The sequence below is a fragment of the Tasmannia lanceolata genome, unplaced genomic scaffold, assembly GCF_043159265.1.
Source record: "Tasmannia lanceolata isolate RefF3 unplaced genomic scaffold, GAP_Taslan_0.1 ptg000037l, whole genome shotgun sequence".
NCBI classification, from domain to species: Eukaryota; Viridiplantae; Streptophyta; class Magnoliopsida; order Canellales; family Winteraceae; genus Tasmannia; species Tasmannia lanceolata.
The window spans coordinates 48,409,581-48,481,669 of NW_027518714.1; the positions used below are offsets into that span (position 1 = coordinate 48,409,581).

General features: G+C 42.3%; 2 long non-coding RNA genes across 4 annotated transcripts; both read left to right on the top strand.

The window, feature by feature from the left end:
* Positions 1-4,880: 4,880 nt before the first annotated feature.
* On the top strand, positions 4,881-13,204 carry LOC143862543 (uncharacterized). The gene is made up of 5 exons (XR_013240354.1): positions 4,881-4,956; positions 5,068-5,218; positions 5,311-5,388; positions 12,702-12,936; positions 13,141-13,204. It is a non-coding gene; the product is annotated as an uncharacterized LOC143862543 (long non-coding RNA).
* Positions 13,205-24,078: 10,874 nt separating this feature from the next.
* On the top strand, positions 24,079-60,091 carry LOC143860059 (uncharacterized). Of its 3 annotated transcripts, none has more exons than XR_013239567.1 (4): positions 24,079-24,337; positions 24,498-24,583; positions 24,847-25,007; positions 59,948-60,091. It is a non-coding gene; the product is annotated as an uncharacterized LOC143860059 (long non-coding RNA). The 3 variants fall into 3 exon arrangements; XR_013239566.1 differs by lacking the exon at positions 59,948-60,091 and adding an exon at positions 25,329-25,610 and having other exon boundaries at positions 24,429-24,583; XR_013239565.1 differs by lacking the exon at positions 59,948-60,091 and adding an exon at positions 25,329-25,610.
* Positions 60,092-72,089: the final 11,998 nt, after the last annotated feature.

The following is a 72,089-nucleotide window of genomic DNA, read 5'->3' on the forward strand; positions in this document are numbered from 1 at the left end:
ACCACCGTTTTCCTCTTTCCCTCCTGCCCTTTTGGACAAACTAGAGGGTTGGGATAAAACTAACCCAAATTAGGTTAAAGAGTTTGAGAGATGAGGCTGTGATAAAGGGCATGTCAATATTTTCTACAAGCTGGGCGTCAAATATCAAAAGAGAGGGGAAAGGACGGAAAATGGAGTGCCAGCCATGTGCACTGAAGAAACTGTATCGAGGTCACGTTTCAATGCTAAATGTAAAGGAGCTCCGATAAATACACTAGAAAATAGAAAAACAATCCAGTTCCGTTAGAATTGTCGCTTGAGATGCCTCTCTCTCTCTCTCTCTCTCTCTCTCTCTCTCTCAACACTTCCGAAGCTAAGCGGCAGAGAAGAAAAAATGGCTCTTCTCTTACCTTTTCAACCCATCCCCATTCCCCCTCTCATTTTTTCTTTTTTATCTTCATTAGTTTGAATCGAGTTAAAGGATGTGTTTTTTTTTTTTCCGTCAACCTCTATCTGGCAGTGATAGCCTGAGAGGTGGATCTAGAGAAGATCGGGATTGAGTTTCCGTGCTTCTGGATATGAAACACTATTCCACGAAAAGCTCTTCTCGACCCAACCATCAAATCCTCAAAAGAAACATCAGTATTTTGAGTTTGTATGACACGAGGTATCAGTTTAGGGTTTAATGTTTTGTGTTTTGTAGAGGTTCAACCTATGAATGATCTGCCCTCAAAGAAAATACGTTAGGGGTCTCGAAGTTGTGACTACGGGAGACCATCCCGATGATCAAGTCAGAAATCAGCACAATAGTAGAGAAACAAAGCAATAGGAGAACTTGAGAATTATTTTGGCTAGTGATTCAAGATGTTGAAGATGCATATGAGCATGGGGTTCTTTTTATAAGGGAGGAGTTCACAACAGTTTGGGAAACTTGCCTTGATAGGAGTCTTTCATCATTGGGCAATTTTCTTTGGAGATAACCACCAAGTTTCCTCACGAGAACTGGTTTCTATCATAGGTTTACCAACTTTTGGAGAGTTACCATGCTCATATAGAACATTCCATTTACAACTCTTTCCTCTTTGAGGACGTAGCTAAATTGGAGGTATAGAGAATCCTTCTCGCCTCTTTCTTCTAGAAGGCGAGTTAGGTTTCCTCGTTTAGGCTCAAGGCCACGTGTCATTCATCTAAAGGAGGAGTGGATTTTACCCCTAACAGCTAAGGGTGTCAATTTTGGCTCGGGCTCGGAAGCTCGCTCGAGCTCGGCTCGAATCCTTAACGAGCTGAGCCGAGCTGGCTCGCCAGGCTTGTTAAGCTTAACGAGCCGAGCCCGATTTAGGCCAGGCTCGTTAAGAATTTAATATATTTAAATATATATATTATATATTAATATATACACTAAAAGGGTTGTCCAAGGAGTGAAAGGGGGAGGCAAAATATGTCACTTCATTTTTGGAACCTCATTTGTTACTTGGACCACCCCCCATAGTGTAAAAAAAGTAGTCAAATTACACTAGATAGGGCTGTCCAAGGAAGATAAGGGGTGTGAACTTAATATAACCCGAGCTCGGTAAGGCAGGCTCGTGCCGCTCGTGAGCCTGGCCGAGCCCGAGCCGAGCTTTTGAGCTTAACGAGCCGAGCCGAGCCTGGCCAAGCTCGGCTCGACTCGTTTACACCCCTACTAACAGTTACAAATATCAAAATAGGTGTGTACAATTATGTGCTTCCTTACCTCAATATGTGAATGGATCTTTTTTTTTTTTTACTAATTTCTAAATTTTGTGGTCAAAAGAGGAGTTGATACCTGTAAGAGTAAAAATAGGGGAAACTATAAGGTGGTTGGTCGTGCATGCAAGTGCAAACTAAAAATACACTGGGGCCTACATTGTTTGGGTGATCCAAACCATTCGTTCGCTGGACTTTGATATAGATAGGGTGTGTGCCTAGAAAATTTTCTCCATATGATGATCCTAACCATGAGATTTGTTGAAGTTTAAAAGTGACTGTACAGAATAAAGGGTTAGATCATCCTATGGAGAAGATCTTTTGAGCACACCCTTTCCAAGGACCCAATGAATGAACGGTTTGGATCATCCAAACAATGTGAGATTCGCTGTATTTTTGGGTTGAACGTGCATTCTCGAGCGACCAGGGTATAAATTCTCTTAAAATAGTGAGGGTGTAAATATAAAAAAAGGGTGTTAGCCTGTTAGTAATGTAAGTTACCATCATGTTTTGATGGTGCTGGGCTCACCATAAATAAATTCAAACAAAAATTAATTGCAAATCGGTTTGATTTTTTTTATGAGATTAAAAATCAATCGACATCAAATATAAGTACACAATGTGGGTTTCTCTCGTTTTCAGAAGTTATTGAGCGGGCCACGTTTCAAGTGTGAATCTGCATGGGTGCATGCAGACAAAAGCCCACGTTTCAAACTTGAAGTCAGTTGTTTGAGAGGACATGTTTCAAGCTTCAAATCAAGTTGTCAATATTCATGTGTTATTTAAAGGGCAACGATAAATTCACCCCCTTCTGTTACAATATTCACCCCCTATTATTCAAAATAGACTATACAGCCCACACCATCGGATGATCCAAATCGTACATTTGATGGGCCACAATGTAAATAGGTTGTTCCCCAAAAATCATTTCCATAGAATGATCCTATCCCACCGATCTATAGAGGTTGATTATATGGAGTTTCTCTTAAGAGGCACAATGAAAATAGGTTCCCCAAAAATCATTTCCATAGGATAATCCTAACCCAGCAATCTATAGAGGTTTGATTATATGGAGTTTCTCTTAAGACGGTTTGGATCATCCTGTGGTGTGGGCTGTACAATCCATTTTGAAAAATGGGGTGTGAATATTGTAATAGAAGGGAGTGAATTTATCACTGCGCTATTTAAAATTTGAAAATCAAACAAGGGTTTTCAGGTTTTGTTAACTAGTGCCCCCGGGACACTCTTTAAGGTGCATTGATAATGTAAATTTACATAAGGATTAAGAGTTTTACATGCCTTTTTATTTTCTCAAACAATGTGTAAATTTACCGGGGGGCAGTAGTTAACAACTAAAATTTTTGGAACTGTTAAGTCCGTTTCTCTCGTTCTCAAAAAAGTTATGGAGAGCAGTTGTTCAAGCCTACATGTCAAGTGTCAAATTCCACGCGGACAAAAGCCCACGTTTCAAGTTTTAAGTCAGTTCCTGTCACCATTCCAAAATCCCTTTTTTGTAAGGGCAATGATAAATTCGCCCCCTTCTATTATCATATTCACGCCATAATTTTCAAAATGGACTGTACAACCCACACCATAGGATGATCCAAACCGTCCATTTGATGGGCCACAATGTAAATAGGTTGTGGCCCAAAAATCATTTCCATAGGATGATCCTAGACGCCCGATCTATAGAGGTATGATTATACGGAGTTTCCTATAGATCAGAGGGCTAGGATCATCCTATGTAAATGATTTTTGAGGCACAGCCTATTTATATTGTGGCCCATCAAATGGACGGTTTGGATCATCGTATGATGTGGGCTGTACATTCCATTTTGAAAAATAAGGGGTACATATGGTAATAGAAGGGGGCGAAAATTTTGAAAATCAAACAAATCAGAGCAACTGAAATACTTGGAACGGTTAAAGTCCATTGCTCTCGTTCTCAAAAACTTACTAAGAGCACGTGTTCAGGCCTACGTGTCAGGTGTCCACGTTTGAAAGCAGTCGGGTAGAACTTCGAACTCAAAAGACGATAGAAAAGGCCCTTTGTTGGGATATTTTAATTTGCCCACCTGTAAAATCCTCAGGCGTTCATCGAAAAGCCCACCATGCTCTATTAGAAAATCCCACTATTCCTTTTGTGCCCTATCACGTGTGACCTATCGCTCGACTCCCACCACGCTCTCTTCTCTCTTCTCTCTTCTCTCCACGTTTCAAGCTTTAGGTGTGGGTTTTCATGAAGCCTCTTTTTCATCGATCCTCTCAGGCCTCTTCTTCCCTTCTATTTTTAACCAGTTCATTGGTTCTAAGAAGCAGCAATTTGTAGAGTTCCGTTGGGAGCATCATAGGGTTTTTGGGTCGATTTCCTCTCCCTCTTCGACCCACCTCTCCCATTGCAACATTTCCAGGAGATTTTGAAGCACAATCGTTAAAAGCATCATAGGGTTTTTGGGTCGATTTCCTCTCCCTCTTCGACCCTCCTCTCCCATTGCAACATTTGCAGAAGATTTGCAGCACCTTCGTGAAAAGCATCATAGGGTTTTTGGGTAGATTTCATGGACGCCCTTTAGCTAAAGCCCTAAACACCGCCCTCTCCTCTCTCTCTCTCTCTCTCTCTCTCTCTCTCGCTCATCTTCTCAGGCCTCCGCAAAACCACCGCCAAAGACAGATTACAACATCTCCAGGAGATGTCGGCCAACAAATTCCTCCAGAACCCTAGAAATCATCTTCCATTTTTTCCTTCATCAGTTATTTTGTCTTGCCTCTCCCTCTCAGAGTCAGACCTACCTCTCACATTACAAATTTCGAAGAGATTTTGCAGCACCATCGCGAATCATAGGGTTTTGGGTTGATTTCTTGGCAAATCATTGAGCTGGCTGGCTCTATGAATTTCTCCCGAGTTTGTGCTTCTGGAGATGAGACGCAAAAAAAATTTGAAAAAGCTCTCCTCAACCCGACGCCCGAATCGTGGAAAGAAACATCAGTATTTGGAGCTTCTATGAAGTGAGGTGTCAATTTAGGGTTTAATGTCTTGTTATGGGAGTATTTCCACTTTTTAAATAAATTTTTTCAGTTCGCATTCCCAGCAAGGTGGGTGTTTTTGGGCTTGTAAAACAAATTAGCACATCATTCAAGTTTTCATACTTTAGTTGATTTTATTCTGTTATTCTTGTTTCTGATAGACTTGTTTTTTCTGTTCCTCTGATCTATGGTGGAACAGGCAAACAATCAGAGCTAATGGTCTTAGTGGTAAGAAGCGTGTCTAAATTTCTCTTACTTCCCTTATACCTAATATTGTAATCCTTGCTTCTGAGAAAAATTTGTTTACTCATATACATTTCTTCCATGTTCTTTTTCCAGATGTCCAGGGATTCAAAACTGTCTCCTTTCCATGAAGGAGATTACATCTACTGTTGGTTATCCATTAAAGCCTCCAAAGGTGAAATTCGAGACATTGTGCTTCTATTCCCTTGTAGATCCCTATGACAACATTTGCTTGGACATTCTTCAGGTAAGTGCCCATTTCCTTCTCAGTTATTTTTGACTTTTTTTTTCATCAATGTCAGAAAAGAGGAACTCCATCTTTTGTTTTTGCGATTGTAGAATAAATGGTCGTCTGCCTATGGACAATGTACACGCTTGGATAGTTGCTTTCAATGCCCATCTAGCAAGAAATTGATTGTAAAATCTTCCTGTCTTTGTTACTTTTATTTATTTTCTTAAGTTTTATTTTATTATTTATGGTTTGAGATCCAATTGTTATGATTATGTATGAGTACTGTTCTTAAATATACTATGATCTGAGGATACCCTTGTAGGATGACATTAGGAGTGCCAGTCTATGCTTGCCAATGATACAATGGTGTCCTTCTGGCACTCCTTTATAGATTATTATATACTATTATTATATGTTGTAGGAAATTAAAGTCGTGAATTTTGACAATGGACCATTCTAAAAAAATTAAAAATAAAATTTGACAATGGTTTTTTGAGCTTGTGCAACTTTTTTCTTCATAACTACTCACTAATGCCTTTTCTTATGCTCGTGGTACATGTAAATTGTGGGTATTTGAATTTCTGGCATTTGTGTTTTATGTACCTTTGGATGCCTATGTTTAATCTGTATGGAGTCTTTATTGTTTCTATAATAATTTGGGATTTCATAGTTATTTCATGCTTATTTTCCTTTTAAGTGAGATTTGATGAATTATAAGAAAATTTCTAGTAAAATCTTTTATAGTCATCACTTATGGATGAGAACCATTCTCATGTTTTACCCGTGTTCATGATTAGGATCCAATTAAACATCCGATTAAGCAGATTCCATACAATACACAATCAATCAAAACACAATTCCTGAGACATTTCTACAAGTTGTATTTTGAGAACCTTAAACGCCAATTGCAGAGAAAAAAAGACAAGGTAAGATAACGGGAATACAAGGGATATCAGTCGTATACAGTACTAAAATACATCTTTCTATGTAACTACTATATAAGTATATAGGGTTCATGATCTATTTCAAAATTTAGTGTATACTAGAAAATTCATACTAAATCTCCCAATCATGAATAATACTCAAAGTCTCAAACCAACTTTCCTGTAAAACATCTATGTACAGGTCCTCGATTTATTTTGTTAAGGGGGCTTTGGTATTCAGGCTTTGTTTGGTAATCAAGCCATTCATTTGCATGCATTCCAAAATTTTACTTCTTCCAAGAAAATTAACCCCCTGTTTGGATACGTGGATTCTGAGATTTCAGAATCCAGGTTTTAGTTTGGAAGCAGTGTAAAATTCTGGATTTTTACAATGGAAGTAGGTTGCAGATGCGGGGGAAGTAGGTTGCAGATGAAGGGTTTAAGTAAGAAATCCTGGTTTTAGAAATCTGTTCCCCATCCTGAGATTCTAAAACCTGGAAACAGGGGTGATTTACTCTCTCGCTCGATGGAAAGAAGGGCGACTAATCAGAAAATGACGGACGGTCTCCTTCTCTCGTCTTCAATCCACGATTTTGAGGAAATCCAAGATTCTAAAATCCGTGTATCCAAACGGCCCCTAAATGACACTACAAATGTGGGTTCAATTTGATATATAGACCAGCACCACATAGAAGCCCCCAAACACTGATATAACGGCTCTGGCCAGGAACACATGTTTAAAATTGAGGTTCTCATCGATGGAAGGGCGATGGATATTGGGGTGCCAGACATTTTTCTAAATTCCTCTACTGCATTGCTTAATGGAGTTAAGAACTGAAAACTTTAGGAAAAACAAGGCATACTAACTATGCTAAACCCCTTTTAACAATTACAGTACCCCGAATCTTAAACAAAGCATTCTGCTGAGAATAATCTACAGAGAACCAAAAAAATGGCAAGGCATATAGGTTAATTTTCATGATAGAAATATTCACAGCTATCAACAACACAAAATGGTTCAAGAAGTTCAGTTCAATCTAAACAGAGATTTGACCTTTTTTTTTGTTTTATAAGCTTTCAATCATTTGAGAAATTTCCTTTCTCATATTACCCTATAAGTAACATCATCACTAGACAGAGATTTGACCTTTTGTTTGTTTTCTAAGCTTTCAATCATTTGAGAAATTTACTTCCTCATATTATCCTATAAGTCAATCATCATTCTAGACGGAGAAGGTCTATTGGCCAATAGGCTGGAAAGAAGGTCTACTTATCCTTCAGGCGAAAATGCGTTGTAATTAAAAGTGAGAAGCGGGGTCAGGTTAGAGTACACAGGGTCCCACAAAAAGTCTACGCATAATATGAAATGATATATTCGCCCCGTTTTTACATGGGACAGCCCCCTCTAGTGTAAAAGAGTAGATGATACACTAGAGGGGGCCGTCCCAAGTAAAAACGGGGCCAATATGTCACTTCCCCATTTTATTTCAAGTCATTTTTTGGGAGAGAAGAAACATAGTTATTCTATTATACTAAAAATACCATAATAACATTTATATTTAAATTAATAACAATTATATATTCATTACTATAGGTTTTATTTCTGTCATCCTTGTGCACTCAATTGTTTGGGTAGCCCCAACTCCCACTTCCATTCCTCATTTCCTAATTCTTCATGTCAAACTAATATTATCAAATTATTTGACCTATAATTCTAATATTTTACACACTAAAAGTCTAAAACAATAGTAATAAGTTGAGTTTGTTGCCTATATATGTAAATACATCCATCAAATATCAACAACAAATGATACACTATTCTAACTTCCATATACCCAAACAACTGTCAAAACTACAAAACCAACTTCACATGAAAATTAGTTCCATAAAAGGAGTCCTAAAGTGAGAAAGAAAAGAAACTCATTCGTAATTAATTTAGCCTACTGATGTGGGCACTACCATGTTTTGATAATTGCACTAACTCATCTTGTCTTTTATTTTTTAAACAACTGTCAAAGGTTATTATCATTCCCAAAAAGCTCTCAGAAGCCAATCCAAAAGAAAAGACAAGCCGAGTTTGTGTAATTATAAGAATATGGTAGTACAAATATCAATAGCCTTAATTTTATAAAATAATGTCGCGGGAAAGAATTATGGGGAAAATAAAACTTTCTTAAACAAAAGAGTGCAGGGAAATGGACCTATAAGAAAGAATTGCCATTCCTATGAACAAAAACAGAAATAACACAACGAATGAGAGAACTATGGTCACCCTTCTTAGACTATTTTGATATTTTGCTCTTCACCCTTCTCAGACTATTTTGATGTTTTGCTCTTCTCACGGTCCATACATGCCAGAGAGGGTGAGCTAGGGTTCTCACAAGATAGAAATGAAAAGTCTATTAGGTTTCTCACTATTTAAACATTATAATTTTGAATCTTAATGTTTGCTAAATGTAAAATACTAAAGCTTCCAATGAGGAAAGGCTACTTACTATTATTTTAATGAGGAACAGGTGGAGAATTATCCCCTAGTTTTTAATCATTTGTTAATTTTATGTAACTAGCTTAGTAATAAATATCCCTGTATTGAGGAACCTGTTTCCTAAAACTAGAAAATGTGTTCCCTAAATTTAGGAAACCGGTTCCTAGTTTAGTTTCCAGGAACAGTGATGGAGGCCATTGTAGGGTCCATATTTTGATTTTAGGTGTCCTTTAGATGTTTTTTAAGTCTATGAGACTCACCAAGGTTTTCCCAACAATATCACTTGGTTTCTTTAAGTTGCAGGTGTTAAAATGGAGCCCACATGTTACCATTAATAAAAAGCTGGAGTCCACATGTTTATTATGAATTTCTTAAGTTACAATAACACATATGTCATTTGTCTTGTTAATTCACTTAAGTTTAAGTGTCCATAAGGGCCCACATGACATAACGTGACATCGTGTCACTTAAGTGATTAATATGGCCCACATTGCTGCCATTCAAAAAAAGAAAGAAAAAGGGCCCACATTGCAACATAACTGAGTCCTTATATTTGAAGTGGGCTGGTTTCAATGAGAATTTAGGAGTCCTAGTGGGTTTCAAGAGTCCTAGTTTACTTTTAGTAAGGAGAGTCCATGTAATAAGAGGAATTCCTAGGGTATCCCACCTCAATAACCTGTTCCTAGTCCATTTCAGTGAGGAATTCCTTTTTTTCTTTTTGACAGTCACATAGGGTATCCCACCTCAATTTATAGGGTGGGGCTATTCCCTACTGATGCGTGTGCAATCAGCTGTAAACCACGCACACCGGGTAAGCCCGTGGGGATTCGAACTCGCATCAGTGGGGAGGAAACCCATATCTTTAAGCCAAAGAGCCGCACACGTACGGGTTAGTTAGGAGTTCGCAGTTTAAGTATAGTAGGAGTCTTATTTAGACTAGGAGTTGGTTTGTAATAAGGATTAGGATTTTTTTTTTCAAATTTCGTATGGCTTGCATAGTCTATAAATATGAATGACATATTGGTCCTCAAAACCGTTAAATGTGAGTGGAAATTGATATTTTCTTATGTTGATTGGGTGTGGTATTTTTCTGAAGTGTGATGCTTCATATCCTTAGGTGTGATGCCTAGGAGAACCTAGTGTGACTTCAGGTTATTTTTTTCCCTGTACTTTTCCTTTTCCTTCTTTCCTTCTCTTTATTTCTTTTCATTCATCTATTCTCCCAAGCCTACCTAATCCTGCCACTCTATCCCCATATTCCCTTAGATTAGCCAACCAAAGTCTGACTCTACCTTGAAGCAGTCCTTTACTTGGTTGGCCTACATCAATTGGTTTCAGAGCTACATACCCAATTGTCTTCCCTTACCCATCCTGCATAAACATGTTTCCTAAATAAAAAGATTATTTTATACCCATCTCCATTATGTTTTCTGGGAAACGAGTAAGACGACCAAAAGGGGAGTTTCTCGGTAACTATGCATAATACTGATAACCTTGAATGAATCTGGAGGGCAAAACGAAAACGTAAAGTTGCTCGAAGTTAAGCGATCAACATTCAAAAACCAACAATTCCCTAAAACATCAAATCCTAAGTTTCAGCTGAAGTGGATCAAAGTTGCCATGTGAAGTCAGTGAAATTATCTTGTTAATTTTTCTCCTCATGTCCTAAAGTCTTTTCTCTTTTACTCATTTCTTCGGTTTTATCTTTTCTAGAAAGATCGAATGATGGATTGTCTTGTTTTAACTTGTAGAGTATGGATGGAGCTGGTGAAAGTGTGAACAAATATAGGAATCTAATATCTATTTTATTCCTCATTAAGACATCCTGGATTTTATTGAACTTCTCACTTAGCGGCAATCATGTAATTTTTTTTAAGTTTGATTAGTAATTTATTAACATAAAGGGTATAGAATTGAATTGTGCTCAATGGTGTAATTAATTATTGAATGTCTCACTTAGCAGCAATCTTTCAATTTTTGTAAGTTTGATTATTAATTTAATATCATAAAGGGTGTAGAACAAAATTTTGCTGGACGGTGTTAGTTCTATGCTCTCCCATTCTCCTTCTTGGATTCATTCACGACACCCACAACTGGATGACTATGGTCAAACCAGTCAAAACGACACATATACTCTTCTCTGCCTTTACCACCTTTTCTTGTCTTCCATAGGGTGTAAGAGGTCCTCATGGGCCCCACTTGATAATTTTTTCAAAAAAAAAAAACTCTCATATTTATGTGAAAACATAAAATGAAATATCTTGTTCATAAGAGACGAGATCTGGTCTTCCATAAGAGACGAGATCCTGTTCATATTTATGTGAAGTGCACACAAGTCAATTTTATGCTGTTAAATAGATTTTTTTTTCTTTTTTGTCAAAGAATCTAGGACGAGTCTATAAAGGTTGTCTTTTTACACTGAACGACCAACTGCGAGCAATTTGGGTGTTTTTCTAGCAACGTATGGAACTATTGGGTTTTCGTTGGCAGTCGCTCCCAATCCCTTATGTAGTTGGGCTTGTTTGTTGTTTGTTTTATTTTTGTTTTTTGTTTTTAAATTTTTGAATAGCAGGGCTAGCAATAAAAATTAGCCATTCTAATTAAAAGGGAATAGTGGTTTAAACATGCGCCCCCCCCCCCCCCCCCCCCCCCGCGACATCTGTTGTAGAGTGCTATGGATTACAAAGATCTAAATTTGAGAATCCTACAATAGTAATTACCTCAGAACCTGAGGTTCAGATGCAGCCAAAGGCAATTGAATATTGTATAATCTTGGAGGTAGAATTTGAGAAATCCTTAGTATGTTTAATGGTAATCAAATAGCGTAATAGTTACATATTGGTTTTCCATTTTAATATTGTAATGTCCATTATTGCTAGAGTGAGAAGCGATTGCGAGAAGCAATGCTGGTATCTAAAGTAGGAAGTGGGGTTTATAAAGAGAAAATTCTGGAAGCGAGAAACATGGTTTTAAATTTCCCTGAAAGAACCGAAATGTTTCCATTTCCATCCCTACCGAAATGAAATCTCAATGAATTTCTTCCACATCTTTATTTCCAAATGAAATTCCCGAAATGGACAGAAATTCGATCGAAATTCTCGAAATTCAACCGAAAATCAACCGAGTTGGTTGGAATGAAAAAAAATTGAAAGTCATGATTTGCATTTAATTTCAATAATGTAAAGAATGATATTTGGTAGGCAACATCGTTGAACTGCACAACAAAGGAACTCATGGGATGTCAAATCGGCACGGGACCAACACTAGCATGTAACTCTGTGGTATTGACATAGAGTTGGGGTCTTTAGAGGGGAGACTGGTCATTTTACTTTCTTATGCTTCATTACATTGTATTTCTTTATTGACTTTACTGTTATAGACATGTGCGGCAACGCATCTCACTAGTGGTGTGTTTGGCATCGTTTTTAAAGAACGTTTTTTGCATTCTTTTTTTTAATTTTCGAATCAGAAAAGCTAAAAACATGTTTGGCAATGTCTTGGGAATCATTGTCATTGGTTTTCTTTTTGCTTCAGAAACGCTAAAAGGAAACGAAAAAACCACCGCCACAGAAAAAGTCATCAATATACCAAAATCCAAAAATATCAAAAAATATCAAACGCTAAATTGGGTTTTTGGGGATTTCATAGAGGCCCTTTCTCTAATGCCCTAAACGCCGCCCCTCCTCTCTCTCTCGATGATCTTCTCAAGCCTCTACAAAACAACTGCCACAGACAGAATACAACATCTCAAGGAGATGTCGGCCAACAAGTGCCTCAAAACCCTAGAAATCTTCTGCTATTTTTTTCCTTCATTTGTTATTTTGCTTTGCCTTTCCCCCTTTTTTATCTGTATTGAGAGCGAAAACAAAGCTTACTCTTACCTTTTCAACACCTGTTTCTCTTTCAAACCCATTCTCTATCTCCTATCAGCAACATTATCATCATCATCTCCAATTGAAGAGGACAGGTCTTTACCTACCCATCCCCATCTCTCTCTCTCTTCCTCTCATTTTTCTCTTTTTTATCCTCATTAGTTTGAACTGAGTTGGGATGTGTTTTTTATTTATTTATTTTCAACCTCTATCTGCAGATCTGGCAGCGATAACCTGAGCGATGGATCTGGAGATGATCGGGATGGGGTTCCCCACACAACTTCTCCCGTAATTGATGTGTTAGCCGGCAAACCATGGAGCTGGCTGGATCTATGAATTTCACCCGAGTTCGTGCTTCTGGAGATGAGACGCAAAAACATGAAAAAGCTCTCCTCGACCTGACCCTCGATTCCTCGAAAGAAACATCAGTATTTTGAGTTTGTATAAAGCGAGGTATCAATTTAGGGTATAATGTCTTGTTATGGGTTTTTTTTTTTTTAATTTCTTGAGTTTGCATTCCCACTGGGGTGGACGTTTTTGGGTTTATAAAACAAATTAGCACACCATTCGACTCCCCTGATACCTAATATTGTAATCCTTCCTTCTATAAGAAATCTGTGTATACTTACATTATTTTCTTCCATGTTCTTTTTTCAGATCTTAGATTGTAAAGTGTATGCTTGCCTTGAAGGGGATAACATCTACTGTTGGAAAGGGACAATCACTGGAAGCCATGATACAACATATGAAGGTTTGGTTTACAAGGTCCTTTCCTTTCCCATTGATTATCTATTCAAGCCTTCAAAGGTGTTGTACATTTATTGTTGTTTTACCGATTGTGAAGGGACACATGTGGGTTTCCATTCCAAATCAGATGGCCAACTGAGGATGGTTGGCCGGGTTAGGGAGGAACTCTGGAAACCGGGTGGTTGCTGGAGATAAAAAATGGTTTTCGAGGGTAGCCATGTGATGCTCGAATCTGGCAACATCTACATCACAATCACCTGCGGACCCACATTCGATGTGGTGGCACCCTCAATTGGGTATGGGAGTATTTTCTTTCTTTTTTTTTTCAAATTTCTTGAGTTTTACATTCCTAGTGGGGTGGATGTTTTTGGGTTTGTAAAACAAATTAGCACATCATTCGCCTTGTCAGACTTCAATTGATTTTATTTTGTTATTCTTGTTTCTGATGGTCTTCTTTTTTATGTTCATCTATGATGGAACAGACTACAACCTGAGGTAATGGCCTTAATGGTAAGAAGCATGCCAAAATTTCTCGTCAACACCCCTTATACCTAATATTGTAACCCTTGCTTCTGAAAGAATTCTGTATAGTACTCATATTCATTTCTTCCACATTTTTTTTAGATGTCTCTGGATTCTAAAGCGTTTGCTTTCCCTGTAGGGTATAACGTCTATGGTTGGAAAGGGACAATCACTAGAAGGAATGGCTTACAAGGTCTCTGTTTCCTTTCCCATTGATTATCCAATCGAGCCTCCAAAGGTGAAATTCAAGACATTGTGCTTCCATCCCAATGTAGATCTCTATGGCAGTGTTTGCTAGGACATTCTTTAGGTAAATGCTCATTCCTATTTCGAATCATGCCTAAACAAATACAGTACGTACCCTCCTTTCTATTTTTAGTTCTCATATTTTTCTTTCTATTTTTAACGCATTGAGGACAATGCATAATTCAAGTATGGGGGTAGCTTTTAGAAACTTTCCTTCTCTAGTCTTTTCTATAATTTAAAGTTAGAAAGTTTCTTTTTCTTTTGTTTTTGGTATTTCTCTCAAATTAGAAAGAACTTAGTATTCTTAGAAAGAAAGTTATTTTCCTATTTTAAGAAAGAAAGTTAGTGGATATTTTAATTTTGAAATTTGAAAAATTAGAAAGAATACTTTCCTTTCTTAGTTTTGTTTTCATTTGGAATCTTTCTTTTAAAAGGATTTGAATAAGAAATAGAAATATAAACTTGTTTTTTATATGGTATGGATAAAAAGGAAAGAAAGGTTGAAACAAAAGAAAGAAAGAATAATTTTTAGAAAGTTTGCTTATTGATTATAGTTTTGATTTGTAGCCTTTTTTACTTGAGCTATTAAGTCTGAAGGGTTTTTACGCCTAGTTCCTTAAAGCCAACTGGCTTGAGAGCAACTGACTGAAAACTCCATACATGGGTCAGTTAGAAAGCTTAATAAATCAAAGCATTGCACGTAATCAAAGGTAAAGTTTGAACTCATATGCATCAATGTCTATGACATATGCAAATCAAAGATTAGTCGGACACTGTTTAGTAGCCTGGGTGTCTGGTGCATGCCCTGCATGTTATTCACGCCAAAAGCAGTAGAGGATTACAAAAACTGAGTTCTATTCTTAGAAAGTAATGGAAAAGTGTAAAGGATGGTGGACCATATAAGATTGTAATTTTTCTATTAAGTTTCAAAATCAAATTTCTTTTATGGTACGATTACATTAGAGGCAAGTTTAAGGGAGCAAAGTAGGACAAATTCAAAAGAGGATTCCTTGATTAAAATATTTTTCTAATTTTTTTCAACTTGGGATAGGATGCAAAGTTTAAGTATGGGGGTATTCTTGTTCTTCTATTTTGAGTAATTTATCAAAGAAAAAGGATTAGAATTTTTTTGGCTTTATTCTATAGTGAGATTTGGAAAGAAAAGTTTATTTTTAGAATTTTGTGTGTATATTCACAGCAAACACACACGAGACAAAACTCGTTCACTAGGGTAACCTAGGGGTTTAAAGGCTTGTTGCACATGTTAAGTGCAATCGTGATTCCTACGAAAGTGAGTTAGGATTTTGTTTTTATTTTTATTTTTATTTTTATATATTTTCTTTTTGTTTGCTTGAGGACAAGCAAAGTTTAAGTATGGGGAAATCTGATGAGCACATTTATGCGTGAATTGTAGGTAGGAAAAGCATGCATTTTTGTTATTTAAAGCGGTACTACTAAGGTACTTTATCATTCGCCTTGTCAGACTTCAGTTGATTTTATTTTGTTATTCTTGTTTCTGATGGTCTTCTTTTTTATGTTCATCTATGATGGAACGGACTACAAGCTGAGGTAATGGCCTTAATGGTAAGAAGCATGCCAAAATTTCTCGTCAACACCCCTTATACCTAATATTGTAACCCTTGCTTCTGAAAGAATTCTGTATAGTACTCATATTCATTTCTTCCACATTTTTTTAGATGTCTCTGGATTCTAAAGGGTTTGCTTTCCCTGTAGGGTATAACGTCTATGGTTGGAAAGGGACAATCACTAGAAGGAATGGCTTACAAGGTCTCTGTTTTCTTTCCCATTGATTATCCAATCGAGCCTCCAAAGGTGAAATTCAAGACATTGTGCTTCCATCCCAATGTAGATCTCTATTGCAGTGTTTGCTGGGACATTCTTCAGGTAAATGCCCATTCCTATTTCAGTTCTTGTTGACTTGTTTTTTTTTAAAATCTATGCATGTATACACCCCCTTTTCCTCTTTCATATCCCAATTTGAATAAAAACTTGTATTTGATCTTAAAACATTGTTTATGCTTTGGCCATCTACAAAACAACACATATTTTATCTTTACTTTATTTTTATACCAATCAAAGTCGGAAGGAGAAACTCCATCTTTTGTTTTTGGAATTGCAGGATAAATGGACAATATACAAGACTAAATCTTCCGGCCCTTCTTTTATTTATTTTCTTCCTTAAGTTTTACTTTATTGTTTATGGTTTGAGATCCAGTCATCATGATGCTAATTTTTTTATGTATGAGTATTGGCCTCAGCTATTTGAGGGCACCCTTGTAGGATGACAGTAGGTCTGCCAGTCTCTGTTTGACTTGTATGTAAGCTAGACTAGCAGTCATGACCTTGCCAATGAATCAAGGGCATCTTCTACCACTCCTCTTTAGATTATTATAGGTTGTAGGAAATTAAAGTTGTTTTTATGTTCCATTGGAGATGAAGACGATGGAGATAGAGATAGAGAAGAGAAAAACGAGTGAATGAGGTGAGTCTCACCCCACGCACTGTTTTTATTGATATATGTGTGTATGTGTATACATGGGAAAAGACAGAACTGCCCCTATAAAGAGGGGGAGGGGGGGGAGTGCTCACATACACAGCATTATTCAACAGTTATGGATTTTGACAATGGTTTTTCGAACTCATGCAATTTTTTTCTTCGTAACTACTTAATAAGGCCTTTTCTTATGCTTGTGGTACATGTAAATTGTGGTCATTTGAATTTATGGCATTTTAGTTTTATGTAACTTTTTGATGCCTATGTTTAATCTATATTGAATCATTATTGGTTCTATTATAATTCAGGGTTTCATAGTTATTGCATGCTTATTTTACCTTTCAGTGAGAATTGAAGAATTATAAGAAAATTTATGTTAAAAAAGCCATGTTATCAACACTTTTGGATGAGAACCATACTCATGTTTTACCCATATTGGGTACTGGTATCTGTGTCATGCATGTTCATTATAAGAAGCCCTATTTCCTTGTTAGAGTTAAGAAAAGAAAATGTTTGAGATGGTAGACATAAAAATGCGTTTATTTAGTAGTTGATAAAATAATATTTTATTCTGCAATGGATTTGCTTTTAGAGTTCTAGCATGTAAAATCATCAATTGTCTTCAGCATTTTTCATGAAGGAAATGCTCAAGATTGGTGAATAGTAATAGTTAATGTCAATTATGAGAAGTCTCACTGTTGTTGGTATGAAATTGGTTCATACTTGTCAATTATTGACATCTCTGGTATACAAAAATTATAGTATTTAATATATAGGCTTGTTGAGTATTGTCTCCTTCGTCCTATACATTAGTATTAAATTGGTTCTTACTTACCAATAGTTGATGTTTCTAGTATATGAAAAATTATACTCATATATGTGTTTGTTGAGTATTGACTCTTTCGTCCTACATTCGCTTTGTTGTCATAACTTCTCTCTCTAAATTTCAAATTACTCTTGTCATTGAAATTCAGTACTAGTTATATCTGTGTCAGGCCGCTCTTATGATGATATCCATTGGATGGGCATCTGCTTTTGCTTCTCCTCCTCTGTTGGCATTGGCAATAATTGCTGGTAGTGAAACTGTGACACTTGCAACTTAGACGTGACAATTCATTGCTTCAGAGAAAAACAATTAGGCTGCACACTTTTGTAGACGATTCATCGCTCATCTTACATCAACTTGCGAACCTATCTTTAAGCTCTTGAAGAAAAATACTTCCAAAGAATGGACAGAGGAATGTCAACAGGCCTTTGAGAAGATAAAGCAAAGTTTGTCTGAACCACCGATAGTAGCACCTGTAATACCGGGACATCCATTGCTACTTTACTTGTCAGTAACAGAAACCACCATGGGTTGTATGTTAGCACAGCAAGATCCAGAAACCAAGCATGAAAAGACTGTATGTTATCTTAGTAAGAAGATGTTGGAGTATGAACAGAAGTACACTGTCCTAGAAAAACTGCTTAGCCTTTGTTTGGGCTACTCAGCGACTCAAACATTACCTTTTATCGCATAAGGTCCTGCTTTTGTCAAGGATGGATCCTCTGAAGTATCTCTTTGAAAAATCAGCCCTAACAGGTAGGACTGCCAGATGGTTATTATTGTTATTTGAGTTTGACATCACCCATGTAACCCAAAAATCAGTAAATGGCCGAGCCATTGCTGAACAATTGGCAGGAGCACCCCGAGAAGAAAGTCAGCCTTTCAAACCGATATTCCCAGATGAAGAGATCATGATGGTAAAAGATGAATATCCAGAAACTGGTTGGACCCTCTATTTTGATGGAGCAGCAAACCAAACAAGGCAAGGAGTAGGGGCACTGCTTGTGTCACCTCGAAATGAGCATGTTCCCATTGCCGTTAAGTTACAATTTAATTGCACCAACAATATGGCAGAGTATGAAGCATGCATTGTTGGGCTTGAGGCCGCATTGGCCTTAGGCATAGAGAATCTTGACGTATATGGAGATTCGAAGCTAACCATTTGCCAAACTCAAGGAGAGTGGAGAACCAGAGAAGAAAAGCTACAGCCATATCATGAATACTTGGATGTTCTTGTTCAACAATTCCGATTCATCACCTTCAGTTATTTACCAAGGTTGAAGAATAGATTTGCCGATGCCTTAGCGACGTTAGCTTCTATGATTGACATACCTCACAATATGAAGATGAGACCCATCACTGTTCAGGAGCATGGGCTCCTGCATATGTTGATGCTATAGAAATAGCTGCAAGATGTCCCGATGGTAAGCCATGGTATATGGACATAAAGAACTACATCTCAGGCCAGGGGCATCCCAATGAGGCGTCGAATAAATAAATAAGGAGTTTGCAGAGATTGGTAGCTAATTTTATCATTTGTGGAGGGGAGTTGTATCGACGGTCTTTCGACGGAATTCAACTCTTATGTGTCACTGAAGATTAGGCAGAAGAAATTCTCGCAGATATTCATGAAGGGGTGTGTGGGCCTCATATGAATGGGAAGATGTTGGCAAGGAAGATCCTACGTCTGGGGTACTATTGGCCAACATTGAAAGCAGATTGTCATACATTTGTGAAGAAATGCTATAAATGTCAGATACATGCGAATCTCATCCATGTACCACCCACCGAATTGCATTCTCTTACCTCTCCTTGGCCGTTTTCGGTATGGGGAATTGACATTATTGGCAAGATTTCTCCTAAGTCGTCTAATGATCACGAGTACATACTCGTTGCAATTGAGTACTTCACCAAGTGGGTTGAGGCCGCTTCTTACGCAAAGCTTACATCCGCATCAGTTTCTAAATTCATACGCACCAACATCATATGCAGCTATGGAATTCCCCATGAACTTATCTCAGATAACGGATCTCATTTCAAGAAGGAAGTAATCACTCTTTGCCAAGAGTTCAAGATTAAACATCATAAATCCTCACCTTATCAACCGCAGACAAATGGAGCGGTAGAAGCTGCGAACAAGAATGTCAAGTTTATCATTAGCAAAATGTCAGAAACTTATAAGGATTGGTCGAATAAGTTACCGTACGCCTTGTGGGCTTACAGAACATCAATTAGAACTTCAACCGGAGCAACCCCTTATTCTCTTGTTTATGGGATGGAAGCAGTGCTACCTGTTGAGATCCGTGTACCCTCGCTCCGAGTGTTAACTGAGGCTAAGTTGCCAGAAAATGAATGGGCAAATGCCAGATATAAAGAGTTGAACATGCTAGATGAGAAGAGGTTAAGGGCACTTTACCAGCTACAGGGTTACCAGCACAGAATAGCCCGGGCTTTTAATAAAATAGTTAAGATCAGAGATCTAGAAGAAGGCAATCTTGTTCTGAAAGAGAACCGAGCACCAGTTTTGACCCAAGAGGCAAGTTCAAACCGAATTGGTCAGGACCATACATTGTGGACCAAATCTTACCCGGAAAAGCCGTCAAGCTCCGTAATTTAAATGGAGAAATATTACCAGAACCAACAAACTTTGATCAACTCAAGAGGTTCTATGCTTGAACACCAGAAGGCCGTCTTTTGGCCGAATAAATTCCAAATTCATAGCCTAAGATAAAAATATGTATATATATATAACCTTTTGCGAACCCTTTTGAGCCTAAGTAACATTTTTCTTCGAAAACCCAATATACTAGGGGCATTCATCCCTGAACTACGCAAGACCTGATCCCTACACTGGGGTACGTAGGCAGCTCGGTCAAAACGAGTTCGGTCATGATAAAAGAAAAAATCCATGCAATCTGAAAAGAAAAGAAAATCAATTTACCTTCAAACTAGGGGCATCCGCCCTGAACTACAGGCGACCTGATTCCTACCCTAGGATACGTAGGTAACCTGTTCATAGGTTCGGTCGAAATCTTTGTTGAACCTTAAGCCATTCTTTGAAAAGCCCTATCCTACCTATAAAGTCCTTTTGGTGTTCAAGTAAAAAAAAAAAAAGAAAGAAAGAAAATGAAAAAAAAAAAAGAGAAAAAAGGAATGGAGCTTGAATATCCGCTAGATTGAAAACCTGAAAAGGCTATCTAGGCAAAATTTAGGATCATTCCCCTGCTAAGTCGAAAACCTGAAAGGGCGGCTTAGGCAAAAGTTAAGGGGGTGGCCTACTGAGTCGAAAAACTTGAAAAGGCGATTCAGGCAAAAGCAAAGGCCGAGCGGTCCGCCAAGTTGAAAATCCAAAAAGGGGGACTTGGTCGTGGTAAGATTGGGTTCACTCCAAAAGAATTACATCGATCTCTGAAATCACAGTAGGTCAGGCAAAAATAACGATTCCTGAAACTAGGGGCTTTAATTTCTAGCAATCAGAAAGTTGATAGAAATATATACAAAGTATTACTGTCTTAAAAATAAGTGAAGATGTTTTTCAATGGAGAAATATTCTTTAAAAGAGGCCAGCCTAACCCAAAAGAAAATACTGATGAGTCAGAAGCATCACGGGACTACTTGAGTAATATTTCTTATTTTGTCATTTTATTGCAAGTACCTATAGTTTTTTAATTGTTTATAAAACATATTTACGAGTTCTATTTTAAAAATTGTTGCAGGGTGCAATCGCTCTAAAAATGGGTTCATTAACAGGTTCTGAGAAACTTGGAAAAGGCGAGACTGTCATGAATGGGGAAAAATCTTTGAAGAATGATCTCTGGTTAATGAATAGAAGAAGGTTAGAATGCCTCAAACTAGGGCAGGTTGTTAATGAAGTGGCGTCCCAAATTCGGGCCTTGAAAGTCCTTTATTATATGGTGTAATTAAATCCTTTGCTTCCAAAGTTGTTAATTGGAGATTTCGATTTTTTTTTTCTGATAATCTCTGTCGAAACTCAAATTATCATGTCTCTTATTTTCTTCGAGCATCATACAAATATGATGTCTCATTTCCTTCGAATCCGTAATAATATGGTATTTCATTCTCTTCGAGTCCATATAATTATGGACTCTTATTCTCTTTAAGCATCATACAAATGTGATGTCTCATTTCATTGGAATCCGTATAAATACGGTATTTCATTCTCTCTGAGTCCATTAAAAAATGGTCTCTTATTCTCTTTAAGTATCATACAAATGTGATGTCTCATTTCCTTGGAATCCGTAAAAATACGGTATTTCATTCTCTTCGAGTCCATACAATTACGGTCTCTTATTCTCTTTAAGCATCATACAAATGTGATGTCTCATTTCCTGTGAACTCTGTATAAATACGGTATTTCATTCTCTTCGAGTCCATACAACTATGGTCTCTTATTCTCTTTGAACCTCATACAAATATGTCTCGTTTCCTTGGAAATCATAAAAATACGGTATTTCATTCTTTCTGTGTCCATTCTCTTTGAGTATCATACAAATATGATGTCTCATTTCCTTGGAATCCGTAAAAATACGATATTTCATTTTATCTGAGTCCATTAAAAAATGGTCTCTTATTCCTTTTTGAGATCCATTCAAATATGGTATCTCATATTCCTTGGGATTTGTACAAATACGGTATCTCATCCTTTCTGAGTCTATTAAAAAATGGTCTCTTATTCCTCTTTTGGGATCCATACAAATATGGTTGCTCATTTTTGGGAAACCGTACTAATACGGTGTCTCATTCCGGTGTCTCGTTTTCTCTGGGTCTGTATAACTACAGTGTCCTGTTCTCTTTAGACCCATACAAATATGGTATCACATTTCATCTGAGCCCGTTAAAAAATGATGCTTTGTTTTCTTTAAAAATCTTTCGAAAGTCATCCATTATTCTCTCTAAGACCATTTGAAAATCACGTCTCATTTCCTCTGAAACCGTTCAAAAACGGTATTCCTTTCCCTCCGAAAATCCGTTTGAAAATGGTATCCCATTCCTTCATTGCCCGTTCGAAAACGGCGCCGCATGATAATCATCTTTTGTTCTGGATTGCAAGATTTTTGCACCCAGAGTAAATCCGATTCTCTGATATTCTAAACTGCCATCTCATGGTGTTTAGAGTAAATGATTTTTGATAGATGTTCAAATTCTAGGATTTCATCTAGGGTGTTGCATTATGTTAGGTTGCATGCATTCTCATTTAGGTTGCAATTTTGTCTAGAGAGTCCTTTGTTGGCAAAACGCTGCGCAAAATGGTGTTGTCACTTTTGCTTTGGTATTCATTAACTACGTCATCTCTACCAAAGAGGGGCATCTGTAGACACCCCCATTTTGCTCCGCGTTAATCAACAAAGAAGTTAGTGTTTTGCTATCGGTTTTTCAGTGTTTTTCATTCCCGTGTCCGCCTCTTATTGTTTTCTCGATCTTTTTGGTCATTCCTGCCGTGTTTCGCATTTTTCCGCTAAGTGTTGAGAAGGGTTATTCACGAGAATCCGAACAAGGGAGAATTTGAACCTGTTTGGTGGGCCTGCATTGAACACTTGTTTAGATTTTGATCAATGGATCTCATGGAAAATCCGGCCAAGGAATGGGCCTAGGATTTGGTTGTGGGATTTAAAATTGAGTGGCCCACTAAATATGCGTGGGGCCCACCCAAAGCGATTCAATTTTATTCTTCTGGGTCCATATTTAAATCTAACGGAAAAGATTTATGGGGCACCAATTAAGCAATATGGAGGCGATTTGAAGGGTGTGATCTATTTATATTGAAGCCCGTTAGTTGAGTGGTTAAGATCATCTCATGGAAATGATTTTTCGGCGCAGCCATTCTACATCTTGGTCCATTGATTAGATGGTTCGGATTATCTTATCAAAATAGTGTTGGAGGAGGCGCACCCAATTTACATTGTAGCCCATCACTTGTACGGCTAGCGTCATCTTATAGAAGGGGTTAAGGGGTGCGCAATTCAAATCGCAATGCAACCCATCGATTGGACGGTTTGGATCATCCTACGAATATGATTCAGGGGATACACCAATTTACATTGTGGCTCATCAAATCAATGGTTTGGATCACTTCATGGAGAACGGTTAACGTGCAATCTACTTATAATATGGTCTAATATGTCACCGGTTTATATCACCTTATAGAATTCATTTTGAAGGAGCAACCTACAGAAAGTGAGAATGATCCTATGGACAAGGAAATAATCTGTCTACACTATGATCCATTAAAATGGATGGTTTAAAAATTTCTATAGAATGAACCTGTGTGTTTTAGCCATACGGTGGGGGCCACCATGCGCCCAACATGTGTGTGCCGATTCTACACTACTCGGCCATGTTGAAATGGGCCCTTATGGTTTTAAATAGAAACCTAAAATATTCTCACCAATAGTAAATTCGTTCATCATTAGGGGCCCACGTGTAGGATGGTTTTTACATGTGTGGATTCACATGCCAGTTGTGAAAGTTTCAAAAAGGGATGGTGTTTTTTAAATTGGAAGGTGAGATGTACAAAGAATCCGAAGAAGCACCATGCAAATTTGGTTTATTTAGAAAAAGTTATCTCTCTCCCAAATGGCAATTTTTTCCTCTTTATTTTACAAAAAGAAAGAAAGGTTATTATTCAATGTGTCAAAGTAATAAAGGCAATATTGTCATTTGTTGCAACTTGAGGAACTTGGCTGCTCGGTTCTCCTCCAGCATCACACCTGTCGATCGAACCGCCTAAATTACCCGTGAAGAAGAAGCACACTTGTTGCTCATTTTCAGTCAAGCACCCCACCTGTTGATCGAAATCGAACCCTCCATCCATCGTCAAAATGGTTTTCCCCTGGAGCAGAGGCAAGCTTACGTCAAACGAGAGAGAGAGAGAGAGAGAGAGAGAGAGAGAGAGAGAGAGAGAGAGAGAGAGAGAGAGAGAGAGACGATTTTCTTTTGCATATGTTCCTCTGTTTCTCACATAGAGACCTTGATTAGGGGTTTGTTCTTTGTCTCTTCTCAGATAATTTTCCTTTGCATTATTAAAATTATGTTCTGAAATCTCAGGGTTTTTTAGTTTCTTGTTGGCAGGTAGAGAAATTTTTCTGGGGTTTTGAGTGTCTTGAAGGTTTTCTGAACTTTTTCTCTTGTTTTTTCAAGGATGGTAGTTTTTTGTATGATTTGAGATGGGGACTTGAGGAGATGGATGGTAGAGAGTCTTCATTAGCTCTTGTTACTCAAAGCAGGTTGGGCTTCTTAGATCATTTTTTTCCCTACTCGTTTTGACACTTCACAAACTTTTTTGTTCCAGTGGTGCAGGTCGGTGTTCATCCCTCTCAAATCAATTAAACCTCATTGCTAATTTCTTGTGCCAGACAACATAAAACCCTTCATGTTTATACAGGGTTTTTTTTCCTTATGTAGTTAGGGACTTAGGGTTTCTGTTTGGATATCTATGTTTTATCCTTTGATTTGTTTCTTTAATATTTTTGGTTGGTTTTGGATACAGTGGTTGAGCCATACATTGACACTCTCTGTGTTCATCAGCTGGGGAGAAGGCCAATGAGTGCATGGTTCTGGATAACGAGGCCCTCTATGATATAATTTACATGTTTGTACGCCCTGTCATCATATAATTTCTCCTGCTTCATAACTCTCAAGCTGGTAGCTGTAAGTGTGCCACATATGCTTCAAATACTTACATAAATATCATTTTAATGGGCCTTGTTTAGAGTATTATATGGATTTTTATGAATTTTTTCTTTGGTCTTCGATATTTCTATGAGTGTTTTTTTTCTTAGTTTATAAAAATGGGTTACTTTTATTTATAGTCACTGTAACTACACTGTTTATTAAGTAATGATTTAAACGATTTTTGTTATCTTTCAGTAAGATGAATTTTTATATTCATGTTTCTAACAAAGTGAGATGATGTTCTATTATATATTTAAATTGCACTTGTTGGGAAAGCTCATGTTGGGATTATGGCAGCTATCACTTTCGGCTTGAGTGGAAGCTCCTGTTGGGAAAATAAGACAAGGAGTACCATCTATAGTATAAGACAACTTTTTTTTTTGCTGGAACTGAAAAGCAAGTTGGAAAACCAGCATGAAGAAGTATCCTCAATAATTTATTTTGCTTGGTTATTGCTCCAGTTCATTACATGGGGTTGTTTATTTCTTACTAGGGTATTTTATGTAGACTTGGATGTTGGTAATCTGTATTTCTGGCTGTCTGGAAAACCCATTAATTTTGAAATTACCATTGTTTAATTTTTCATATGATGTGCATATTAGAAGTAAAATGACTGCCATATAATTTTCTCGGATTGTCGTCCATAAAATGCCCTCTTTTCCAAGCAGGTACTCAAATCTAAAAGTGACATTTCCCCATGTAATATGTAGATTCAAGTGGTTTTGTAATCAGAATTTGAAAGGGATGGGCCCTCTACTGGCCTGTTTCTCTGGAACTTGATATCTTTGGACTAAATGAATATGTGGCAGCAGACTGACCAAGCACTTAGTAGGTCAACACAATGCACATGGTTTATTGGACGATGATGCTAAAAGGTGTATATTAAACAACATAATTTACGCCCCATGACAATTCTTAGATATAAAGTAAAGTATTTACATACTTGATTTCTTTATGAGTTAAGTGTGCTTCTTTATGAGATTTAAGACTTTTCTTTATGAGGTTTAGGACGACGCCACGTATCAGGCTGGATAATAGAATTGGCAGTGACATCCCTACCCAAAATATGGATTAAATTGCCTCCTGCCCTAATAGAAATGCTAAAACTCGTGTTGATTATATTTACAGTTCTACTTGGTCTCTTCTGCTTGCTAAAGCCATGGGTAAAGAAACTTAGCATTTGATATGCTAATCCAAAGTTGCTTGTCCTGGACAGTGGAGGAAAAATCACATAAGCTGTTAATGTAATTGGCTGCCCTTCATATGTGTTTTTAGTCTAGGATCACTGAAGTTCGTATTCTCATTTAATGCTTTCTCATTGGACATGTTTCTTTTCTATAATGACAACCTATTTACTGAATTTTCTCTCGGTGATCTGAACCAATTGATCTCTGCAACAATGAGTGGTGTTACTTGCTGCTTGAGGTTCCCTGGTCGGTTGAACTCCGACCTCCGAAAGCTTGTAGCAAACCTGATCCCATTCCTCCGTTGTAGACACCTCATTTTGACCGGACTATTTTCCCCCAAAATCGAATAAATTCTCGAAATCGAATAAAATCCCAATCCCGAAGTTTAGTTGAGATCCCGGAATCGAATCCCAAAATTTTCGAAAAATCAAACCCGAAAACCCTAAAAATGCCCATTTCCATATATTTTGGAAATCGTTTGAAAGCCTGGGTGATCTCTGAACCCCATTGGCACCCTTCGTTCAATTGCCCTGATCCTCTATCTCATTTTCGCAAAAATTTGAAAGAATTACAAAATACCCCTGAGTTTTGGTATTGGCACCTCTCTATGCGAATTTCTCAAGTGTGGATGATGCTAACTCGACCTCTCCTTGATATTTTACTGGCTTACCTTGTCTCTTAGTGTTTAGACCGTGATTAAATGGGTACATTTTCGAATTAAAATCTGTCAAAGGACAAGCTGAGTTTGTGTGATTATCAAAGCGAGGGTGAGGTTGTTTCATTTGCAAATGAAAGGGGGTTGATTTAAACAAGGAAGGTGTGACAATACCAAGCCCTTGTATTAAAAAGAGAAAGATATATTTGTCTTTTTTTATTTTTATTTACTTGGGGCAGCCCACTCAAGTGCAAAAGAAAGAAATAAAATACACTAGATGGGGGGCTGCCCATGAGAGAAAGGGGGGGCATAATATTTCACTTCCCATTTGCAGGAGGGCATTATTGGAAATCTCTATTGCTTCCTCTGCAAGCCACAAACATATGCCATTAGATTAAAGAGATGAGGTGTAGGGCTTGGATCAGCTAGGCACTCTAGGTTTTAGGGTTTCTAGGATAGAATTAGGGCAAGAGGGATAAGGAATCAAGGGTGGGGATGATCCAATTCATCAAAAAGGGGAATGGATGGCTGAGATTAAAAGAGGGTTTCAACCCTAGCTATAAAAAAAAGAGTCTCGTAGGTAGAGGGAGGGGCCCCATTTTCGAAGAGGAGAACAACAGCAGAGGAGTTTTTTTTTTTTTTTTCTAAAAAAAAAGAGGAGAGAAGCAGAGGAGGGAAGAGGCCATCATCCCAATCCACCACCACCAAACCCTCTTACCACAGCCACCCCCTACCTCCCCAAAGTTCAACATCTAAACCCATTTCAAACTCACCCCCAACCTCCATTGATTCCGGTGGCCTTACCGGAATCCGGCACCACCACCACCGTCCTCTACCTCCATCTCCACCCCAACACCACCCTTCGAAAATCCTCCACCATCCTCCACCTTCACCTCCCCCAACCACCGAAGCCCAAACCCATTTTCCCCAACCCCAAAAACCGAAACCCATTTCTGCATTTCGAAAATCCGGCACCACCACCACCGTCCTCTACCTCCATCTCCACCCCAACACCACCCTTCGAAAACCCTCCTCCATCTCCACCTCCACCTTCCTCCAAACCCAAAACCGAAACCCCCTTTTCTACACCTCAAAAAATTCGAAACCCATCCACCATCCTCCACCCACCTCCACCATCCTCCACCTCCAGCTCCACCACCACCCAACCCTTCGAAAATCCCCCACCGTCTTCCACCTACACCTTCCTCAACCCCCAAAGCCGAAACCCATTTTCCCCACCTCCAAAAACCGAAACCCACTTCGAAAAAACATCTCTTCTCCTCTCTCCACCACCATTACCCCATTCAAAAAAAAGAGGGGAAAAACAGAGATAGAGAGAGAGAGAGAGAGAGAGAGAGAGAGAGAGAGGAGATTTGTGGGTTTGGAGGTCAGCCACCATTGACCACCACCATCATCTCTGCAAATCCGGCCGGTTTCGACCACCCTACCTTCGATCCGACCTCCGACCATTTTCTTCTACCTCCGTCCACCATCCCGGCCACCCCCTTCTTCCGACCCCACTCCACCTTCAACTTCCAAAACCAAAACCCACGATCTCCTCCAACAGCCACCTCCCAATCTCAATCATCATTCTCAAACCCATTTCGTTTTTTTTTTTTATCTATTGAAAACCCACAACCTTCTCCGACCACTAACCCATTAGCAGCCACCAAGAAGGCCCACTACAGCCACCAGGCTCATCAATTCCATCACCCTCCCTTGCTGTCAAACCACCTCCTCTTCAAATTATTACCATCAGCCACCTCCGACCACCCCATCTGCAACTTCCTATCGAATTTAACCCAAATCCTATTCTCCACTACCTCCCCCCCTCTTTCCTCACCTATAGTCACTGTGACCATCATATCCACTGCTCATGTATTTAAATCCTTCATCGTTTGGATAGATGAATAGAAAAGATATTTTCTAAGGAGCTTTGATAAAGGGAAACGAAGGCCAAAGTCCACCCACTGTCCACCCACTCTGGACATCTACTCAGGTAAGGTTCTACCCTTCAATTTAGCATATGGTTCAAATGCGGATCATGTTTGCCATTCTAATTTAGAGATTCCTTCTTTTTCGGGTCATTCTTTTCAAGTTCCTCGGGATTCTTTGCGTTTCAGGATCCTATCGATTTTGGGAACCCTTGTCGGGTTTAGGCAATGACGGGCGGCAACCTCTTGAGCCAAAACCCCCCTTTCGATCAGAAGGGATAAAAATACATAAAAATCAAATAACAAAAATCCAAAAAATATAAAAAAACACTCAAAGCGTATTTCGAAAAGCATTCGAACTACGTTGGCTTGATCCCTTTCTACAGGGTACGTAGGCAGCTTGGGATTCTCGTCCCAAGTTCAGTCAAACTTTTCAATAAAATCATTTAAACCCTTAAAAAAAAAATCATTTCAGCATCTAAAAATATCTTTCAAGCTTTCCCCAAAAATACAAAAACCAAAATGGGCAAGGATGGTGATTACCAGGTCTCTCGGAGCCTTCCTTTCATTTCATTTCCGATTTTGATCGGGGTTTTCTGGTTTTATCGGTTTTCCGATGTTTTATCGGGTTTTGGGACGGGCGACGACGTAGCGTGGCCCCTTCACAGGGATTGTCCTCGCCGAGCCCAACGATAGGCTATGACGATCGCGAGACTTGTCTGATCTTTAGCGGATCAGGATCACTGAGCTCGATTCCCTTAGAATCGCTCCCTAAGTCTATCGTATGTCCCATTTTCTTTTCCCTGGCATTTTGGGTTTGCACATACCGTCTATTTTCTGATTCCTTTCTTCCCTCACATCTTTTAGTTTATCGTATGTTTGTCTTTGGTTCCTTGTGTGTTTACTTTCAGCTTGCTTATTCCTTGTGCATTTAGTCTCACATGCTTAGCTATAGATATTTACTGCTTTTCTCCTTATCATATATGCTATTACTTGCTTAGTTGTAGCTGTGCATGCGGATGTTATTGCTTTCCTAGATGTGATGGGTTAGGAGTAGATGCGGTGAGTTAGGATTTGGATGTTTATTTTCTTTTGCCCATCCCCGGGTCATGCATGCTTAGATAGACGTTTCTTCGAGGATACTCGTTCCCATTTCACATGATTTTAGCCCAAAACTCTTCAAAATTAATTAAAAATAGCATAAGAGACCAGGTGCTTGCACTTGGGCGAATTGGGGGCGCTTAGCACCTTCCCCATTCGTCATCAGGCACGGACTTTTGTATCTCTGGTTATCCGTTGCAACAGAGTATTTCATGGGATCCAGGGCCTACTTCCCTGGATGGCGACTCTTCTTTGTTATAGGTACATCTTGGTTCCGGGCTAGCCCTTGAATCGAGAGGTATCTCATTTATATCGCCACCCATGCTGTGAGTGGCATCATTTCGAGAGTTCCTTGGTAGAGCTCTCCTTCACATTGTGGAGATCTTAGAGGATTAACGTGGGATCTCGTGTCCCTCGCTCACCGTCCTCGGGATCTGGGTCCACAAGCTGGCGACTCTGCTGGGGAATTCTTGGAACATTGCCTAACTCTGTAAAAATGCCATTTTTACTAATTTTGAAGAAATTTGGATTAAAATCGTTTTAAATGGGAACCTTTTCCGTTAGAATCCAGGGGCACCAAGTTGGTGCGTAAATAAAACGAGGGATTCACACACTGCACAACATGCATTATCATATTCTTTATTTCTTTCATTGTTTTTTATTGTTGGCTCCATGGGATAGATACAGTACATGCCGGATGGTAAGTCATTACCTGGATGGGATTATTGTATCTATTACCAAGCTATGCGCCAGTGCTGCAGCCGTAAACACTAGGCGTACGTGTGTTTACAGCAGCCGATGAGCAATGAAGCATACTATGTATAACATTGGGCGTACTTTTGTTATACATATTAAGTATGGTTCATACGCATAGTACCCGATAGATTGAGTCCGGAGCCCTACTTTGTTTTATATATTATGTATATACATACTGACTTAGTGAAATCCAACTAGGAAGTGCACGTGTTTATATATATATTGCATTCATATGGGGATGAACATGTGTTGCTTACACATGTGGAATCTAGAGTTAGGAGCCTTGACCCATTTATAGACTAGGGTAGTTCACCTCGTGTGGCTACAAATGCGGTCCTGGTACACTCACTTGTCTGTCATGAGTCGAGACTTCCTTGACTCCGCTAGATTAGACTAGGGTTGGTGCCCCTGGTTAGGGTGTATATATATGTACATATATTTATTACTAGATTAGGGTTTGCTTCATAGCTAGGTTTTCTTTCCTAATCTAATCCATTTTTCCCGTCCATCCGTCTTTTGGATTATGATCAGATAATTGGTTTCACATCATTATCTTTATAGCCATGATCTATCTTCCCTGAGCTTGATCCTTTGATCGATCTTGATCAGATCGCTCCGCATGCCAATTATGCGTCTACTTTGTCATTATCACTAATAGAGTGTGTTCTTGCTGAGAGCCATATTTCATCTTGACCTTATCGTCGTATTCTTTATGCTTGGTTGCCGAGACCCTCCTTCTACAGTCGTTATGCTGCCGGATTTTCTCCAAAAAGCCTTAAGCGTAACCATTATCCTTTAGGGTTATTGATAAACCATGTGCTTACCGTACCATATCTCCTAGTACAGTTGTTATGCTGCCAGATTTTCTCTAAATGTCCTGAGTGTGGTCATCATCTTTTTAGGCTGGTAGCTAAACCATGTACTTATCTCATCACATCTCTTTGTACAGTCGTTATGCTGCCGGATTTTACCCAGAATATATTGAGTGTGACCGGTATTCTTTAGGGTTATTGAGGAACCATGAGCTTACCTTACCATGATCCTTCTACGGAGCTGTTATGCTGCCGGATTTTATTTAAAACCTTCTGAGTATGACTTTATGCTCTAGTGTTAGTGATAAACCAGGAGTTTACCATGCCATGATCCTTTTGTAACGCCGTTATGCTGTCGGATTTTTATCTGAAACACCATGAGTGTGATGGTTATCCGTTTAGGTTTGATGGGCCGTCATGACCCTTATTACAATTGTTGTACTGCTGATTTTTACCCAGAGGAGAGATGTGTTTGTATTACCTCTTGTTTCAATTTGTGCATAACATTCTTTCTGATTATCTTAATTTAAATTAGTGTTCTTACTTCCATTTCAGGAGTCTGAGTTAAGCAATAGCCATTGCTTCGAAAAAAGTTACCATTTCACAGCCTACTTGGTCCCGGCAATCTTCTACGTCGAGGCTAAGTCGTAGATCTTCTTCGCCTCTCCCACCAGCTTTATTTCCACTTATCTCCCCTAGTCTTAACCAAATGGCCGAGTCAAATGAGATGCTGGCTGAAATGAGAGACATGATGAGGAACCTTACAAGAGAGGTATCTACCTTAAAGGAAGAGGTTACTCAGTTGAAGAGCGAGAAAGCCGCTACCTCGAAACAGCCTGTTGTCCAAAATCCTCCCAATGTGATTCCAGGCTTTGGTCGGTCTGTCATTTCCCCTGAAGATGATTTCTATGACGAGCAGTATGTAGAGGAGAACTGTCTCCCGCAATCAGTCAAGCCAAGCAAAGAGAAAGAATTGGTCGATAAAGTTGAAAAATTGACCCAGCAAGTTGAAAGCATGCAAGTTAAGGGCCCAAGGAAGATCAATAAGTCTGACTTTTCCCTTTTCCCTGGTGTCACTCTTCCTCCAAAATTTAGAATGCCAGATTTTGATAAATATGATGGGACGGGGTGCCCGTGGAGTCATCTGAGGTCGTTCATTTCAAATCTAGAAGGGTATGGGCTGTCTCCAGAGCAGATCGCCAAGGTGTTTCCGATGTCTCTAGCAGGAGTAGCCAAGAAGTGGTTCCTTCATCTGAAACCCGAAGAGCTCAGAACCTTAGACGAAATTGCTAACAAGTTTGTTGAGCAATTTTTGATGGAAGAAGGAATTGAAGTTACGAAGAGGGATCTGAAAGCGATCAAGCAAGGACCTCAGGAAACATTTACGTCTTTCGTAAGAAGATGGAGGAGAAAAGCGGCCCAGATGACTAACCGCCCTTCTGAAGAAGATCAGATCAAAATTGTGGTCAAGAATTTGTCTCCGCAGTATTACCACTTCATGGCGACGCAGTGTTATTCTGATTTCAATCACTTGATCAAGACAGGAACCATAACTGAAGATGCGTTGCTGAAGGGTTCTCTGGCGAAGTCGTCTTTTGATCCAAGGAATGGAAAGAAACCAATGGTAGTTTCAAAGCCTGAGGTTAACAATGTGATCGCTGCACGCCCTATGAGAAGAGTTGTAGCAGAGACAGAGCAGCCAGCGAGGAAAGCGCCAAGGCATTTTGATCCGCTACCTTACCCTTTATCCGTCGCTCTCAAGAAGTTACTAAGAGACAAAAAGATCACTCTCTTAGAACCGAGACCTCCACTGCCTATTCTCCCCAGATATTGGCGTGAAGATCAGCATTGTGCATATCATCAAGGAACAGGGCACCTAACAGATAACTGCATGGCCTTGAGGCATAAAATTCAGGATATGATAGAAGCGAAAAAAATTGCTGTATTTATGCCAAACATTACCCGGAATCCATTACCAGCTCATGCTCCGCGCCTTCCACCTACGGTTGGGGCGGTTTTTACTGAAGAGCCTATTCTTGACCCTGCTTCCTTGATTTGTGCTATCGCTTCCGATTCACCGACTGTCTTGGCATATGGCGAGGAAGTTGAAGAAGTAGAGGAAGAGAAACCTTATGTGCTGGGCGGAGATGAAGATGACTATGCTGAGTCTTCTGTTGGTCCTTATATTCTTCAATGTGATGAAGAGGAAGTCCAAGATGTTGCTCCATATGTTCTTAGCTTCGATGACGATGACTTTGATTTCTTGAACGATCAATGTGACGAAGTCCGCCATGTTACTCGAGGTGGGCGAATTTTCAAACCCGCCGAGTTAAGAGCTGAGAACCCAGCTGAAGTTGTAAGAGCCGCAGAAGCGCAGAAGCAGAGCAAGCTGAGTTGCGAAGAAGAGGATGAGAGTCTTTTACGCCAACTCAAAAAGACCCAGGCTAATATTTCAATTTGGGGTTTGCTTATGGCTTCCCCAAAGCACCGTCAAGTTGTTCTAAGAGAGTTGAATGCTGCACAGGTCTCTGTAGATATCACATCTGATGAGCTGGTTGGTTTGGTAGCGATGGCTAGGGTGTCCAAGACTCTTTCTTTCACTGATGAAGATCTGACATCTGAGGGTCACAATCATACGCGTCCACTGAAAATCACTGTCATTTGTAACGGGAAGAAGGTCCCAGATGTATTGGTTGACAATGGGTCAGCACTGAACGTATGTCCGTTAGCCACTGCTGCTGTCTTGGGATTTGGGCCGAATGACTTCATCCCTTCTGAATAAGGAATTTTGGCATATGACGGTACCAAACACGATGTTATTGGAACGCTAGCAACCGAAATTCTGATAGGAGGAGAAATCTTTGAAGTAGAGTTCCAAGTGCTCGATATCAAAGCATCTTTCCTTCTTTTGCTTGGCCGACCTTGGCTCCATAAGGTTGGAGTTATCCCTTCTTCACTGCACCAGAAACTGAAGTTCATCAGAAACAACAGGGTGATAACCGTCAAGGGTGATCCTGATTTGGAGGTAGGCCAAATTTCGCAAGAGGGTACCTCAGAAAAGAAAGGTGATGTTAGTCTGACCGGGTTCTCTATAGAAGTCACGGCCATATCATTTGAAAAAGCAAAGAATGAAGAGATTTTGTTCCTCACCAGCACTAATCCCCGGGTTGTAAAGATGATGCGTAAACAGGGGTACCTTCCCGGTGCAGGTCTGGGTCGCAATCATCAGGGGATAGTCGAATGGCCTGTAATGAGAAAGAATGAAGGGTTGTTCGGACTCGGATATGAACCTTCTCGTGATGAGATTAGAGAAATGAGAAATTATGCGGAAATGGTCCTAGCTCCGTCGCCGGGGTCTAGAGCTGCCGATGAAATCATTTAGTCGAATCAGAAATGGTAAGTACCGCAGAGAGGGAGATGACTTTGCATTCTGTGGGTTCGCAGAGCCGTGGGTTGATGAGTTAACAGGGCAAGAGCTGCCGGGGTTTGAGATATTTTTTGATATGGAGCTGCCAGATGAGTACTCGAGTTTGCAGATTCATGAGATCGAACCAGAGGTTGATTGGGCTGATATCCTTGAGCCGTGTCTTCTGAATTCCCTGTTCCAGGTTGAGTTACCGATTGTAGCCATGATCGGAGGAGATGCGCTGATCCTTGATCCTGAAAGCCTTATCACCCCAGCCGAGGGACCTCTCACGAACTGGAGTTCCCAGGTCATACCCGAAGTCGTCATCCAGTACAGTCCTGTTTCTATCAAAGAGTCTGTTGTCTCTAGCTATATGTCCATTTCCGAGTCAAAAATAGAGTTTGCTATATCTGATGTTTCTTTTGATGCAGGTACAGTTGTGATCGAGCCCATTGATGAGGAGTCTTCTGATGCCGTTGTTCAGTCCGATGCAGGGTCCATTGCATCTTCCGTTGAGTCTATCGAGTCTGTCGATTCTGTTCATACGATAGTCCAGTCTGATGATGAGTCTGTAAAGATTTCTAAAGATTTCAATACTGAGCCCATTGAAGGCGCGTCAACAGATATACTTCAATTTCTTTGAATGAAATAAAAGACTCTTCTTTTTATTCGCCTGTCTCTACTTCAATTTCTGCTTCTTTATCTGATCAAATTGATAATAATAATAATCAAGACTCCCCCTCGAATGAGGATGCCGACGAAACTCCCCTTGAAATCAAACACATGATTAGGCAGGAGGAGCAGCGTCGAGCCAAACAATTCGAAGAGGAAATCGAGACCATCAATATTGGTGATGAAACCCTAATTCGGGAAATTCGAATTGGCAAAACATTAACTCCCGAAGAGCGTGCGGAATTAATTGCCCTGTTAAAAGAATTCAAAGAAGTTTTCGCTTGGTCCTATGATGACATGCCGGGATTAAGTGAAGACATTGTTCAACATATACTTCCCCTAATCCCGGGTGCCAGGCCGAAAAAGCAGAAACTCCGAAAAATGAAACCAGAGTGGGACTTGTTAGTCAGAGATGAAGTTCAGAAACAATTGGATGTTGGCTTCATACAAGTTGTTGAATACCCTGAATGGCTGGCCAACATAGTACCGGTGCCCAAGAAGGACGGAAAAGTCAGAATGTGTGTGGATTTCAGAGATCTAAACAAAGCAAGTCCGAAAGATGATTTTCCTTTGCCACACATTGACATCTTGGTGGACAACACAGCGGGCCATGCTCTCCTTTCATTTATGGATGGATTCTCAGGATACAACCAGATCAAGATGGCTCCTGAAGACATGATCAAGACGGCCTTCATCACTCAGCGGGGGACATATTGTTACAGAGTTATGCCATTTGGACTCAAAAATGCTGGGGCAACATATCAGAGGGCTGCTACCACTTTGCTGAATGACATGATACACAAAGAGGTCGAAGTATATGTTGATGACATGATTGTTAAAGCGAAGACCAGGGAAGAGCATGCATGGGCATTGATAAAGTTCTTCCAGCGAATCCAAAAGTTCAAGCTCCGTCTCAACCCGAGTAAATGTGTATTCGGGGTTACGTCAGGAAAACTGCTGGGATTCTTGGTCAGCCAGAGAGGGATTGAAGTAGATCCGCAAAAAATCAAGGCTATTCAAGAAATGGCTCCGCCAAAGACTGAGAAGCAGATCCGTGGGTTCTTAGGAAAGGTCCAATACTTGAGAAGGTTCATTGCACAGTTGACAACGACTTGTGAACCGATTTTCAAGCTCTTAAAGAAGAATGCTTCAAAGAAATGGAATGAAGAGTGTCAAGAAGCTTTCGAGAAAATCAAGCAGTGTTTGGCTTTACCACCAGTTTTGTCACCAATCTTACCAGGACAACCGATGTTGCTGTACTTGTCTGTTATCGACACAGCGATGGGGTGTATGTTAGCGCAGCAAGACCCGGAGTCAAAACGAGAAAGAGCCATTTACTACATCAGCAAGAAAATGTTGGAGTACGAGCAGAAGTACACCATCCTCGAAAAGACATGTCTAGCACTGGTTTGGGCTACTCAGAAGCTGAGGCATTATTTGTTATCGAATAGGGTTCTTCTACTCTCACAGATGGACCCATTGAAATACTTGTTCGAGAAGCCAGCCCTCACCGGAAGAACTGCCAGATGGTTGTTGTTATTGTCTGAGTTCGATATCACTTATGTCACTCAGAAGTCAATTAAGGGGCGCGTGATAGCTGAATAGTTAGCCGATTCACCAGCAGAAAATAATGAATTTTTGAAAGCAGAGTTTCCAGATGAGGAGATAATGACTGTGGAAGATGAAGTTCCAGACACAAAGTGGTTGATGTACTTTGATGGAGCAGTCAACAATCGAGGCCAAGGTATAGGGGCGGTGTTGGTATCACCAAGAAAAGAGTATATCCCTATATCCATCAAACTTCAGTTCAAGTGCACAAATAATATGGCAGAATACGAGGCATGTATTGCAGGTTTGGAAGCAGCCATGGCCATGCACATTCAGGACCTAGATGTATTCGGGGACTCAATTTTGATTATCTGTCAAACCAACGAAAACTGGAAAACAAGAGACGATAAGTTGATCCCGTATAATACGTACTTAGAGTCTCTGGTCAGAAAATTCAGAAATATCACATTCACTCACCTATCTCGAACAAAGAATCATTTTGCGGATGCATTAGCTACCCTGGCTTCAATGCTCGATATTTCTGCAGCAATGGAGGTTCAACCATTAGAAGTACGGCTTCAATGGGCCCCGTCGCATGTTAACGCTATTGAAATAGCAGCGAGGTGTTCAGATGGCAAGCCTTGGTACACAGATATCAAAAACCTCATCTTAGGCAAGGGGCATCCGTCGGAAGCTTCAGGAAAAGAGCGAAGGTCTCTTCAGAAATTGGCCTTTAACTTTATCATCTGTGGTGAGGAGTTGTACAGAAGGTCGTTTGATGGAATCCAACTCTTGTGTATAGATGAGGATCAGGCAGCCGAACTCATAGAGCAAACACATGAAGGAGTGATGGCGTCTGGATCCGGGTCTGCGATCGCGCGGTCGGTAGAGGGCCTCCGCGGGGTCTGCAATCACAAACAAAAGGGGGTCAGGGGGTCCGGGGTGGGTCCCGGACGACCACTTCGACACCCAAGTCAGATCCTTCGACCAGTCAATATAAAGAACAGCTAGAAAGGGAGGGAGTTTTGGCCAGGGTTACCAGGGCCGGTGCGCGGGGACATTTCTGGGTGCATAAATGAGTGAGTCGGAGGGGACTAGCAGGGAGGGCAGGATGGGATTCCTGGCCTCCTCTGTTGTTGCCTTGCCTCTTTTTCCGGTATTGCGGGGTGGAGGATGGGTGAATTCCCTGCTTTCCGGGGCCAAAAGAAAAAAAGGGTCCCCCTCTTCTTCCTTTCCCTCCCCTTTTAAAGGGAGGTGCGCGGCCCTTTTCATCATTATGGAGGGAAAAACTTCCTTTGCAGGATTGGGCCGTCCCTCTGCCTCGCCGGCGCGCGTGGCTTTGGCGGCCATTTCCTTCCCTAATTTGTGATGATGAGGCTTGGGTGGTGAGAAAAACTTCCTTTGCAGGATTGGGCCGTCCCTCTGCCTCGCCGGCGCGCGTGGCTTTGGCGGCCATTTCCTTCCCTAATTTGTGATGATGAGGCTTGGGTGGTGAGAGGGCGACATGTGTCATGAATGTGTGGTCTTTGCCGTTTTCCAACACCCTTCTTCATGATGGTTGGGCTCTGCTCGTGCATGGATGACACGTGGCGATATCTGGGAGCATAGCCGTATTTGTGCCCCATCATAACTCCCCCTTACTCCTTTGGTCCATTGAATGGGCCAAGGGAGTAACGTTTTGTTCGAGCTAAGTCATGATGAGGATATTTACGAGGGCTCCGGGGTGCGAGGAGACGTGCCGTTTTATCCGGCGGCTGTCCTTGGGAAGCGGCGGCGTCGTTAGGAAGGCTGCGTTGTCTCGAGGCACCAAGATTTCTTTCCCAAGTTTAAAAGAGGGGAATTACCCTGGTGTCTTTTTGTGGCTCCTCATCGCTCTTCTTCTTTCCTTTGCGGTAGGGGCTCTTTTCGTATATTCTCCAGCAACATGTCTGGCTCTTCTTCACGAGTTAGGGGCAAGGCCTGTTTCCTCCAGGAGTCGTCGAGCGACCCTGATTTGTCCTCCGATCCGGGGGAGGATCTCGTGGCTCGTCGGAAGAAGGCTAAGAGGGGTCCAGGTGCTTCGTCGGGCTTCCCCCCCTTCGCCTTTCTTCCGTGCCTAGGAAGGACAGTTTGTCCAGGTCCCGCGTTGCCCGGGAGTGGTCGTTTTTCTCTCGAGCCTATCGTCAGGGAACGGAACTGCGTGGACGTGTTTCGAAGATGGGTCAGGAGATCGAGGACTTGAAGCGGGAGAACGAGGTTCTTCAGAAGAAAGTTCATCTTCTCAACGAGCAGCTGTTGGAATATGAGGTGGACCCCCTGCTGGAGACCTCTTGGGAGGAGGAGGGGAACTCCTCTGGAGAGGAGTCATTCTTCGATTAAGCTTTGGCTCTCTATGTTTTCCTGCGTGTTTATCCCCTTCTCTGGCGGCGATTTCTGAGGCCTGCGTGCCCTGTGCTATTTTTTTTTTTTTTTTGTTTCCCTTTATTTTTGTAGGCCTATGGGCCAGGAGGATGTCAATGGGTAGTTTATGTGTATTCGGGCCGTATCTCTTAATGTTGTTCTTGGCTTGTGATGGAGAATCTCTGTGTTTGCAAGGATTTTCTTTTTTTTCTTTTTTTTTTTTTTGGGCCCGAACCTGCGTGGGGTCGGGATAGCGAAGCGTGTTGAATTCGTATGATCTTGCCCTTTGCCCTCTACTTCCTTTATGAAGGTTAGGCTTTATGTAGACCTGAGGATGACACGTGGCGTGCTTCGGTGATAGCGCCATCTTTGTATGTTATCGTGATATGACCTTTAGTCCATTGATTGGCCTCGGGGAGCGGGCCCGTTGGCATAGTTAAAGGATAATGTGGTGAAGGCGTTTATGGGAGCATTGGGGTGCGAGCGGATATTCTGCTCCGTCCGGCGGCTCCTTCCCGAGGTGCCGCTTGATTATTCAGTAGGAAACGAACACGCGGGTAGTAAGTGCTTCATTTTTCCACGCCGGGGTTTCCTATAAAGGTTCTATAAGGGGTGAGCTTTCCTGAAGTCAGGAAGATCGCCCTTTGTCTCTTCTTTGCCTTTTTGATTTCTTCCGGCCTTCCTTCAGGCTTGTCCGAGATGTCGTCGCCTTTCCAGGGTCTCTTTGTGAGCGGCGATCGTGGGTCTGATCGTGACGGGAGTCGTCCGAATAACCCTGAGGCAAACTCTGGCGGGCTGGGGCCTCAGCGAGGGGTTCCGGAGGGGGACATGGATTGTCCTCCTGCCCCGCATGAGAGGGAGTCTCATGAAGCGTTTATTCACCGCAACCGTTCCTTCTTTTCCTGCGTCCATCGTAGGGGAATGGAGGTTTTTAGCCGGATGAGGGACATGGATCGGGAGATTGCTGCTTTGCGCGCGGAGAACGATCTGCTGAGGAACCGGGTGCGTTGGTTAAATGACCAGGCCCGTTTTGCTGGGAATCGGCGTTGGGGAAGCTCTTCGGACGGGGAATAGAGTGATAGGGAGCTTTCTGATGCGGAAAACTCTTTCAGCGGCCAGTCCCTCTGAGCTGATTGCGGTGGGATTTCAGAATTTTTGGAGGAAGCCTCTTGTCTTTGCGCTTTCTTTTTTTGTCTTAGGGATCTTGGGGGCTTCGGGCCTGCGTGCCTATTGTCCTTACTCCCCTTTTTGTAGGCCTTTGGGCCAGGAGGAAGTGGTTTATGAATGGTGCCTTTCTTTTTCCTGTTTCTGATGTGTGTTTTCTCCTTACGTGTTTGCTTTTCTTTTGCATGCTTGCTATCTTGCGCATTTCTGAGCCCTTGTCGCTGCGTTCGATATTTTCGGCCCGGTGGTATTTTGTATGGGGTATCTAGCCGTACCTTTATGACGGGTTCCGAGCTCTTTGCCATCGAACGTGGTTTTTTTTTTTTTTCATCTTGTGGAGGTGTATGCCGGGCCCTTGTGACGGGGTCCGAGCCCTTTCTTTATGAACGCAGTTTTTTCCATCTGGTGGAGGTGTATGGATGGCTTGCTGGGGAAGTTATGTCGTGGGTAGGGGTAGAGACGTCCTTTCCGTATGGCGCTTCGACTTATGGCGGTTCCCTTGGGTTTCTCAATCGGCGCCACGTGTGCGCGTCCCATCGACTTAGAAAGGGTGGGAGATCGAACGAGAGGTGTCAAAACCTTAGCCCTTTTTAAAGCCTTTTTGGGGATTTCATTTTTTACTTTATTCCTTCGTCTTCCTCGATTAGAACGGGTTTTTCTCCGCGGCGATTCTTCTACGTGTTGCTTGTCGTCCACGCTTCGTTCGGTGAGTTCTGTGTCTTTGTCTCATAGCTTACGATGTCTGTTGCGACTGTGCCTCAGAGCCCCTCTTCCGCGTCGGTGGAGGTGGTGGAGAGGGCTCCGGTGAGAAAGAGGAGGCGGTTGTCTGTAGAGGGTGGGAGCGGCGTCGCTGAAGATGTGCGGCAGCCCACGGAGTTGAGGGATAGTTCCGGGGCCTCCGGGTCGTCGGTGGGGGCCGCTGCTTCGGAATCTCCGGCTCGAGTTTCTTATGCTCGTGGGGCGGAGATTGGGGACATTCGGCCTGGCGCCGTTATTCGTCCCGGCCGGGTGGCGTGTTTCAGGAATACTTTGGAAAAAGGGGCGGCGGAGAAAATTAGGAGGGAGTTCCATATCCCCGATGATTATGGGATTAGAGTCCCCTCCTTTGTAGAAGGGGTGTGTGGGGGTACCACGGAGGAAGAGGTAGCTTTCTACGTGGAAGCTTTCCGGGCGGGGGTTAGGTTCCCGCTCTTGGACATTATAATAGAGGCCCTCGAGTTTTACCAAGTGGCTCCTTCTCAACTGGCGCCTAATAGTTGGCGCACACTCCTGGCCTTTGTGGCCAAGGCGGGTCTTCATAAGGTTCAGCCCACCCTTCCGCTGCTCCGGGCCTGCGTGGCCCTCAGTCCGTTGGTGAAGGGGGAGGACAGCTGGCTTTATCTGACCCAGCGTCCTCAGGTGAAGATTGCAGCGAACTTGCCTTCGTCCATCAAGAAGTGGAAGGAGGAGTATGTGTTTGTTACCCCTCCATCGGACGGTGGCTGGGATTTTCCTCGTTCTTGGAGGCGCTCCGTTGAGTGGCGGAGGAAGTCCCTTCCCGACGAGTCTGACTACAGCAAGTTTGACTTGGGGAAGCTCGCCTCTGGGGAGGCTATTGACGTCTCCGAGTTTAGGTGGGAGAGGAGCCTGAAGAGGTTTGGCTTGGTGGGAGCTGTGGAGAGGAGGGTCCGTTGCACGGGCGAGGGAACGGGGGAGAGTTCAGCCAGCTATCGTGGTGAGCCCCTCCCCTCTTCCTCTCTCTTTTTTTTTTTTTTTTACTTTGAGCGATTGTTATTTTCTTGTTTTTGGCAGGAGAGATGTCTTCTTCTGGTGACGTTGGTAAGGGGAAGGAGGTTGCGGCGGTGACAACGGGCTTGTCGAGCCATAAGAAAATTCCTTCTGACTTTATGGCCGCGGCCAGGCTAGGTCGGTCGCAAGCGAGGCTCGCAACATCTATGCCTTCCAGCCCCTCTGGTCGAGCGGTTGGAGAGAAGGGGCCGGTTAGTTCCTCACCCCCGAGGTCTGAGCATCCTGTCAAGAGGGTCGCCGGCCGCGTGGTGTGTCCTTCAATCTTTGCGGAGGACGTGCCAAGTCGGATGGAGGGGGCGGTAATGACCAAGCTTCTTCTGGAGCGGGCGGAGCTTCCCCCGCAGAGTTTCCAGATGCGAGGGGAACTGTTTAAGCCTGGCTGGAGGATTGGTGTTGAGGACAGCGTTCTTGCGAATCCCCGGGTTGGGGTGGAGCTAGGGGTGACAACTGCCCTTCCTTGTGACGAGGCTGAGCTGAAGGGCTATGATCGTAGGGCCCTGGGGGCTCAGTATTTTCAATCAACTTCCTGCGTAAGTAATGGGTGGCCGGTTTTCTGATGGTATTTTTCTTTCCTCGCTGTTTTCGAGATTGTATGTTGGAATTTTTCTGATAACTTGCCTTTTGCAGTCCCAAAGTTATGCCAGGAGGATGGTGCAGTGCCTTCTTGAGGATGAGGCTGAGATAAGTGCTGTGGGGGAGCTAAACCGGCAGTTACGCGAGGAATTGGGCAGAGCCCGGGCGGAGAGAGCGACCTTTGATGACACTGTTGCTCAACTCCGGGAAGATCTCCGGGTAACTGTGGAGGGGAGGAGTCGTGCGTCGGACAAGTTGGCGCTGGCCCGGCGAACTCATGCCCGGGAATTGGTGAAGGCACGGGAGGAATGGCGCGACTCTGCGGAGTTTTTTAAGGCTGCGGCTGCGTTCAGCGTGGATATTGAGATTGATGCGTTTGCTGAATGCCGGCGGCGCGTTCAAGAGGTCGATCCTTCCTTCCCTCTCGATAAACTGATGCATGAGTCTGAGGTTGATCCTTTGCCGATACCGGCGGAAGTGGTGGAGCCGGTAGGAGAGGAGGTGGCCGCCCCGGTGGATCGCGTAGTTGCCGAAACTTCCGAGGGGGCCCAGTGATGTTGTGAAGGCCTCGGGGGGCTTGCTCTTTTCTTTTAATGTTCCTGGTTATTTGGTCTGTAATAACTTTTGAACTACCTATTTTTTTGTTTGGTATGTAACCGTATTGACATCTCTGCATATATACGATGCGCCGCGAGGTTTTCGAGTTCTTGCTGTTGGTCCTCAGGCCTTTGTGAATTTTGTTGGTGAGGGTATTCTTAGTGCACCCCGTAGGGCGTCTGTTTATGGGAGGACTATCTTCCCCTCGAATGATCAGTTCGGGGTTAATGGGTCCCGCCTGCCCTTAAAGGGGGAGGTCTTTTTTTTCATGGGGAGCGTTTTAGGGTATTCTCGGGGGGATCGGCCCCGATGTTACCTCTGTCTCACTCCCTGTTTTCTTTCGGGTCCCTCATTTATCGTGGGCCGGAAAGTGGAGATGTACGCTGCTTTTGTAGAAGTGCTTTTCCATTAATTTGTTGACAACAATACATCTTTGCTTCTAGAACACAAAAAGGAAACCAAAACACTTGTCATATTTTTAAAAGAAAGGCACGGAACTTACCCTGTCGTTTTACTGATAGAACTTTCGGAGGTTGTCCATGCTCCAACTGCGAGGGACCGGGGTCCCATCGAGGCGTTCTAGTTGGTAGGCCCCGGGTCGAAGTGCTCGAACGACTTTGTACGGTCCTTCCCATTTGGGTGCGAGCTTACCCGTGTTGCGGGGGTCTGATACCTCTGCACGCCGTAGCACCAGATCTCCAGGTTTTACCGAACGCTTTTTTACCCGGGCGTTGTAGTATCGTGCCACCTTTTGCTGGTAGGTGGCGGTTCGGAAGAGGGCTTGCTCTCTTTTCTCGAGCACGAGATCGAGGTTGTTCCGGAGGAGTTCGGAATTTCCCTGCTCGTCGTAATTCGCGGTGCGGAAGCTGGGGAGGCCAATTTCTAGCGGAATGACCGCTTCGGTCCCAAAGGTTAAGCTAAAAGGGGATTCTCCAGTTGCGGTCCGTGGTGTTGTTCGATAGGCCCAGAGGACGCTAGGGAGTGCGTCCAGCCAGTTTTTTCCGGCTTCTCCCAATCTCTTCTTGAGACTTTGTAGCAAAATCCTGTTGGTTACCTCGACCTGCCCGTTGGCCTGCGGGTGTGCTACGGAGGCGAAACGGTGTTCGATGCTTAGGCTATCACAGAATCTGCCAAATTCGGCGCTTGCGAACTGGGGACCGTTGTCTATTACAAGGGTCTTTGGAATGCCGAAACGGCAAACGACGTCGTGATAGAAGAACTTCTTCGTCGCTTTGGAATTGGGTTTCACCACGGCTTTGACCTCAACCCACTTGGTGAAGTAGTCGATGGCGACGTATAACATTGTATGCCCCCCGGGGGCCTTGGGGAATGGTCCGAGTAGATCCATGCCCCACATGGCGAAAGGCAGGGGTCTTGCTATCGCGGTGTACGGTGTAGCCGGTTGGTGGGGGGTGGTTGCGTACCTTTGACATGGGCTGCATTTTTTGACGAATTCCTTGGCGTCCCTAAGGACCGTGGGCCAGAAGTAGCCGTGCCTTACAATTTTTTGGGCTAGGGTCCTGCCGCCTCCATGGTCTCCGTAGATCCCTTCATGTACTTCTCGTAGCGCGTAGTCTGATTCGGAGGGTACCAGGCATCGGAGGTACGGCCATGTGTATGACCGTTTGTAGAGCCTGGGCCCGTGGACCATGTAATGGGCGGCTCTTGCGGTTAGGCGCCGGGCTTCCAGCTTATCTGCAGGTAGTATACCGTCTTTCAGGTATCGTATGATGGGGTCCATCCAGTTTGGCCCCGGTGGAATCTCCAGAACTTGTATCTCGTCGATGCTGGGGTGGGGCAGGATTTCTGTGAGCACGGCGCCGAAGTCATGGGTCTCTTCGGCGGCCATTCTTGATAATGCATCCGCTCGGTTGTTCATGTCTCGCGGCACCTGGAGGATCTCTACCTCTCCCATCCACTGCAGTTTCTCTTTTACCTTGTGGAGGTATTTTTTCATTATGAAGCCCTTGGCTTCGTATATTCCGTTTACTTGGTTAACGACAAGCTGTGAGTCGCTATAGACTTTCAACTTGTCCACGCCGAGCTCCGGGGCTAGACTTAGTCCTGCTAGTAAGGCTTCGTATTCGGCCTCGTTATTGGAGGCTTTGAAATCCAATCTGAGGGCATATTCCAGTGTGAACTCTTCTGGGCCGTGGAGGACCACTCCCGCTCCGTGTCCTTTATTGCCGGCGGAGCCGTCAACGTGCAGGATCCAAGGGGTCTCGCTGTTCTGTTCCGAGGAGTCCTGCATCCCGTCGTCGCAAACTGTGTGCGCAGTGGGGCCCCCGCCGCTCCCCATTGTTGCTGGTTCTTCGGCCGGGGCCGTGAATTCCACTATAAAGTCAGCGAGGGCTTGAGATTTGATAGCCGGCCTTGGGAGGACTTGTATGTCGAACTCGCCCAACTCGATGGCCCAACTTACCATCCTACCTGAGGTCTTTGGTTTTTGGAGAATCTTCCTGAGGGGCTGGTCGGTCAGCAGGACTATGGGGTGAGCCTGGAAGTAGGGGCGGAGCTTTCGAGCGGCACTGACGACTGCGAGGGCGAATTTCTCTATGTTCGAGTATCGGATTTCTGCACCGTGGAGAGTCTTGCTCACGTAGTACACAGGGTGTTCCTTTTTGTCGCTTTGTTTGGCCAACACCGCGCTTACTGCCGTGGGGCTGACGGCCAGATATAAAAATAGCTCTTCCCCCGGCTCGGGTTTGGCGAGTACGGGCGGTGTCTGGAGGTATTGCTTCAGAGAGTCGAAGGCCTCTTGGCAGGCCGGGGTCCATTCGAATTCCCGTATGTTTTTTAATTGTTTGAAGAAGGGTTGGCACTTCTCTGCTGATTTGGGCATGAATCGGCCGAGGGCCGTGATCCGTCCTGCGAGCCTCTGTACTTCTACTGCTGTCGTCGGGGGTTCCATGTCTAGGATGGCCTGGATTTTTTCTGGGTTGGCCTCGATCCCTCTTTGGCTGACCATGAACCCCAAGAACTTTCCGGAAGTTACCCCAAAGGCGCATTTCGCGGGGTTCAGCTTCATTCGGGCTCGTCGTAAGGTGTCGAAAGTTTCCTGAAGGTCGGAGATGTGTCTGGCGGCTTCCAGGCTTTTTCCAGCATATCGTCGACATACACCTCCACGTTCCTTCCAATTTGCGTTTGGAATAGCTTATTCACGAGCCGCTGGTAGCTGGCGCCTGCGTTTTTTAACCCGAAGGGCATGACAGTGTAGCAATAGACGCCCTGATCGGTGATGAACGCTGTTTTCGGGATGTCTGGCTCGTGCATTTTGATCTGATTGTAGCCTGAGAATGCGTCTAAGAAGGTGAGAAGTTCGTGTCCGGAGGTGGCGTCGATGAGTTGGTCAATGCGCGGGAGGGGATAGGGGTCTTTTGGGCAGGCCCGGTTGAGGTCGGTGAAGTCTATACAGGCCCGCCATCCTCCGCTAGCTTTCTTGACCATCACGACGTTTGACAGCCACTCGGGATACCGGATTTCCCTGACGAATCCGGCTTGTAGCAGTTTTTCCACTTCGGCCTTTATGTGAGTTTGGCGCTCTACTGCGAAGTTCCTCTTTTTCTGCCGGACGGGTTTAAGGGCGGGGTTCACATTCAACTTGTGGTCGGCCATTTCCTTGGGTATCCCGGGCATGTCCTTGGCGGACCATGCGAACATGTCTTTGTTTATTCTGAGGAAGTTGATCATCTGGTCTCGCAAGGGGCCTGTTAACATGGAACTTATCCGGACTTGTCTCTCCGGCTGATCTTGGGTCAGGGGGATGGAGTCTAGCTCCTCGGCGGGCTCTCCTCTGATTGCGCGAGCCCGCTGCCGAGGGTCTTCACTGCCGATTGTGAAGTTTTCGGCTGGGGCGTTGGTTCCTCTCAAGCTTGCCGCGTAGCACTGGCGTGCTATCATTTGTTGTCCCCTGACCTCTCCCACTCCGTTCGGAGTGGGGAATTTCATCTTGAGATGGGGGGTGGAGACTACGGCTCCCAAGTCTCTGAGAGCAGGGCGCCCAATGATGGCGCTGTAGGTGAACGGTATGTCTACGACTAGGAAGGTGGTCAGGATGGTTTTCTGCAAGGGGTACGCTCCGAAAGTCACGGGCAAGTCGATCTTGCCGTCTACCTGTACGGATGCCCCGGAGAAACCGTAGATGGAGTATTCTGCGGGTCCCAACCTTTCCCTGCCCAGCTTCATTTCTTCGAAAGTTTCGAGGTGTAGCACATTGACAGAGCTTCCTGTGTCCACCAAGATTTTTCCTATATCGAAGTTGGCGACGACTAGCCTGATGACCAGTGCATCATCATGCGGGACTTGCAGCCCGTCGAGGTCTTTGTTGGAAAAAGTGATGATCTGGTTTTCATGGGGTGGATTTGTTCAGGCCTTCTTGGAAGGTATATCCATGGAGAGTACCCGTTCCGCGTATGCCCGCCGACCGGCTGTTGTCGGCCCTCCCGCCGCGGGCCCGCCTGCGATGATATTGATTTTTCCTATGATGGTAGGCGGTTGCTCGCGAGCCTGTGGCTGTTCGGGGGGTCGCCTTTTCGGGGGCGCTGGTGGCGGCTCGTGTCGTGTCTGCTGCGGGATCGGCGTCGGCTTTGTGAGTGATGCCTACCGGGGGATCGGTGTCGGCTTGTGGACCGGCGGCGGTTTGGTGAGTGATGCCTACCGGGGGATCGGTGTCGGCTTGTGGACTGGCGGCGGTTTGGTAACCGATGCCTACCTCTGGGTTCGTCGAGCGGGCGCTGGGCCTCGCATGGGCTTTTGTCAGGACTCCTGAGGTACTGGTTTAGGTGTCCTTCTTCGGCCAGCCTTTCCAGCTGGAGGCGGAGGTGGAAGCAGTGGTCAGTTTCGTGGCCGTGGTCCCCGTGGAATTCGCAGAATTTCCTGGGGGACCTCTTCTTTGGATCTGTGGCCATTTTCTTGGGGGGGGTCAGGAGACCCTGATCCCTAATAGCTGATAGAACGTGGGAGAGGGGGAACTTTAGCGGGGCGGTTCCCAGCCTTTCGAAGACGGGGATAGGGTTACGGCCCGTCTGTCTTTCATCGGTTCGTGGCCTTATGGCCCTTCGGCCGTCGCTTTTTCTCTCGTCGGGACCGGGCCGATTCTGTTCTCGAGCGCAGGCTTCTTCTGCTCGGACGAACTTATCAGCCTTTGATTCAAGCTCCTGTAGGTCCCGCGGGGGCTTGAGGGTGAGGTACAGCTTAAGATTCGGATCGGTGGTGGCATGCTTTAGTGTGGCGACCGCTATCTGGACGTCCATGTTGGAGAGTTGAGCCAATTCGGCGTTGAACTTCAACATGAAGTCTCTTAGGGTCTCGTTTCTGCCTTGGCGGAGGGCTAGGAGGGCGTCCGCGGGATCATGGCGGAGGCGGTTGTTGGCGAACCTTGTGCTGAACTTTCGCCCGAATTCGTGGAAGGATGCGATGGAGTCGGGCTCCAATCTCATGTACCAGTCGTTGGCGGTTTTTCTTAGTAGGGATGCAAAGGCTCTGCACATGAATCCATCCGACGCGCCTCGAAGCGTCATTACTCTCTTGAAAGTCTGGAGGAACTCGAGGGGGTCCGTGCTCCCGTCGTATAGACCGAAGCGGGAGAGGTCTACGCCTGCTTCTACGGGGGTCTTTAAGACCTCTGAGGTGAACGGGGATGCCGTTTCCCTTTCCCACTCATCGAGGATGCCGTGGGCGTAGGGTTTTTTCATTTCTAGTTTTACCTCTCGGATTTGCCTTTGCAGGTCCGCTATTGGATCCAAGCTGGGCGGTTGTGCCGATGTTGCAACTTCTTCTGCCTGAGCCAAGGGCGGTTCCCTGGGACGGGTATCTTGGACAGGGGGGGCGCGGCTGTTAGTAACCTGTCTCCCGCTGCCTCGCTGGTGTCCCCCGGTTGCGTGGGGCGAGGGGCTATTTGTTGATGGGGACGCCGTTCTGCGAGTCGGCGCTCGCTTTCGCCGGGGATGTCATTCCCCTAACTGTTCCTCGTTGCCTTCGTCGTAGGCTTCTGTCCGGTCCCGTGTCGTCCGGGGCTTTTCCGAAGCCGGAAGAGGCAAACGCTGGAGTAGTTTGTTGCGAAGTTCGTTGAACATCTCCATGGTGGGGACCATCTGCGGCGTGCTAGAGGAGGGTCGGGGTCGGTCCGAAGGCGGTGAGTTTCTCTCTTGGGAGCTTGAGGAGCTGGCTTGTGCGCGCTGGGCCTGACTCCTGGTTATTACCCCTGTTTCTGGCTGTTGGGTGTGGTTTCTCATCGCCATAAGGCGTTCAGTTACTCGACGAGTCCCACGGATGGCGCCAATATGATGGCGTCTGGATCCGGGTCTGCGATCGCGCGGTCGGTAGAGGGCCTCCGCGGGGTCTGCAATCACAAACAAAAGGGGGTCAGGGGTGGGTCCCGGACGACCACTTCGACACCCAAGTCAGATCCTTTGACCAGTCAATATAAAGAACAGCTAGAAAGGGAGGGAGTTTTGGCCAGGGTTACCAGGGCCGGTGCGCGGGGACATTTCTGGGTGCATAAATGAGTGAGTCGGAGGGGACTAGCAGGGAGGGCAGGATGGGATTCCTGGCCTCCTCTGTTGTTGCCTCGCCTCTTTTTCCGATATTGCGGGGTGGAGGATGGGTGAATTCCCTGCTTTCCGGGGCCAAAAGAAAAAAAGGGTCCCCCTCTTCTTCCTTTCCCTCCCCTTTTAAAGGGAGGTGCGCGGCCCTTTTCATCATTATGGAGGGAAAAACTTCCTTTGCAAGATTGGGCCGTCCCTCTGCCTCGCCGGCGCGCGTGGCTTTGGCGGCCATTTCCTTCCCTAATTTGTGATGATGAGGCCTGGGTGGTGAGAGGGCGACATGTGTCATGAATGTGTGGTCTTTGCCGTTTTCCAACACCCTTCTTCATGATGGTTGGGCTCTGCTCGTGCATGGATGACACGTGGCGATATCTGGGAGCGTAGCCGTATTTGTGCCCCATCAAGGAGTATGTGGGCCGCATATGAATGGAAAGATGTTGTCAAGAAAGATTCTCAGACTTGGATATTACTGGCCGACGATGGAAGCAGATTGCTACGCCTATGTGAAGAAATGTCACAAATGTCAGGTCTACGCCAATCTCATCCATGTGCCGCCTTCTCAGTTACATTCTCTTACTTCGCCGTGGCCATTCTCAGTATGGGGAATAGATATCATCGGGAAGATAAGTCCGAAGTCTTCTAGTGGGCATGAGTATATCTTGGTTGCCATCGATTACTTCACAAAGTGGATAGAAGCTACTTCGTATGCATCGTTGACCTCGGCTTCTGTTGCGAAGTTCGTCAGAGCGAATATCATTTGCAGATATGGAGTACCACATGAACTAATTTCAGACAATGGGTCCCATTTCAAAAAGGAGGTGGCGCGCCTGTGTGAGGAGTTTAAGATCAAGCATCATAAGTCTTCGCCATATAGACCCCAAACAAATGGAGCTGTTGAAGCTGCTAACAAAAATATCAAGGTGATCATCAGCAAGATGACCGAGACTTACAAAGATTGGTCGAACAAGCTCCCGTATGCTTTGTGGGCCTATAGGACGTCGATCAGGTCCTCTACAGGCGCAACTCCATATTCTCTGGTGTACGGAATGGAAGCTGTCTTGCCTGTTGAACTGCGAATTCCCTCCCTGAGAGTGATGATGGAAGCTGGGTTGCCAGAATCTGTTTGGGCTCAAGCTAGATATCAAGAGTTACAAATGATTGACGAAAAGAGGCTGAAAGCATTGTACCATGTTCAGGGGTATCAGCGCCGTGTCGAGAGAGCCTTCAACAAGAAAGTTCGAGTTCGAGACCTCAAGAAAGGAGATCTTGTTCTGAAATCCTTCCGGGCATCGGTATATGATCCCAGGGGTAAATTCAAGCCAAAATGGTCAGGTCCATACATTGTTGACGAAGTCCTGCCTAGAAAAGCCGTCAGACTCCTCGATGAAAATGGAGAAAAACTAACAGAGCCAACAAACCTTGACCAACTCAAGAAATACTATGCTTAAGGCACCAGAAGGCCTTCCTTGGCCGACCAGAGCTTCAAACTAAAAATTCTTACTTAACATATCAAAAGAATCCTTTGCAAAACCCTTTTGAGCTTACACAAAATCAAAATATTCTATTTTCATAACCCATAAACTAGGGGCATTTGTGCCTTGAACTACGCGCGACCTGATCCTCATCCTTTGGGGGTACGTAGGCAGTCTGGCTAGTCCGGATTCGGTCGAAACCTTGGAGAACTTATCAAAATTTCGTCCCTTCAAACCCTAACCTACCTAAAAAGTCCTTTTGGTGCAATAGGCAAAGGTTTGTAGCTAAAAAAAAAAAAAAAAAAGTAAAAGAAAAAAAATTGGAGTCTGAAGGCCCGTTAGATTGAAAACCCGCAAGGGCGATCTAAGCAAAAGTTAGGGTCATTCACCTGCTAAGTTGAAAACCCGAAAGGGCGGCTTAGGCAAAAATTAAGGTGTGAGCCTGCTGGATTGAAAACTCGCAAGAGCAATTCAGGCAAAAATTAAGGCAAGCGGTCCGCCAGATTGAAAACTTGAAAATGGCAATCTGGTCAGTGGTAGTGACCTCTAAAGAAGCTGAACAACTGGAGGCAGACAAGACTTGTAACCCAATAATGGCATCATTAAAGTCTGAATAGTGCCAGCATGACTTACTTTGATATTCCTCTAAATAAGGGGCATTTAAGACTAAGCAATCAAAGGGGTTTAATGACCATGACGGTAATACCGAACAGGGAATGAATCACTTTTAAGCATGGTATTCGAGTCACTCTAAGAGTGGTTAACCTTCACCAATTTAAAATGTTGGTCAGGTCAAGAAGCAAGTTGAGTCTTTCTCGAAATCCAAGTCCTGTGTTTGTCAATGTCTTTTACTTGTCACTTGTCGAAGTCTGTCGCGTGTCAAGTCAAAATCTTCAAGGTCTTGTATGGTCTGTACCTTTCCCAAAGCTGGGGTGACAGGCGCCAAAGCAAGACGTCTCGTCTCCGGAAGACAGATTAAATCAGAACAAGGTTCAGAAGAATAGCAAGCTATCAGGCCTATTGAAATTTTGTTGGCTGGCAGATTGGAAAGAGTCCTTTCAGGCAGAATTGATCTTATGGTTCTCATGTTTCCTCTACGCAGAGAGCTTTGTAAATCCAATATTCATGAAATAAAATATTTGTTGCCCTGCATTTGTATTGCTTTATTAAGACTCTAGTAATGGAAGTATGAAATGCACTAGGGGCATCTTTTATGACTTGGCAAATCACGCCAAGTCATAAAAGCTGTCAAATCCACAAGGACAATCAGAATAAACCAATGTCCCCGGCAAGTTGAGATGAGAGAAGCTCAAGCACATCTCGAGCCAGGCCTCCAAATTCCCCAGCTAAGCCTACTTTATAGCCAGCTCACAGCAAAGCTAGTCCCCAAGGGGAGTCTAGCATCTTACCTCCCAGAGAGTCTGCTGTCAACTGCTCAAAGCATTTAATCCCCAGCAAAATCCAATTCTTTAAAAAAGGGTCAATATCCAAAATCCCAGCAAATCATGAGAGTCCGGTCCTCAGCAAGGAACTCACACTCCCATTTTCTCGGCAAGAGACAAAGCAATTCTCAAGGGGATCAATCTGAATCAATCAATCGATCCAAATCAATCAATCAATCCAACAGGCAAAAAAAAAAAAATAGTTCCCGCTTCTTTGGAGAGACAAAGTAATCTCCAAAGAAATCAATCCAAATCCATCAATCCAAATCAATCAATTCAAATCAATCAATCAATCAAAAGCAGGAGAGTATCAATCTTTTCATAAGAGTTTTACTCCTCGATCAAATTCCCTTTTGCTTGTTACTGCGTGAGGGTTCCGCATAACAACGCTTTCCCTTTTGGTTAGTGCGTGAGGGTTCCACCTAATTAAAATTCCATCTTTTGTTACTGTGTGAGGGTTCCACATAACAAATTTCCATTTGCTTGTTACTGCGTGAGGGTTCCGCATAACAACGCTTTCCCTTTTGGTTAGTGCGTGAGGGTTCCGCCTAATTAAAATTCCATCTTTTGTTACTGTGTGAGGGTTCCACATAACAAATTTCCATTTGCTTGTTACTGCGTGAGGGTTCCGCATAACAACGCTTTCCCTTTTGGTTAGTGCGTGAGGGTTCCGCCTAATTAAAATTCCACCCTTTGTTACTGTGTGAGGTTTCCACATAACAAATTTTCCTTGCTTGTTACTGCGTGAGGGTTCCGCATAACAAGGCTTTCCCCTTTTGATTAGTGTGTGAGGGTCCCGCCTAATTAAAATTCCCTCTTTAGTTACTGTGTGATGGTTCCACATAACAAAGCTTCCCTGTGGTTGGCGTGTGAAGGTTCCACCTAACCAAATCTCGCGTTTGTTAGTGCGCGAACGTCCCGCCTAACCAAAAATTCCAATTTTCAAGGCGTGAAGGTTCCGCCTGATTGTTCCAGCCTCATTTTCAGTGCGTGTGGGTTCCGCCTGATTGTTCAAAGTCCAAATTGCCATTCAATAAAAAAAATCCAATCCCTTTTGTATTTTTTCATTTGAAATTTTGGGCCGATCAAAATGTGTTGTCTCTTCAGCTTTGGCATTCGTGCGACAAGCGCCCTCTGCCAAAGAGGGGCATCTGTAGACACCCCATTTTGACTGGACTATTTTCCCCCAAAATCGAATAAATTCTCGAAATCGAATAAAATCCCAATCCCGAAGTTTAGTCGAGATCCCGGAATCGAATCCCAAAATTTTCGAAAAATCAAACCCGAAAACCCTAAAAATGCCCATTTCCATATATTTTGGAAATCGTTTGAAAGCCTGGGTGATCTCTGAACCCCATTGGCACCCTTCGTTCAATTGCCCTGATCCTCTATCTCATTTTCGCAAAAATTTGAAAGAATTACAAAATACCCCTGAGTTTTGGTATTGGCACCTCTCTATGCGAATTTCTCAAGTGTGGATGATGCTAACTCGACCTCTCCTTGATATTTTACTGGCTTACCTTGTCTCTTAGTGTTTAGACCGTGATTAAATGGGTACATTTTCGAATTAAAATCTGTCAAAGGACAAGCTGAGTTTGTGTGATTATCAAAGCGAGGGTGAGGTTGTTTCATTTGCAAATGAAAGGGGTTTGATTTAAACAAGGAAGGTGTGACAATACCAAGCCCTTGTATTAAAAAGAGAAAGATATATTTGTCTTTTTTTTATTTTTATTTACTTGGGGCAGCCCACTCAAGTGCAAAAGAAAGAAATAAAATACACTAGATGGGGGGCTGCCCATGAGAGAAAGGGGGGGCATAATATTTCACTTCCCATTTGCAGGAGGGCATTATTGGAAATCTCCATTGCTTCCTCTGCAAGCCACAAACATATGCCATTAGATTAAAGAGATGAGGTGTAGGGCTTGGATCAGCTAGGCACTCTAGGTTTTAGGGTTTCTAGGATAGAATTAGGGCAAGAGGGATAAGGAATCAAGGGTGGGGATGATCCAATTCATCAAAAAGGGGAATGGATGGCTGAGATTAAAAGAGGGTTTCAACCCTAACTATAAAAAAAAGAGTCTCGTAGGTAGAGGGAGGGGCCCCATTTTTGAAGAGGAGAACAACAGCAGAGGAGTTTTTTTTTTTTCTAAAAAAAAAGAGGAGAGAAGTAGAGGAGGGAAGAGGCCATCATCCCAATCCACCACCACCAAACCCTCTTACCACAGCCACCCCCTACCTCCCCAAAGTTCAACATCTAAACCCATTTCAAACTCACCCCCAACCTCCATTGATTCCGGTGGCCTTACCGGAATCCGGCACCACCACCACCGTCCTCTACCTCCATCTCCACCCCAACACCACCCTTCGAAAATCCTCCACCATCCTCCACCTTCACCTCCCCCAACCACCGAAGCCCAAACCCATTTTCCCCAACCCCAAAAACCGAAACCCATTTCTGCATTTCGAAAATCCGGCACCACCACCACCGTCTTCTACCTCCATCTCCACCCCAACACCACCCTTCGAAAACCCTCCTCCATCTCCACCTCCACCTTCCTCCAAACCCAAAACCGAAACCCCCTTTTCTACACCTCAAAAAATCTGAAACCCATCCACCATCCTCCACCCACCTCCACCATCCTCCACCTCCAGCTCCACCACCACCCAACCCTTCGAAAATCCCCCACCGTCTTCCACCTACACCTTCCTCAACCCCCAAAGCCGAAACCCATTTTCCCCACCTCCAAAAACCGAAACCCACTTCGAAAAACCATCTCTTCTCCTCCCTCCACCACCATTACCCCCATTCAAAAAAAAAAAGGGGAAAAACAGAGAGAGAGAGAGAGAGAGAGAGAGAGAGAGAGAGAGGAGATTTGTGGGTTTGGAGGTCAGCCACCATTGACCACCACCATCATCTCTGCAAATCCAGCCGGTTTCGACTACCCTACCTTCGATCCGACCTCCGACCATTTTCTTCTACCTCCATCCACCATCCCGGCCACCCCCTTCTTCCGACCCCACTCCACCTTCAACTTCCAAAACCAAAACCCACGATCTCCTCCAACAGCCACCTCCCAATCTCAACCATCATTCTCAAACCCATTTCGTTTTTTTTTTATCTATTGAAAACCCACAACCTTCTCCGACCACTAACCCATTAGCAGCCACCAAGAAGGCTCACTACAGCCACCAGGCTCATCAATTCCATCACCCTCCCTTGCTGTCAAACCACCTCCTCTTCAAATTATTACCATCAGCCACCTCCGACCACCCCATCTGCAACTTCCTATCGAATTTAACCCAAATCCTATTCTCCACTACCTCCCCCCCTCTTTCCTCACCTATAGTCACTGTGACCATCATATCCACTGCTCATGTATTTAAATCCTTCATCGTTTGGATAGATGAATAGAAAAGATATTTTCTAAGGAGCTTTGATAAAGGGAAACGAAGGCCAAAGTCCACCCACTGTCCACCCACTCTGGACATCTACTCAGGTAAGGTTCTACCCTTCAATTTAGCATATGGTTCAAATGCGGATCATGTTTGCCATTCTAATTTAGAGATTCCTTCTTTTTCGGGTCATTCTTTTCAAGTTCCTCGAGATTCTTTGCGTTTCGAGATCCTATCGATTTTGGGAACCCTTGTCGGGTTTAGGCAATGACGAACGGCAACCTCTTGAGCCAAAACCCCCCTTTCGATCAGAAGGGATAAAAATACATAAAAATCAAATAACAAAAATCCAAAAAATATAAAAAAACACTCAAAGCGTATTTCGAAAAGCATTCGAACTACGTTGGCTTGATCCCTTTCTACAGGGTACGTAGGCAGCTTGGGATTCTCGTCCCAAGTTCAGTCAAACTTTTCAATAAAATCATTTAAACCCTTAAAAAAAATCATTTCAGCATCTAAAAATATCTTTCAAGCTTTCCCCAAAAATACAAAAACCAAAATGGGCAAGGATGGTGATTACCAGGTCTCTCGGAGCCTTCCTTTCATTTCATTTCCGATTTTGATCGGGGTTTTCCGATTTTATCGGTTTTCAGATGTTTTATCGGGTTTTGGGACGGGCGACGACGTAGCGTGGCCCCTTCACAGGGATTGCTCTAGCCGAGCCCAACAATAGGCTATGACGATCGCGAGACTTGTCCGATCTTTAGCGGATCAGGATCACTGAGCTCGATTCCCTTAGAATCGCTCCCTGAGTCTATCGTATGTCCCATTTTCTTTTCCCTGGCATTTTGGGTTTGCACATACCGTCTATTTTCTGATTCCTTTCTTCCCTCACATCTTTTAGTTTATCGTATGTTTGTCTTTGGTTCCTTGTGTGTTTACTTTCAGCTTGCTTATTCCTTGTGCATTTAGTCTCACATGCTTAGCTGTAGATATTTACTGCTTTTCTGCTTATCATATATGCTATTACTTGCTTAGCTGTAGCTGTGCATGCGGATGTTATTGCTTTCCTAGATGTGATGGGTTAGGAGTAGATGCGGTGAGTTAGGATTTGGATGTTTATTTTCTTTTGCCCATCCCCGGGTCATGCATGCTTAGATAGACGTTTCTTCGGGGATACTCGTTCCCATTTCACATGATTTTAGCCCAAAACTCTTCAAAATTAATTAAAAATAGCATAAGAGACCAGGTGCTTGCACTTGGGCGAATTGGGGGTGCTTAACACCTTCCCCATTCGTCATCAGGCACGGACTTTTGTATCTCTGGTTATCCGTTGCAACAGAGTATTTCATGGGATCCAGGGCCTACTTCCCTGGATGGCGACTCTTCTTTGTTATAGGTACATCTTGGTTCCGGGCTAGCCCTTGAATCGAGAGGTATCTCATTTATATCGCCACCCATGCTGTGAGTGGCATCATTTCGAGAGTTCCTTAGTAGAGCTCTCCTTCACATTGTGGAGATCTTAGAGGATTAACGTGGGATCTCGTGTCCCTCGCTCACCGTCCTCGGGATCTGGGTCCACATCCGTCTCCACTTCTTCATGGTTGGTTTTGCCCCTCTAACCTCAGGGGTGTCTCAGCAGTACCTCCCTCTGTCCCTGAGCTAACCCAGCGAATGTAGGATTCAAAGAACATGATGTATGCGGATGCCCCTGCCATGGCTGCTATTTGATTGCCTCTGCCATGTTTAGAAGCAAGATGAGCACCAAGTAGATGAGCAGATCATGATCAACGTGCAGAACAAGAACTGAAGTTCGTTGAAGGTCAATGGATCCCCAACAATGTGAAGTCAAGTTTATGCGACATCCCCCCTCGGGGGCTGCCCATGGCTGCAACTTTTATTGGAAACTCAATCCAGGAGATGTTACCGACTGACACAGAGTGTCAGACCAGTTTACTGTCATGTTTAGACAGAAATCTTTCTTCTATTGGTACACTGGAGGGGGGATGGACAAGATGGAATTTTTGGAGGCTGAAAGCAACATAAACGATCTGATGTTGGAATGTCAGCGGTATCAGGATGCGACAGCATTCAGCCTCATGAACGATCCGGTGTCAGAATATCAGCGGTGTCAGGATGCGATAGCCGAAGACGAAGGTGATTATGAAGATGAGGCAGAAGAAGGGCTCAAGAGATGTGAGGTCTTTGAAAAAGGGATGAAATTGGTGGTAATGCTGATATGTGAGAATGAAGCTGCTCTATGAATGCTGATGCTTTGATATATCCTCTTATCCCAACTTGAAAGTTTGGATGGTTGTGGGAGGAGATGGGGCTTTAGGTAGGGGTAATGCATTCTGGCTCTTTATAGAGCTTTGTTAGTTGATGCTTGGAGATAGATCAAAGATATCTGAGAAATGTTGATGTTGACTTTGAGAGCCAATATATGCTTACTACAAATAAAACAATAAGAAACTAAAGTGACATTTAGGAACATGTAGAATTGATGGAGAGAAACACATAGGGGGTCGATTTACGATATTTGGTGGTCGATTTATCACTTCCCTATATATATGGTTACTGTTAATGGGTACATTGTGCGTAGTCTTTTGTTCTTGGAGAGAGTAAGTTCATTGGTCATATACGTCATTGATATCACAATGGATAATTAAGAAATGATGTGAAAAAAATGGTGATGAAGGTCACAAAATTCATTTGTAAAAAAAAGTTCTGTAAAAAGTTTTCTGATTCTTCTACAATGGGTAGTACTTTAGGAATATTGCAAAATTTATAGTCCTTAATAGGAAAAGGTGGATTGCATGATCAATAAGTCAAAGTTGGGTTGGGTCGGATTGAGATTTTTCTAAAATGTGAATTGGAATCAACCCGATCCCAAGGATTTTGTGCGGTGTCCACCCGAAAAATTTCTCGAAAATACGTAGGTGATAGGGCATCTCTATGGGGCCAAGGATTTTGTAAGTTGTCCACCAAGGACAGAAGCTTACTGTCTCATGGAACATTCTACCTTACTAAGGTTCCCTCCATGTAAAGATCCTCATCATTGCCAAGACCATGAAACTGAATAACCAGATATGATACTCAATTTCAGTTCTACTGCTAATCGCTCGTCCTGTAAACATGTTGCATCAGATAATACGGTATTCATAAGTGCTCCACTTTTCAAATTTTTATCTTTTTTAGACGTACAATTTGCTGGTCTTTTATTTCCTTTTCTCTATTACATAATGCAAAAGAATATTTCAGACCAGTTAGGGCTGGATGCATGCATCAAACTCTTTGAGCAAAGTCCTATGAAGGACTTTACTTCTTCCTAGGTTCACTTTTGAGCTCTAGAAGAACTACAAGTCCCTGTTTGTGGATATTCACCATGGGTTATTTGAGACATCTTGCTTCAAGCTGGTTTGAAATTTGAAAAGCAGGTTGTGCGTGCTTTTTTATTAATTTATGAGAACTAATAATAGTTGCTATGTGCAGGATAAGTGAGTGAACTGACAAGCCAAGGTGAAGCTCAAATTTACTCAAGTTACCCTCCTCAAGTATGTTAGAGAATTTGAGATGTCCAAGGATTGTGATGGTATGTTTACTTATTATTTCTGTCCCCAATCCTTTTTAAGGCTTTTCTAATTATGCTGCCTACCATTAAACAAAATTCTTATGTTGCCATTTGTTTGCCTCATAAATCACATTTCACAAAACATACTAATTGTTACCCATTGATTATCTTCACTATAGTGTTTGATGCTTGTATTCTACTTTGAAATTGGAATCTTAGAGATCTACATATTTGGTTGTTTCTGTAAAAAAAAATTTCTGCAGTCTTTACACCTGTTGGTTTTATTTTATTCCACTCAACACAATTAAAAGAATATAGGTTTCATTCATCAGCCAATATTCCAAGAGTGCTTTTGCATTTTTTCATTCATCATCTAACACTCTTTAACCACAGTAATGCTTTTGCAATTTTTCTATTCCGAGAATGAGAAGCGAAGCATTGAAGATCGCATCCTCAACATCTCTACACAGAAGAGAAATGTGGTAAGAAACATAGGCAATGAAGTAAAGAGGTACATTGTGGACCCAATGAATGTGGAAAGCCGTATGTACGACTTGGTGGGAGATCTTTCATAACTTTCGTGATCCGCCGGTCACATAATATTCTATTTCAGGTCCCTTTTTTATTAAAATGGTATTATACTTGTGGTCTATCAGGCTCAAACATTTTTTGTACCAAAGTTCGTAATTTTTAGAAGGTATTCGAAAGCCTTAATAATGCTATGGCCTAGAAAGTCTATTCCCTCGGATGATTAAATGTATTAGTAATGCATGAAAGCTCAAGGACATTGATGTCAAGTTTTTTTCCCTGTGCTTTTGTTGGTCATTAAACCTTATAATTTCCTTATCTCCATTTTGTAAGATGTCGGTTCTTGAATGATTATGATTCTTCAAGGGAAATGATAAATGCGCCCCTTTTCATCACATGGGACACCCAACTGCAGTGTATGTGGCAATCAAATCCGTTGAATCCTTCTGACGTGAAGTACATCAGCCCCGATGTAGTCATTGTTACTCTGCTCTGCTGGGTGTCCCAAGTGATGAAAATGGGCCCTTCTTCAAATACCACCACTCCAAGTTTTGTTAAGCATAAACATATGGTATGCTTCTTTAACGCCTAAAACTTCTACATTTGTTATCCTCTCATCAGTTTCACGTGCAACGCCGTGCCCTTTTAGTAGTCTACCCTAATGCTAAAGATCTTTGCTAATGGATTTCAGATTGCCCAAGTTTCTTTGCATCCATATTGGAGAAGATTGATTTGGGATGATTATATGCACGATCTCTTGTAAAGTTTTTTCGTAATGGACTTCTTATTTCACAAGTTCCCACGCATCCATATTGGAGAAGATTAATTTGGGATGATTATATGCAGGATGTCTCACTGACTTCTTTGTCGTGTTCCATTCTAGATAATAAAATTATTAGGTAATCTTACCAAAAAGGGATTTGCTAGGGTCCATCGCAAAAGGCATTCGCAGGTGGTCTGTCGCATGTCAGACCACCCACCTCGTGAATGAAGACAACAGCTTTTGTCTCCATCCAAGAGATGGGTGGCCTGAAATGTGACAGACCACCTGGGAAATGCCTTTTGCGATGGACACTAACAATTCCCTACCAAAAAACCTACAATCAACACACAAAAGGATGTTGTTAAGTTCTTGTCATCATTAGATCTTGGAATTCTTGCCAAATCCATTTTTTGATGTAGACCATGATAATAATGTTGCTATCAGCAACAAGTCTGCCTATAGAATATTTGATGTGCCAAGGATCTGGAGAAGCTGGTAATTTTGACTTAGAAGTGTTATAACTCTGAGACTTTTAGAGATGTCTGGAAGGAGCTTTTGAGAATATCAAGTTTTGGAGAAGCTGGTAATTTGCCTTTTGGGTTTGAGCATATAAAGTTTTCCAAGCTATAGGAAATCTTTCGAAAGATCTTTTTAAATTCATATTATTTGAGAGACTGAATTTTTTGTGCACTTTGCTCTATTGACCGTATGATACAGTAGGTAGGGTTTGATTATCAAACCCCTCCTCTGTTTGAATTTTGAATTTATTTGTAAGTTTTTTTAATTGTAATGTGATATTAGAAGCGAACTTTCAGATGCCTTAACCAAAGATAGTGGGCAGGTTTAGATCAGCTTTTCTGTGAAGATAGGAATGCTTTATTTACTTACTGCAACTTGAGGAGGAGGATTTAAGTTATTAGAATTAAGGTGTCAGATGGTTTGTGTTTCCTGTTTTCTAGATTTGAATATACCTTACTTCATTAATGAGCTTCAATGAGCTTCAATTCCGTCACTTTTTAACTTGGGACATAAACACGCGCCTTTAGACTTTTCATGGAAAGCAAAATTCCATTTTCTCGATTTCAAATTGTATCAAGATTTTCCGTGTTTCTGCTGTTTGTTTCCCTTTCATGAATCACAGCTAGTGAACCAAATTAAGAATTAGAAGACATTATTCAGTGGTTATACTTATACTGGTGCGCATTAAAGATACTAATTATGGAAACATAGTTATGGTCTATTTTGTAGTCTATATTGTGTTGTAAAATTAGTTTCTTTGCTTTAGTAGTCTTCAAAAGGTTCCAAAGTGAAATGTTTGAATTATATTTGGTGTGCATTAAATATAATAATTCTCGAAACCTAGCCATGGTTGATGTTTTTGCCTATACTGTGTTGTATAATCAATCGCATGCTTGTAGTAGTATTCAAAAAGGTCCAAAGTGACTAATTGTGTGAATGATATTTTTCTCATGTTTTACCATAATGTATGTCTGACAATTACAGTTAGTGTATTTTCCAAACCCTTTTCCTTTTTCTAAATTGTGGGATTAATTTTCTCTTTTAGATTACGACAAATAGATTCAATTTCATAGTTGACGACAACACTGACAACAATCCCATGGAAGATGGGTTGGATTCTAGTGCTCAAACCAGATATCGAGAGAAGGACCAAAGTTGGTTGATCTCTTCCTTTCATCAAATGTTGGGTAGAAGGTGAGTTCAACCCTTTTTTCTTTATTTTTTTACTTCACTTTTCATTGCCTGCCACCACATTCTTATCATTTGGGTCTCCATTTCTGTAATTTTTTGTCTTGGCATTCTACCAACTCTGTAGGTAACTAGATGGTCGCCCACTGACTAGAATTGAAAAACTTTGTGTTAAATATTTATGTGAATGCCTATTGTTATTCTTACTTCATAAAGGATGAGGGCTAACACTCTCACCCCTTGAGATTTGGTATCATCAAGCCCTGTCGGGATGTGTTTACTCTTATCTAATATGGAAATACCAAACACTTTACTACAAGGTTTATTTTTAGGAATGATAAAATGATCCCACAAGGTAAAAGTCATAGATAGTTTTAATAAGTTCCATCTTCTTGTTAGTCATCTGTGCCGAAGAGAAGAGTTCTAGATGGTGGAATATATCTTGCAAGTTGACATTGATCCCGATTGCATACATATGTTTATTACTTCTCTTTCTCTGTTGGCATTGCTAGTCTAGTCCATTCTATTTTAATTGCTTGAAGGTGGCATATGTTGACAGTGACTAGAGAAGAGGTCAGATAGTGAAGAACTTATTTTAAGATTCCCATAAGGATTTGGAAATACCTGACTCCTGATTATAGGGATTATTTTTAGGAATGATAAAATTATCCCACAAGGTAAAGTCATAGATATTCTATTCCATTCAATTAGTAGTTGTCTTTTATCTATTGGCATGCTAGTCTAATGTATTCTATTCTAATTGCTTGTAGGCGGCATATATTGACAGTGACTTGAGAGGAGGTCTGAGATTCATATAAGGATTTCGAAATAGCTAACACTTGACTGCAAGCATTATTTTTAGAAAGGACAAAATGATGCCACAAGGCAAAAGTCTTAGATGGTTTTAGATAGTTCTATTTAGTACTTCTCTTTTCTCTCTTGGCTTGTTAGTCTAGTCCATTCTATTCTAAATGCTTGAACATGGCATATATTGGCAGTGATTGGAGAAGAGGTCGGAATGTCGGATAGTGAAGAACTGATTCGATGATTGCTATAAGGATTTGGAAATACCTAACACCTGACTGTAAGGATTATTTTTAGGAATGATAAAATGATTTCACAAGGTAAAAGTCACAAATAGTCTAATCCCTTCTATTTAGTACTTCTCTTTTCTCTCTTGGCATGCAAATCTATTCCATTTTATTCTAATTGCTTATTCGGGGCATATATTGACAATGAATAGAGAAGAGTTCAGATAGTGAAGAACTGATTCTTAGATTCATATAAGGATTTCGAAAGACCTAACACCAGACTATAAGGATTATTGAATTGCATGCACATGTATTGACAATGATTACAGTAGAGTTCGGATAGTGAAGAACGGATTCTTAGATTTCTATAAGGATTCGAAATACCTAACGGGCTGGCTATAAGGATTATTTTTAAGAACGTTAAAATGATTCCACAAGGTAAAATTCGTAGAATGTCAATTTTTTTTTTCATTTTTTATTATTTGTAATTAGGGTTAGGCAAGACCCAAACCAGATACAGAGGAAGAAAAAAAAAAGAGAAAAAGTTACAAGCGATTATATATCATTCCATCGAAGTCCTCCTTGAGAATTGCAAGAAGAGGAGGGTGGATCAAATGGGATGGGTTAGAGCCTCCCTTAATGGGGCAGTCGTGTTTGGATAGGAAATCCATGGCTCGATTTGCCTCGCTCCAGACGTGAGTGATGGTCCATTGATCAAGCATAGAGAGATTTCTTTGAATTTTCGTTAGGAGGGGTTTCTTTCTCCAAGGACATGGGACTAGTCTAGTGACAATGTGGACAGCAAGTAATGATTCTAACTCAATCCACAGGTGTTTAATTCCCAGGTGAGATGTGAGGCTAATTCCATGATGAATTGCTTGGAGCTCCAACTCTTGAATGGTTTCGGGATTCTTTTGGACAGAAAATGCAGAAATCACTTCCCCCTTTGAATTTCTCAGAATCCCTCCAATACCTGCATTCAAACCCGCTAGCGATGCATCTGAGTTTAGCTTAATTGTATTACTGATTGAGATCCTCCATTGACATTGCTTGACTATTTTTGGTTTTTCAAAGTATGGAAGCCGGAGAATTTCAGCGAGCAACTTATCTCGGGTGGATATGATGCTATCAAGCTTGAGGAAGATACATCTAGACCTAACGGCGTCAATTATTTCTTTTAAAATCTGCTTCTTGTGTCTCCGGCCCATGGGCTCTTTTGTTTCTCTCCATCCAAATACAGTGAATGGAGGCAGTGAGAGGGATTTTCATTGTCTTACAAAACTGAGTTGAGCCTTAATGCCTCATTCTAATCCATTCTTCTTCCATAATGGATTTTAGGGGCTGTCGCCTGTGAGAGAATCTCCATAAGACGGATCTCCAGACCCAAGCTGAGTGATGAGCACATTTATGTGTGAATTGTAGGTAGAAAAAGCATGCATTTTTGTTATTTAAAGCGGTACTACTAAGGTACTTTATTATTTTTGGTATTTCATGGCTACTTCGGATTTTTACGGAAAATAGAGCTAAAGCCTATGAAATGAACAGTTTAGATCATCCAATAGAAATGGTTTGGGCCATGGTCATCAGGGCTCACAAATTGGACAGTTTGGATTAGTGAACAAGTGACCCCTATAGTTGGTTTTTATCACTAATGTTTGAACGGCTTAGATCAACTTACAAGGATGGTTTAGGGGTGTAAGTAATTTATATGCCAATATATCCATCAATATTGAACGATTTAGATCAACCCAATAATTGGATCGTTTGGAACATCACATGGGAATGGGTTTAAGTGTTATTGTGCAATACTTCATGGAAAGAGGATGGTGTTCTTTTGCAGTGACCCTCTCTATTCATGATTTTGTACACGTTTTTGCATGAAATAGTAATTTCTATTTCACCTACTTGCACTTGCTCTCACTATTTCTAAATATTGCAACCCATGGGATAATCTGAACCGTTGAGATGAGCATGACATCATGGCTGATTTCAAAATAGGCAAAGCCGTAGCCATGTTGGGAATTTTTGAACCAAAATAGAGATTGTCTTATGTGATTTGGGACCCACTTGGGTTTTTGGAAAGCACTGTTGTGGAAAGCAATTTCGTCGTCTTGTTATTTCTATATTTGCAGGGGGTGGATGATGATAAAAAAAAAAGCATACATATGCATGTGCATGGGAAATCCAACAAGGGTTTTTCTTTTATAGAAGTTTGACTTTTAATGGCAACAAGTCATATTTTACAAGTGGGTGACGTTTTGTATAAGAAAAGGGTATTTTCTAAATTGCATATAATTTATATATATACAATTATGTGGGACCCACTTACATTTGCTAAAATTCATTCCCTATTTATATGAGATTTTATATGGTTTCTAATAAATGCATAATCATGCTATTTTGTCTTGTAGCAAAATAGCACCAATTCCCACGTAAGAGCAAGAAGAGTAGAAAAAGTCAACAAAAATTTGCCAAAGGCCCAAAAGGGAGTGCCAAGAAGCTTAAATTGTGAGAAAATAAAATAAGAAGTTTGCATTATAAACAAAAGGTGGAATTTCAAAAATTGCCAAGGAAAGGTGGTGGCTTCCAAATATACAAAAAGATGCCAAGATTGTGTCTTTTCTTGGAGATGAAAATAGAAGGGGATGAAAGCTACATATTATAGTGAAGAAGACATTCTCCATTCTCTCTACTTCTCTACCACTCTCAAGCTCTCTCTCTCTCTTAGGTTTTCTTATTCTCTCTTGCTCTTTTTCATGTTTTTTTTTTCTTTTCTACTCTCAACCAAGGATCAATCATCCACCGTTCAATCCAAGGTGACACTAAAGCTTGAAGATGAGGATTTGGCCAAAGTTGGAGGAGAAAAAGACTAAGTTCTATTTAATTTTTGTTATTTATTTTAAGTTTAATTTGATGTAATTTTGTTTCAATTCAAGTTAGTGAAGAAGTAATTTGCTTTTGTTTCATTTCCTTTCAAGTTCTATATGGCAATTCTTCTCCCATCTATCTCTTTTATTTTATTTTTTTACTTCTTCATGAATAACTAAATCCTAATTACTTAGAGTTTAGTTGAAGCCATGGGGAAGGAGAAATATTTATAATTAATTCAATCTACTCAATTGAAAATTTGTGTAGGATTTTTGTGTTTGGAAAATCCCAATCATTCATGCCATTGGCTTTCCCCTTTCGTATGAATGATTGTTGATTAACAAATATAATCAATGTAAATTGGAGAGTGGATTTGATTAATTACTTATAAGGAATGACATCCCTTTGACCTTATTCCTTATTGACTAGTTAATCGAATTTTCAACCCAATTCAAGAGTTGTTTGAATTAATCAATCTAATCCAAACCCATGGTGGATTCTAACAATAAGTAATCTTTTATATTGAATTAAGGTTTTTACACTATTCCAAATTACTTTTGTAATTTTTCAATTAACTTAGGCCCTTAGAATTTTGGTTTTCTAATTAAATTAGATAAGTAGTTAAAAGAGATCATTAGAACCTTGGTACACTTTGCCTAAATTAGGATTTTAAATCAAAAAGATCTTAGTTAAATTTGATTCTTAGATTGATTAGAATATACGCTTATATATAGTGTTGGCTCCGAGGTCAAGTCCACGGAAATCCTGAGTCCATTCCAGGCAACATTATATCATAGCTAGTATTTTAATCGGTACAAGAATAGGATTGACAACTAGATTTCTCTTCCCTGAGTTCGACCCGTATTTACACGATCCGTGCACTTGCGGTTATTTAATAAATCAATCACTGAGTACGAACATCTAAAAAAGAGATGGTTTATATTTTGAAGATCAGAATTACAGAGGGGGCATTTCGATTCTCGGTGAGGGCCAAGGAATAGAAGCTTGTCTCTGGTACTTAGCTTATTCTTATTTTGGAAGGCTAGCCACGCAGTGAAACTCATATTGGGAATGTGCCGTTTAAACCACACAGAGGGGGCCCATTGGACAACTGGATGGTGATTTCGAATAGCTTCCCAGGCACTTTTAATGGTGAATTTTCCATCAGAGGCGTTCTTCCAAATGATTTCATTCTCTCTCTTGCATCATGGAGAGCCTTTTGAAGGATTTGATGTATCATCGGAAGTCTTTGAAGCATGATAGGGTCCCATTGGCCAACCTGAAAAATTTGATGAACTGAGGTGTTGGGAGATAAAGCTGTGAGATGCTTCCCTTCGGGGTATTGAATGAGCATAGGTCCGTTAGGATGCCATGGTTGGGTCCAAAAATCAATTCCTTTCCCATCTCCTAGAATATAGCAGATGAAGGGTTTAGCAATTTCTCTGGCATGAAAGCAATTCTCGCTCCCCAAGAGGCATTTGAAGGACATTTGAAACCCCGAAGTTTCTTCCTCTAAGGTACTTGAGGTCGAATCATTTAGCCCAGAAAGAACCTTTGCCATGGTTAAGGTTCCATTGTTGTTTTAGTTTAGCAGCTTTATAAAATTATTTATATCTCTGATTCTTTGCAAACCAAGACCACCTTCCTTTTTCAGTGTGCAGATTGACGACCAATCGGAATTTCGGTTTTTGTCCCCACCGACATCAGAATTTTAGGTCCGAAATTTTGGATTTCTGTCGAAATTTAAAACCATGGCCTTGGATACTATGTTGCCTTCCCCTGCAATGTCGCTTCGGAAACTATGTTGCCTTCAGATATATAATGTCGCATCGGATACTATGTTGCTTCTGAATAGAAGGTCGCCTTTGGATACTATGTCATCTTCAGATACAATGTCGCCCAGGATACGATGTTGTTTCGGTTATAAAGTCTCCTCGGATACAATGTTGCCCTTCGGCTGCAATGTCGTTTCGGATACTAAGTTGCATTAGGATATAATGTCGCCTCGGATACAATGTACCCTTGAATACTATTTTGCTTTCAGATACAAGGTCTCTTCGGATGCTATGTCGCCGTCGGATACAATGTCGCCTCGGATACAATGTTGCTTTGAATATAAACTTATCTCGGATACAATGAAGCCTCGGATACGATGTTCTCTTATGATATAATGTCGCTTCAGATACTATGTTGCCTTCAGATATAATGTCGCCTCGGATACAATGTAGCCTCGGATACTATTTTCCTTTCGGATACAAGGTCGCTTCCAATTTATTTCGCCTTCGGATACAATGTCACCCCAAATACAATGTTACCCCGCATATAAAGTCGCCTCTGATACAATGTTGCCCTTCGGCTACAATGTCTCCACGTATATAAAGTCGCCTCAAATACAATGTTGCCCTTCGGCTATAATGTCTCTTCGAATATGTCACCTTGGATACAATGTAGCCTCGGGTAATATTTTGCTTTCGGATAGAAGGTCGCTTTGGATATAATGTTGCCATCGGATACAATGTCGTCTCGGATACAATGTTGCCTAGGATATAAAGTAGCCTTGGATACAAAGTAGAGTCGGATACTCGGTTGCCTTATGCTACAATGTTGCTTTCGGATATAATGTTGCCTCAGATACTATTTTCCGTTCGAATACAAGGTTGCTATGGATTATATGTTGCCTTCATAAACAATGTAGCCTCAGATACAATGTTGCTTCGGATATAAAGTCGCCTCGGATACTATGTTGCCTTCGGCTGCAGTGTCCCTTCGGATACTATGTTGCCTTAAGATATAATGTCGCCTCGTATACAATGTACCGTCGGATATTAATTTGCTTTTGGATACAAGGCCGCTTCGGATACTGTCGCCTTCGGATACAACGTCGCCTCGGATACAATGTTGCCTCGGATATTAAGTCGCCTCGGATACAATATCGCTTCAGACACTATGTTGCCTTCGAAAATAACCTCGCCTTCAAATATAATGTCGCTTTGTATACAATATTGCATCGGATATAAAGTCGCCTCGGATACAATGTAGCCTGAGATACTATGTTGCCTTTGGCTACAATGTCGCCTCGGATACTATGTTTTCTTTGGATATAATGTCGCCTCGGATACAATGTAGCATCAGATATTATGTTGCCTTCGGATATAATGTCGCCTCGTATACAATGTCGCCTTCGAATATAATGTCGCCTCGTGTACAATGTTGCCTCGGATACAATGTAGGCTTGTATACTATGTTGCCTTCGACTACAATGTCGCTTCGGATACTATGTTGCCTTTGGCTATAATGTCGTCTCGGATGCTATTTTGCTTTCAGATAGAAGGTCACTTCTGATACTATGTCGCCTTCAGATACAATGTCGCCCCAGATACATTGTTGCCTTGGATATAAACTCGCCTCGGATACAATGTCTCTTCTGATACTATGTTTCCTTCGGATATAATGTCGCCTCTGATATAATGTAGCCTCGGGTAATATTTTGCTTCCGGATACAAGATTGCTTCGGATATAATGTCGCCATCGGATACAATGTCACCTCGGATACAATGTTGCCTCGGATATAAAGTTGCGTGTGATTGAATGTAGCCTCGGATACTATGTTACCTTAGGCTACAATGTCGCTTCGGATACTATGTTGCCTTCAGATATAATGTTGCAACGGGTACATTGTAGCCTCGGATACTATTTTGCTTTCGGATACAAGGTCGCTTCGGATACTATGTTGCCTTCATATATAATGTTGTCTCGGATACAATGTTGCCTCAGATATAAAGTGGCCTCGGATACAATGTGGCCTCAGATACTATGTTGCCTTCGCCTAGAATGTCGTTTCGGATACTATGTTGCCTTCGGATATATAATGTCGCCTCGCTTATAATGTAGCATTGGATACTATTTTGCTTCTGGATAGAAGGTCGCCTTCAGATGCTATGTCGCCTTCAGATACAATGTCACCCTGGATCCAATGTTGCCTCGGTTATAAAGTCGCCTCGGATACAATGTTTGCCTTCGGCTGCAATGTCGTTTCAGGTACTATGTTGCGTTCGGATATAATGTCCCCTCGGATACAATGTAGCCTCAAATACTATTTTTCTTTTGGATACAAGGCCAGTGAAATTCCAAGGGTGGTCCCGAATTGGCAACAAATGAGGAGGGAAGAATTAGGTTTCTAATTTGAAAACTCAAACCCAATTTTGGAAATTAAGAGATCAACACTAGAATTCAAGCACACAAGTTAAATCTAAAGTGCAAATGCAAATAAAGAGCAAGAGTAAGAGAGATTGCACCCGAGATTTAAAGTGGTTCGGTCCTCCAAATGCGAGGCCTACTCCACTCCACCAACCAAACCTGTTGATGGCTTCACTATGTGATCTTCTTAACTTCGGCGAAGATCGGTGCCAATTACAAATTCCGATTACCTTTAACCTTGGTGGCAATCTTCACCACGGAGAGTGGGCTACGCTTCTCCGAACACTTGCCCGATACAAAGTTCTTGATATGAAAGAAAGAACAAAAAATCCCTCACAAGGGTTTACAAGAATTGTAGAGGATGTACAAATTTCGCCTATGATCCAAATCCTAAGCTTTAGAGGATGAGAGGCATAATCAAGTTTGATTCACTCTTTGGATGTTCAAATGAAGATTTAGAGTGTTAGGATTGATTGTTTGAATGTTTTGAAATGCCCATATATATAGGAAAAACCAAATATGACCATTCAATGGAATTGTTGTAATTCCAGGAAAAATCGCAATGGCTAAAAATCTGACCGTTGTAGTGTTCTCGGAGTTCCGAGAAAAAATCTCGGAGTTCCGGGAATACAAACAGAAGTTGGAAAAAAGTCTACTGGACCATTTCTCGGAGTTCTGAGAATATTTCTCGGAGTTCCGAGAAGCCTATTTCATGCAGATTTTCATTTCTTGTTTTTAGGCTTCCAACTTAACACCAAGTTGGGATTGCTATGAGGGTTCCAAGGTGTTGGAACTCCACAAAGACAATCACTTATATATTTAGGGTGTGTATTTATTTGCTTAATTATGCCTTTCAAAATCCTAAACTAGGATTGGATCTAAATACAATCTAATATAACTTTGATCTTCAATGGATTCTTCAAGTCTTCATTTGTCTTGGACTTCGATGTCTTTGGCCTTCATGATGTG